Source organism: Diospyros lotus, chromosome 13, assembly GCF_014633365.1.
Source record: "Diospyros lotus cultivar Yz01 chromosome 13, ASM1463336v1, whole genome shotgun sequence".
Taxonomy (NCBI): domain Eukaryota; kingdom Viridiplantae; phylum Streptophyta; class Magnoliopsida; order Ericales; family Ebenaceae; genus Diospyros; species Diospyros lotus.
In genome coordinates, this window is record NC_068350.1 from 31,535,241 (window position 1) to 31,607,329 (window position 72,089).

Consider the following 72,089-nt stretch of genomic DNA (forward strand, 5'->3'; position numbering starts at 1 on the left):
ATGGACTTGGATTGGGGTAGCCCATTAATCCTATTTCAACTAAAACCTTATGTGGGTTAATCCTGATCCAACTAGAAATTAAATTGGCTCAAATCCATTTATAAAATATTTGGCCCAAATCTAATTCAAGCTCAAATATTTAATATTTAATATTTAATATTTGGCCCAAATCTAATTTAACCCAAATATAATATTTATTATTTAATATTTGACCCAAATCTAATTTAGCCCAAATATTTAATTTAATTTAATATTTGACCCAAATACTTTATTTAGCCCAAGTATTAAATTAAGTCATTAAGCCCAAATTATTAAATTAGAAACTTCTTTCCAATTTAATCAATTGTCATTTTAGGAAACTCTTTCCTTTATGATGACCTCTCGTCATATCAACGTCATTATGTCTATTTATTCTTTTCCCGTGAGAACCTACGACGGCACAATTTCTTGCCGAAGTGTCCCACTTAACCATATGTCCACTCTCCTGGTTTAAGCCAGAGATCGTGCCTATTGCGTATGACTTATTAGGCTTCCAAATATATTGGCAATGTGTCGGTACGAACACATAAGACAAGATTGGCCTTTAGCAAGGCATCATGCCTACCCAATTATTCAGAAAGATTCATAATCTGCAGATAACCTTTCACGAGCACGGTTACCATGTAATTCGATCATCTCATCAATGTATCTTATGTGATCTCAAGTATGGTAATGTGTTGCTTGATTATGATCACATGAGTTTTTTTTCGGTCATTCGGATATCTTCACTTAATAAAAAGTGAATCAATAACTCCTTATTGATCTCTTTCACCATAGCCATGAATTTAAAGTGAATATCCACCGAATGCGCCTTAGATACATCATCCTCTATCAAGGGATAAATGAGTCTCATCTTAGTTATGCACCCATCTCCATAAGCCTCACGATATGCCCAACGATCGCCCACATGCAGCCTTTATCTAGACCCATCGAAACGATGTCAAAACATATCGGTCTTCTTATGAGATGACCGTGACAACCTCAGGTTCGAGAATTAGTTACACCCATCTCATATGAGAATACCATCAATATATAACCAAAATGGATTCTCATGGCGAGTCATGTCCAGTAACACATTCTCCAATATTGGTCACCTATGTACTTGTCTAGGTATCCCCATGCCTATGGGTGTGAGACCCTCCTTGCTATCACATAGCAAAAACATAGCACATACAAGTCTTACCGCAATTGTCAATCTCCATTCTTGACATTGCTACGACTTGGGACATTTAATGATGTCAAGAAACTGTGATGCATCATCTCACATCTTTATAGATTAATCACAATATACATTATATAGACTTCTATCTAGTTTCATCCGATTATTACATTAATAACAAAAAACTAATAGAACGACTTCTTGTAGAATTAAATAACTATTTATTCAATATGAAATATGATTACAAATGTCAGTGTACAATTTGTCCAATCTGATTGGGTCTAGAGCACCTACACTAACAGACTTAACCTCACGACATCTCACCAATCTTGCTTAGCTTACCCAACCTTGGAGTAAGTACTTGTGAACTCATTTTACTCCTAAATTGGAGTAAGAATACGTGCCCCTTGGACATTTTTGAAATAATCATGGGCATTAATGCTTGGAAACTTTATGCAATAAAAGCTAACTTATAGTGAAAAATGCAATTTCATATGCACATACAATGTACCGTCCTACCTAATACCCACCTTGGATAGTCCTTACCTTTTTTTCTTCTTTTTTTTTGTCATTTTTTGTCTGTAGGTTTCGTACGGATTTGTCATCCCCGTGAAATTAAACACCATGTCATTGACTATTATGGGGATTTACTTATACTTAGCCCTTAAATTCTTAGGAATTACACCTTTATCCTTAAACTTTTAGAAATCACATTTCACCACTTAAACTATTTAAACCCATACTTTCACAAAATTACACCAAGACCCTTAATATTTCCAAAACCTCACAAAGACCACAAAACCTTCACAAATACTACAACTAGACCCCCAAATTCTTTTTATTTTATTTCCAACCCCTAAGATTTTGTTTTATAGCAGTCTAGCCCAGGATTTTACAAAAATTACACATGAACCCCTTAGTTGAGTGTTACCATTTATTAGACTTCTAATTTCTTTCCATTTTCTTGCTATAATCTTCACATGCAAGATTCTCAATAAGCTAGGTTCCTTGGTTAAATTATAGCTATTAATAAGGAGATACTGAGTAAAACTAAAAATTAAGCTCACATGAACCTAGCTAATTCTATCGCTGGATTACACCTCACTCACTGTCGGCTGCTCTTCTCCAAATCTCCAATTATAATTCAATCATAGACACATGGAAATCATCCATAAAGGTTTGAGAAGTACTTAGAAGAGGAAAATAGGATTGGATCACCAGAATTTAACAAGAAAACTAGCCGGAACAGCCTGTTATCCACTGTTGCTTCTTTTTTCTAGCTTTTTCGGCAGCTATGTCATTCTCCGGCGAGCTACTCCAGCCACATTTCCTCCTCCTGACATCTGTTATCTCTCTTCTCTTTCATTCTTCTTCTTTCTCCCCTTCTTCTTTTGTTACTTTTGCTTCCTTCCAGCGAAACAAACATTGAGTGTGTATATACATATTTTACTAAATTGTACATTTAACCCCCACTTTCTCCATTATTCCCTTAAAATCCACTTTTATTTAAGTCATCTCACATGTACCCCAAATGAATTTTCTCCGTTTGACATAAACATTTTTCTTGTCTAAAATATTATAAATTGCCCTTATAATGAATCTCGACATTTATTAATTTTCCCTCTTGGACCTAAACTTTTAATCTTTTAAGTTTCTCAAGTTCTTAGGATTTCTTAAAATATTCTCAAATCCGACTTTCGAGATCCATTTATACTTGTTTTAAGAATCTCTATAGCTACTCAATTTTCTTATTTCAAGTAACTACAAACATTTGGGTTCATCCTTTGTTTTACTCAAACTCACTTTAAGGTTGGTTCTTAACCAAAAAACATACCCTTACTCTAGGTTAATCCTTTATGATGGTTTGGTTTTCTAGGTCAATATTTAAGTTATCCAAGCAATGTCTCGACTATGGGATCAAATCCTATCACTAAATGCTCCTCGAGTTTCTTATCTTCATTTCATACTTACATGTCACTTTCAAGGTTCGAAGTCATCCTTATTATTGATCCAGTACTTTCTCAACTCCTCAAGTCATTATTCCTTAAATTGACTCTTTTTGACTCTCGATAATCCTCTTTAATCCTCAAATTCTCCTTTAAATATGTCTTAAAGCTCAATTCAAAATAAGCATGTAATACGGGGCATTATATCTTTTCAATGGTGTATGACTCATGTGAAAAGACATAAATTTGATCGATTAAATACCTAAAAATATAAAAATATGTCATAGTAGGAATGAAACTATGAACATTAGACTTTATATAATTATTTTAAATGGTTAACATGATGTCATTTGAAATTTATATTTTTATATAAGGTTAGCTTATGAGTGTTTTATGTGTTATAAATTTTTTATAAATTGACATAAAGGTTTAGATATTTTAATAATTTGATCTTAGTAGGTGTCAAGTGGCGACCACATCAAAAAAAGATTCGAGAAGTCTCTTAAGAGCTAAAGCTAGGCTAAAGATGACTTTAAGAAAGAAAAGTATGAAATGATAATGAGATTCTATCTAAACACCTTTAGATGCATTAAAAACTTTTATTATCACCCTTAAGCACAATTTTAGAATAAATAATGGTATTTTGAAGATAGATTAAGGATAAGGCTCTTTAGTGATCATCGTGTAATCTTGATTTACCAAATAAAAATGAGTTAAAGTATTAACTAAATGAGACAAGGGAAAAGAAAATTAATGAAATAAAATAATGAATTAATTATTCTTTTTTTTAAATACCTAATTTTTTTGTTTAATAACATGTCTAAAAGAGTGAGAATAACAATGTCATCATCTTTGTTATAAAAGGAAGTCATCTCTCTCTCTCTCTCTCTATAGTTCACCTTTTCTCTATCAAGCTTCTTATAATTAAGCTAGTTGTTGCCCACAAAGATGGGGTTTCCTCGTGGCCAATGGGTTTTGAAATCCCATCGATGATAACGATTCCTTCCCTAATGGAAACTAAAGAAAGTGATGATAATAATTCCTTCCCTAATGGAAACTAAAGAAAGTGGAGGAAAGAGAGAGAGAACATTGATTCCATTGATAAAATTGCATAGTAAAGATACTCTTGTTTTCTCAAATATCAAGAGTAACACATGTATTTATCCTAAACATAAGGGATATTAAGCACATTCATTCCATTGATAAAATCTTTTACCTAAATCTATTAAAAGTACAAAAATAAATTGATATTCTTATCAAAGTTACGTGTCATTAAACGATATTATTATATATATATTTAAATTTTAATACTTGTGATGTTTTATATGATAATAAAATTTTGTTAAATTTAAAAGGAAACTTTTATAAAGTGATTATAAGGCTAACTTTGTTGTAAATATGATACGAAATGTTGCGCATAAATATATTAGGCTTAATGCATTTTTTCATCTTTAAACTAATCAAAAAAATGACTTTAAAGATCTCTACTAAAAAGTACTCACTATTCATCCTTGGATCAAATTAATTTATACACTTTTCATCCCTAACTTAACCGTCGTTAAAAATGGTGTTAAATTTGTCTCGTCAACACTGTCATGTCACGTCACTCTTATTATCCTTGTTAGCATTACCACGTCACCACATATACACATACATATATATATACACACATAGCCATGGCCGTCACCACAACTAGGCTCCCCAATCGCAACCATAGGGAGGCTGGGTTTCCCGACCCAATCGTGGTTGGGTCTAGGAACCCAGCAATTGAGCGACTAAGGGTCAGGGAACCCAAGGTTCCCCATCGGGGGACATGACTAGGCTCCCAGACCATGGCTACCGGCTGTTGGGGGTCGGGGAACCCCCGAACCTTGGTCCCCAACCCCCAACCTTTCTTTAACCACAAATTTTGACCAAAAGTTCAATGAGGTAGTACTTGAGTGAAGTGGGCAAGAACCTAATAGAAGTCACCCTGAGCCTGCAACTCCTTGGCCCTCTCCAGCATCTCAACAGCTTGAGCTACCCTCCGAGAGACAACAGCGCTGCTCTCCCTCTCCGCCGGGTTCGACCTAGACCTACACTAGGTCGAACCCAACGACCACAACAAAAGAATTATTGAAGTGAATGGTGAGGAAAACAAGGATAGAAAAGAACAAGAATTGTCGCGAGAAGAACCCAGCCTCCCCATGGCCTATAGTTAATATAGTGTTGCTCCAATGCATTTGCAGATTCATAATTCCTTGCTTCCATGTACACACATTTGATAAATATGCATCTAAAGAATCACATATAAAGTGATAAACTTCCAGTGATGATCCAACTACTTAACTATGGCCTTTTTTTAATTTTGAATGCAATTTATAACAGGAGTTGAAGAAAAGAATAGAGCAAGTTAAACAAAAGACTAGCAAGAGGGGAGAGCTCACGTCAAAGACTAAATTCAGCATAGTGATGATCCAACATGGCGGAAGAACCCAGCCTCCCCATGTCGTCGTCAGTCGAGCCCAGCTGTGACGACGGCTATGGTTGGGTGTGTTGTGTATATATATAATGTATATATATGTGTATGTATGTGTGACATGACAATACTAACAAAGACAATAGAAGTAACGTGGCGTGACGTAACAGTGTTGACGATGCAAATTTAACGTCTTTTTTAATGACTGTTAAATTAGAAACGAAAAGTGTACAAATTAATTTAATCCAGAAATAAATAGTGAACACTTTTTAGTAGAGGTCCTTAAAGTCATTTTTTTTATTAATTCACAAACGAAAAGATGCATTAAGCCGATATATTAACATGTGCAAAAAATGAACATAATAGAGATGATGATATTAATATAGATGTGTAGTCATATAAAAAAAATAAAGTTAAGATCCAAGCTATCATCGTTAAAAATAAAATGTGATACATAATTAAAATAAATTGGTTGTTAAAAAATATAATAAAAACTCTTGTAAGAAGAACCGACAAAATAGAACACATTGTTAACAAAATGAAAAGAGACTAGAAAAACATGAATGCTGATATGTGGCTCGAGTTGGACAACATTTAGGATTTAGGGCAACATTTATGTTGCCTAACTCGAGCTAGCAAGGAAGGGGTGAGTGTGGGGTGGCTCGAGTTAGACAACATTTAGGATTTAGGGCAACATTTATGTTGCCTGACTCGGGCTAGCAAGGAAGGGGTGAGTGTGGGGAGGCAGGGACATGAACAACATAACAACTCTTAAGGAAAACTTAGTCGAAAGCTTTTACGTACGACAATAACTAGTGAGCTACAATGCATGTAGCCAACTCCATTTCATGGAATTAAGGTATGTTAGTGTTTCGCATATCATCTAACTAAATGGTATGCTAAACAATAAGTCGAGAGAGACAAATGAAGAAAACAAAGAGAGAGAGAGAAACGAGGAAAGAGAAAGTTGATATATCTGGGATTATCCAACCCCAGATATATTTCTATTCCAAACACAGTAATACCTCTTTATGAAGTATAACCACGACTTAAAAACCATACCAAATAGTGAAGGAAATGACTTGGAGATGCGATTTCAAAACTGTTTATATTTAATTTTTTTAAAAAAATATCCATTTACTCATTTCTGTTTCGTATCGGAAACATTTCTTGTTTTCGTGCAGCCTAGATACCAAACGTCTCAATAACGAGCTTTCATGGTATTATTCCCTTTTGTCAATTCACAACAAACTTTCTACATTTCATCCACTCGACACAAAATGCAGCCAATCTTTGGTACATTCAAACAGGCACAATCAAAATTGAGTCGAGAATCACTAAAAAGGGTTCTTTGTTGTCAAATTTGAATTGAATAAATAGGATAATGTAAACGAGTCAGATATCATGCAACAGAGAATACCTACAAAATTCAATCCATTTGCCTAAGGAAAGGTCTCATATCATGCTACTGAACCTTATGGTACACACTAGACTCCACAATAGACAAAACTTACTAACACAAGAATAAATTCAATGGATCAAGTATACAACAACTGGCACCACCAACCCTAAATTCAACACCCCACTGTTATAGAACATAAATTTTTTTTTTTCCCCTTTTTTCACTTGTTTACTCTTTTGAATTTTTTTTCGAAAATGAAAGCAAAATAAGAAAGATTAAAAACAAAACAACCAGAACTCGCGACTTACAGACTGTTAGGGGGGGCTTTTTCAGTTTGGTAGCTATGCAGAATTGGTCTATATTTGAGGCTATACTCACCCATGATGACTCTACAAGAAGCAATAGATACAAAGTCTCAACCCTCCTGTTTTGTGCATTTGATTCCACCAGTACTGAAAGTGAGACATTACCCCCAGCCCCAGGATTGTTTCTCTGAAATTGGAATTTAGCATGACAATGTCAGATACGAGGCTCACCGTCCTGTTTTTGCACGTTTCATTCCACTGGTATTGAAAGGCGACACACTACCACTCGGCCCAGGACTTTCTTCTCTCAAATTGGAATTTAGCAAGGCTAGCTCCCGCAACTGCTGCCTCTTGATATAATCCTGTGACTCGTCCTGCACATACAACACATGGTAAAATAAGGACACCCAAGTTTAAGGCACATGAACCAGTTGATGCCTAATCTATCAAAACTTCTGGCCTCCCCCCCCCCCCCCCCCAATTTACTCAACCATAGCAGTCAAAGGAGCAAGGCAAAAAAGGTGCGTGGAGCTGAGGCATGAGACACAAGGAGCTCACTTATTCAAGATGTGTATGAAAATACTTGTACACCATTATTTTCCATATATACCTATAAACAAATAAATGCAAACATATAAGGTCATAAAGAGCAAATAATCAAGACTAGCTAATAATATTTCAACTACTAATTATAATGTTATAAAAATATATAACAATTAGCTTCGTAAAAAACAAGAAATAACAAGATTAGATGGGAAAAATAAAACTTTTGAAACAAAAAAACAACAAAAGTTACAGAAAACAAAGAAATAAAAAAAGAAATAGGTAGTCAATAAAAGCAGTTACACAGATGCACTCAAGCAGAAAACAAAGAAATTAAAAAAAAAAAAAACAAAAGTTCACAGAAAGCCACAACACAAGCAGCCAATGAAAGCACCAAAGAACAGTAAAAAAACAACAGGAATTACAAAATAGGTAGTCGAAGGTTGTTCACCTGCCTCCAACAAGGCTTCCAGTGAAATAGGTGGCCGTGAGGTGAGGATCACATGCCCACCAGTGCATGAAAGTTCAGTCAGCCATCCGGTGACCACACCAGCCTCACCTCTTGGCAATCAACGTGTATGAGCATATCACCGAGAAACTAAGTCTATGATGACAAATCAAGCAAAAGAGTTTGGACAAAAAGAGAAAATACACCTAGTGAGTTCCCAGTTCTTCATCACCATGATATAAGGTACATGAGGTGTGTACATGCCTCATAGCACACACTACCTTTTGGATGGCACTTGCCCTTGGTATTGAAGAGGCACACAGGGGTGCACCTTTGACAACTGTGTACTCAACTGGCAGCTTAGAGTGAGATATCTAATGGTTTGAAGAGAATGACCTCAAAATGTAACTAGAAAATACACATTCCATATTCATAAAGAGAACATAGGCATAAGATCTAGGAAAAGGATGTGGCTCAGTTGAAATTATAGTACTTGGAACTATTCTGATCTTTAAAATAACAAAAACAAAAAAAGGGCCCAACTAAGCTCAATGACTAGAGGATATGCAACTACTTCCCAAACACAATGTATCTAACAAGACAAGAAACCAGGAAAATGATATTAGGGCCAGTTTCAAGGTCAGCATAGTCTAAACACAATTAGAGTAATTTCCAAAATCCTCATGGCAATTCTTAAGCAGAGCAATGAACTTTATATGGACTTGCACACATGCAACATGGTTAAATCTCACAGGTATAGAAATGAGATCTTCTACCAAATGGGTGTTTTAATGACATCTTATCTTCCTTTAGTCAATGAGAAGCTATGGAGCAGGTGTGCAACATTATAGTACAGAAGGTGGATGGCATTACATGGAAGCGAAAAAATACATGGAATCTTTATAAAGAATCTAGAGGAAGATTAAGTTTGAGATAGATACCACGGGTTTGAGCAGTTCTTCAATAATCTCTTGTGCCTGTCTTAGCCGCATCTCAACAATATTGGCAGGCAAATCAGCCTCAATCAAGATATGAAGTGGCTCATTCAGGTGTTCATAGCCTGGTCTTCCTCGTAGCTTATCTTCCTTGATATTTTAAACCAAACACCATTAAGCTCACAAAATGTAATTTACATCAATCAAAATAATCTGGAAAGAAGTTCAAATTCATTCATTTTAATATTTGGTTCTCTCTTCCAGTAGGCTCTCTCTAGCTGAGCCATACAAGAAATGTTCAGCAATAGAGGCCAGACCCAAAAAAAAAAAATAGTAATAAGTAAAACCAATATTACCTTGTCTGGGTCCTTTATTGATCCTTTTCCCCTAATGTACACACGGCATCCAGTAGTTAGTTCCAATCTTTTCAGTGAATTGCCTCTGGGCCCCAGAAGCCGTCCAACAAAATTGAACTGCCACCCATAGATAAGCCAATGAATTAAATACCATCTTCCAATAATGGGAGCCTTCTATTTTTTTAAATTGAAAACAAGATTCTTAGTTATTTAACATTAGAAGCTTACATTCGGAAAAGTATCCACTGGAATTTCCAACCGCAAAATCCTCTTCACTGTATATGAACTAGGACTTGCAGGTGCCCCCTGCCAATCCATTGTCATCCCTGGTGGTCTGCTTAGTCTCTGCAATGGAATCAAGATGTTTAGTACCTACTATTTCTTTTCTTTTCTGTTTCCTTTTACAACAAGGAGAAGATGAGGACTTCAGACACAGGAGAAAATGATGTTCGCTCTTGGTAAGAGATGAATATATCATGAAGGAACAAATATCGCAATAAACAGGTGAACAGAAGCTGGACTCAAAACTTCTACTTCATAACTTTCAACAATAATACTGAAAAGTCATGCATGAAGCCACACATAAGACTAGCAATGAGTAGCTCTTGTAATGGGGCATCTTGTACCTTTATGCATGGTCAAAATTTTGTATGATAAATGATTTATGAGTAAAACACCTCATTTCATATAAAACTCAGTTCAAATAAAATTTCCACATTGTACTTGAAGCATTACACATCATCTCTCCAGGATCAAAGTTATTATACTAAGTATTGTTCAATGGATTTTACTCTCCAGCTTACCAATCATTTAGTTTGCTTGCCTATAAAGTCTAAAGAGTTGCAATGGAAGAAAGATCAAACAAGCATCATCTCACAAACTGCCTCCACCACTGAGGAACATCAAAAGGAGTTCAGACCAGCACAAAGAGATCAAAATACATAAAAAACTTATGCAAGCTCCCAAAAATAAGATGTTATGCAATACAGGTTCATTCTTTTTCAAAAGATAAAAATGATAGAACCACAAACTAGGCACGACAATGGGGAGGGGAGGGGACCCCTTCCCCTGTCCCCATAATGCATCCCCACTCTCATCCCCGTATCCTTAGTATATTTTGTTTAACCGCCCAACCCTATACCCGTAAGGTAATGGGTACCCGATGGGCACTCATCTACCCGGTATAAAAAATCAGAAGAAAATTAACCATAAACGAAGGAATATGACATCATGCAAGACAGTCAGTTATCAATCAGAAACATAGAGAAACAACTAAATGAAGGCAACTGAAATTTTTATGCTCTACTTATAACTTCTTAATTAGGTCAATAAGCCAAAACAAAAACTGAAAATCAACATACACTATAAGTAATAAGTATTCGCAAGCCTGGAATCCTCTTGTTATAGAAATGAGTTTGACAAACTCAAGCTCAGCTCATTAATCAAGTAAAAGAACATGAAAGCACCCATTGTCAAACCTTGCTGGGGAGTTTTACGAAGAGATCAGTTCAGTTGCGTCTCTACTTGTTGAAAGACTTAACTTCCATATCATATCAAGACTTCTGGCGGTCCAGTAAACTAAACATTTGGAGGTTTTGTAAAATGAAAGTGTAAGATTGGATTTGAGGGTATTGTTTGTCTTCCCAGTTCTAAATTATAATATACAAATTTATAAGTTATAAATAAGTAAAATTATATTAATTACTAGTACAGGATAGGGGATGGGTATGGGCCCCATCCCTGGTACGCATTTCAAATACCTCACCCGAACCTCCCCTGGTGAATATTTGTTTTATACACAAATCCTCCCCAAGTAGGGAAAGTTTGGCAGGTACCCACAAGGTAGGGTACCCATGGCCATGCCTACCACAAACTGTAACTAAAGCTATGGAAGAGAAACAGACAACTTGTTTCAAGTGAAAGGACTCCTCAACGTATGTACCAAGATTGATTCTCTTGCCTACAACTTCTCCCTTATCTTCTACCATTCATGATGAGTGATTGATGTTAAATTTGCTCCAATAATTCTTCTTCAATATTGGAGAATAGTAGGCCATTAACATAATAGAATGATAACAAAATTTGAGCATGGAATACATAACTCTACCCAGTTAAAAAATTGTTATAGTTCTTTCACTTCTATAAAAGTCAACTGAACCTACTGGCGAAAAGGGAATCTCCTCAATGCTCATCGCTCCCTGCTTTGCCATGGTGGGGGAGGGTTGGTCTTGTAAACAAGCTTATACTTCGTAAAGAGGTTGTTTCCACAATTCAAACCCATGACCTTCCCTCACCCACCAACTAAACCTAGCAGAGTGCAGTAGAAATTATCTGAAAACAATGATATGCTATCATGGTGCCAACCAAATACTAACAAAAAAGCAGTAAATCCAGAAAAGAGTGACAGTAAAGCAGAAGCCAAAACTCTGTTTTATGCTATTGGATTTTATAAAGCGATATATTCTTTGCATGCTGTTTGCACCAGTGTTATCTAATAACACATTAATACTCACAATTTACAAATTTGTATGCATGATCAAAACATGGTGTACTTTCATCCCAAAATGGTGAATTCTAGAAATCTAAAATGATTCAAAAGTTTATCCACAATCATTCTCTTAAATTTCTTGGAAGAAAAAAAATTAAATGTGATGCACTGAAATCTAGGTATGAAGAAAATAAAATTTTATTAGCCAACACAAAATTTTCTTATTAGAATCACATTTAATTTTCTTATAAAATTTTAGGGTAAATTACACTGACTTCCCTTTAGGTTAGATAAAATTCAGGAGCCCTTCTCTCTATTTTAAGAAAATAATAGCGACCTCCCCTGCCATTAAAAGAATAGAGGAAAAAATGACCATTTTACCCATTTTCTCCCCTCTGAAACAGAATAACAAAAAAAAAAAGTAAAAAAAAAAATTGGCAGTCGTGGTCTGCAACACCAACCACCACCATCAACTGGTTCAGCCATCACTGAACCTACATGGGGTTCAGCGATGGCTGAACCTATAGGAGGTAGAGTGCGCACACAAAAACAATGCTGTCGAAGGAGTAAGAAAAGGGTGGGGGGGAGAGGAAAAGAAAAATGTTCCCACATGGAACCAGATTTGGGACAACTTGAATGTCAAAAAATCATTATTGAAAATGTGAATTCCTTGATTAATTCTGCCTTGTGGGAGTAATATATATATATACAGAACTTCCTCTACTGATTAGGAAGTTTCTAAATGCTAGCAAGATTCTAATCCTAGAATAAGGAAAGGATACAAATCTGTAAGATACATCAACTATGGAAAAAACGATAATAAAAGATATACAACAGGACTAGGAAATAAATCAAGAAATCATAGATTGATTTAGGAATCAATCATTGGCACCAGATTTAGAACATATCTGTTAACACTCCTCGTCAAACTTGAGAGTGGATATCATCCATTCCAAGCTTGCTGATAGTTATTTGGCATACGGTTGCAGGTAGTCCTTTGGTTAGAATATTTGTTAGCTGATCACAAGAAGGTATATACGGAGTACAAATTAAGCCGCTATCCAACTTTTCCTTGATGAAGTGTCTGTCTACTTCAACATGTTTAATTTTGTCATGTTGAACTGGATTGTGAGCAATACTTATAGCTTATCTATTGTCACAATAGTCTCATAGGACCTGTCACTTCAATTTTCAGATCATCTAGAAGAATTTTCAACCAAAGTAGTTCACAAACACCTAAAGCCATTGATCTAAACTCCGTCTCTGCACTAGACCGAGCTACAACATGTTGTTTTTTGCTCCTCCAGGTCACAAGGTTACCTCCTAGGAAAGTACAATAACCCAAAGTAGATCTCCAATCCAGTATTGAGCCAACATAATCTGCATCTGTATAAGCCTCAATACTCATACCCTGACCTCTTTTAAACATAATTCCCTTTCCCGGTGTTCCTTTCAAATAATGTAATATTCTGTAAACAGCTCTTGGATGGGTCTCTTTAGGCTCATGCATGAACTGGCTTACTAGTCTTACTGCATAGGCAATATCTGGTCGAGTATGGGCTAAATAAATCAACTTGCCTTCCAACCGTTGGTAGGACCCCTTGTCAAACTGCCTTCTCTAGGAACTCACCCAACTTGTGATTAGGCTCGATTGGAGTTGCAACTGCCTTGCAACCTAACAACCCTATCTCCTTTAGAAGATCCACAATATATTTTTGTTGGGAAATGAAGATACCTACTTTAGAATGGGCAACTTCTATACCTAAGAAGTATTTTAACCGCCCCAACTCTTCGATGTCAAATTCATGAATCAAATAGTCTAAGTTTTATCATCCCTTCCTTATCATTTCCCATGACTACAATGTCATCAACATAAACAATTAGCACCGTCACTCCCCCTTGTGGCCGAGTGATGGATAAAAAGAATATGGTCCCCTTGACTTGGTTTATATCCAAGATTTAACATAACTTGTGCAAACTGGCCAAGCCAAGCTCTAAGGGACTGTTTAAGGCCATACAAAGATTTGTTTAACTTGCATACCATATTCCTCCAAGTGTTTGGGCTATACCCTGATGGTAAATCCACGTACACCTCTTCTTCTAAATCCCCATGCAAAAAAGCACTTTTAACATCAAATTGGTGAAGTGACCAGCCTAAATTTGCAACTAGGGACAGAAGCACTCGTACAATATTGAGCTTAGCAACCGGAGTAAATGTATCTAGATAATCCACCCCATATACCTGAGTATAGCCCTTGGCCACAAGGCGTGCTTTGTATCGATCAAAAGACCCATCTGATTTGTACTTTAAGGTGCAAACCCACGTACATCCAACCGGGTGTTTACCCTTAGGCAATGGAACTAAGTCCCAAGTATTGTTCTTTTCTAGGGATGTCATCTCGACGTCCATAGCATTTCTCCAATTCTCATCCTTCAAAGCTTCCAAAAAATGTTTAGGAATGGGAATGTTGTGAAGGCTGGTTAAAAAGGCTCTATGTGGAAAAGATATCTTGGAATAGGATAAGAACAAGTGTAAAGGGTGTTTGGTACATGCTCTTGTGCCTTTCCTAAGGGCAATGGGCCAATCAAGGTCATTTGGAGGTTCACAAATAGAATCCATAGGCTTAGGAATATAAGAGTTACCTGATGTGGGGTTAGAAGGGCTAGCAATGTCATCATTTGTAATAGATTGAAGACTAACAGCAGGTACAGGAGATGGATTAGATGTAGGAACCTGCATTGGGCAAGGAGCTAATGGTTGTTGTCTTGAGTAGACCTGCAATGGTTGTACTCACTTCGAATTTATTTTTCATGAGAAAAAGCCAAACAACTTGAGCACAATCATCCACAAACACAATAAACCACTATGCCCTAGAAATATTGGGGATGGTTGCAGGGTCCCAAATATCACTATGGATTAGAGAAAATGGAAGGAAAGTCCTCTTATTTGATGAAGGATAAGGTACCCTTTTATGTTTGGCTAATTCACAAACAGAACATTGGAAATCTTTAATATCAAGATCCCTAAATAAAGCTGGAAACATGACTCGAATAGTAAAAAAAGAAGGATGACCAAATCGAGAGTGATATAACAAAATCTTATCTTTATTGGACAAAACTAAACATGACATAGGGTGAACCTCCTCCTTTGTCTCCTTCCCATTTGGTCCATCTAGATAGTATAGACCAGCCTTTGCCCTAGCAAGCCCAATCATCCTCCTTGGCTCCTGTCCTTGAATTTTACAGATATTAGAAGAAAAATTAACACTACAATTGCTGTCCAGAATTAACTTTTAGATAGAAATCAAGTTAGCGAACAGTTTTGGAACATGGAGAACATCTTTAAGAATAAGATGTTCATTGAAAATGATATGTCCTTGACCGACAACAGTGGTCAAGGATCCATCTGCCATGGCTATCTTTTTTGAGCTTGGACATGGGTTGTAGGTGATGAACAGATTGGAAAAAGGGGTCATGTGATCAGTTGCCCCGGAGTCTAGGATCCATTTATTAGGTTGAGTAATTCTAGAAGCATATAAGGAGAGAGATTGAGATGAAACACCTAAAAGTGCAAGGGAACAAGTACCTTTTTCAGTCCTTTTGTCAAGAGATTCCGACAAACCTCTTAACCTTTCAATTTCATCCTTATTAAGTTCATCTTTCGGTTCTGGTTTCTTTTGCTCACTTTCCTAAGAACTGCTGGCCATTTAGGCTTGACCATGTCCTTGGCCCCTCGATTGTCCTCCCTTGGTAGCTGGTTTTCCATGCAATCTCCAACACTTGTCTATGGTGTGCCTTGGTTTTCTGCAAAAGGTACACCATGGAGTATTTTTGTCTACCACCTTTTTGTCATCTCTAGGCCCTTTACTAGGAGTCTTTAGAGAGATTAGGGCAGAATTTTCAAGTTGAGGAGTGTAACATTACTACTCTCCTTCCTTCTTCAGCACGAATTAGAGAAATTACCTCATTAAGGGAAGGTAAATCATCTTTTCCTAGTATTTAAACTCTTACCCAGTCAAATTCCATGTTGAGGCCAGCCAAAAAATCATATATTCTCTCCTTTTCTACAAATCTTCTTTGTAAAGTAGTATCTTCGCTGCATTTCATCTTGAGACTTTGATAATGATCTAACTCCTGCCATAAGGTTTGCAGGATGTTAGCATACTCAGTAATGGATTTCCCCCCTTGCTTGGTTGCTGTCACCTTGGTCCTTATTTCGTATATCTGGGCAGCATCCTTAACCTTTGAATAAGTGAGGTTAACAGCTTCCCAAATATCCTTGGTTGTGGGTTTTGGGTAGAAACATCACAGTATCACTTATTTCGGGTACCATGGAGTTCCACAACCATGACATAACCAAGGAGTATTCTTCATCCCAAGCTGAGAACATAGGATCTCCCTCCTTTGAACCGATTCCCAGCAAATGGCTAAGTTTCCCTTTCCCCTTGAGAAACGTGCGGATGAGTTGGGACCATTTTAGGTAATTTTTTCCATTCATCCTATAGGTTGCTTGGAGATTTTGCAATTCTCCTCCTAATCCTATACTTCCAGAACCAACAAATAGAGTATCTGTTGTGCTACTAGTAGTAGTTAGTTCTGGAGTTGCTGTCGAATTAGGAGTGGTTGACATATCGGAAAGAAAGGTTATGAATGAAGCAACAGCTTTCCGGAGATAGCGAGAAGGAAAAACTCAGCTACGAAGAGAACAAAAGGTAGCTGGAGATGGCAAAAGGAAAGAACACGTAGATGAAGACAAAAAAATGGAAGGAACACACAAAAAACTAAAGCATTAGGTCGATGGCTCTGATACCATGTCAAAAAGTCGTTATTGAAAATGTGAATTCCTTGATTAATTTAATTCTCCCTTGTGGGAGTAATATATATATATATATATATATACACAGAACTTCCTCTACTGATTAGGAAGTTTCTAAATGCTAGCAAGATTTTAATCCTAGAATAAGGAAAGAATACAAATCTATAAGATACAACTACTATGGAAAGAATGACAATAAAATATATACAACAGGAATAAGAAATAAATCAAGAAATCATTGATTGATAATCAATCAATAGCACCAGATTTGGAACATATCTGTTGACACTGAATGATCAGGAGTTGATACTTGCAGTGGTCGATCTATCAAATGGGTGTTTGACCTCATTTCCATACCACTTTTTTGGCAGCACCAACAACAATGAGGGCGCATGCTCTTGGATTGGTATCTGTTAGGCTTCCCATTGAGTTCTCAAACTGAGTTCTATCTGATGATGAGAGATTAGAATAGAGGATGGCTATTAGAAATAGGAAACAGCCACAGCCGCTGCCTAAACCAACTGTTGTGTTGATTTGGGTTCGCCAAATTCAGTTTCAAGGCACCCAAAAATCTTAAATTCTCTCTATTCCTCTGTATTTAGTTTTCATTTTACACGTATATAATCATAGATATTGTCTCGAATTGAGCTTTAGTTTTTGCAATTTACGGTACAAGTAGTGCAAATCCATTGTCTCAACAAAGACCCATAATTTATCAAAGTCAAACTATTCAAAACCCCTCTAGGAACAACACTAGCAGTGTTATCAACCCATTGATAACACTATCAATGGGTCTATCAAGCCTAGAGGCTTGCAAAGGAACACTGATTTGGGTGCCTAGGAATGCCCACATCTGGGTTCTAATTTGGAAGGAAGAAGAGGCGGGCAGGCGAGGGGAACATACCACCATTGTCATTAACAGAGAAGGAAAGAGAAGATAGATTGGGAAGGAGATTGAAATGGAATGGCGTGTTCGGAAATTAGAAAATTTTAACTATCATTTAATAGCAAGGATACTGACTAATATAATTTTCAAACCTTAGAGGAGGTCCTTGTAATTTCTCAAAATAGAAAGGAGATTGCCATGACCCCAAGGGCACCAGTTGTAATTGTTTCTTGTTTGTGTTTTCCCTTAGAGGTAGTATTTGTTAACTAAGATATAGACCGAAAAAAGTGAGATATGTAAAACATCTCGGACAAAAGTGTTTTCACTTGTGTTTCTTAGATTTATCTGAAAAGAAGTCATATAATTTCTTATCTTGGACTTTCTAGATAAATTTATCTCTCCCCCCTCCCCCCTTTAAATAAGTTATCTTGATACAATCTTATCTTATTCATTTTAACAAATGCTACCTTAGTGTGCAGTGTGTACTTGAATTGTTAGTTGGTTAGTTTGTTAGTTGGGTAATAACTGCATGGATGTAAACAGCCTATAAATAGGCAGTTAAATAAAGAATAGGCAGTTATTGATTGAATGAAGCCATCCTGTTTCTCTCTCCATTCTTATCTTTCTCTCTATTTCATCTAAACCCTTCCCCTCTCTTCTCAATTTCTCCCTCTTTGTGTTCTGTTTCTCCCTCCATTCTATTCTTTCTTCAATTTCCTCCAAAACCCAATTCTAAACCCTAGTAAAACCTAGGATTGTAACATTTGGTATCAGAGCCAGCCAATCCTTGGATGTGATTTTGGCAATTTGGGCGAAAATATTAAGCAATGAAATTAAGGTTTGATCCGACACAAAGCAAGCGATGTCAGAAGTGACCAAGCTGTAAGAAGCAAACGCAGGAAGATCAACGAAGCCGATGATCTTCGGCAATCTTAAGGCGCCATTCCAAGCAAAGGAAACGGAGCCAGGTGGATTCTGGCACTACATGTGACCAAGGCGAGAAGAAAGGTGCAATCGAAAGCAAAGCCATCGATTCTTGGTTGTGATTCCGACACTTTTATTAGCAAATCCAACGAAGTTGAGCCAGGTGGATTCCGACGATTTAGGCAAACTTTTTGGAATTCGCAACAGATCCACTAGATTCTCAGATCTAATCGATTCTCAAGGCTACTGAATTATGTATTAGGTGAATTCTAATGGTTGATTCTCGACTACTGATTTCCGATGCTTCTCAGTTGTACGGTTCAAGAAGCGATCTTGATTGAAGTGGGCGCAAGTTCAAGAAGCGAACTTGATTGAAGTTCAGAGCGAGGATTCTCGACTACACAACTTGAAAGCAAGGGCGACAGTTAGTGGACGACAGCAACTCAAAGCAAGGAAGGCAATCAAGACCAGGTTTCCAATTCGATCAAAGAATGGTTGAAGGGACCCAAATGAAGCAATTGGAATCAAGGATGGAGGCATTGGAATTTGGCATGTCCCAGTCCCAAGAAGCTATGATCCAAAGCTAGGAGGATATTGTGGCCATCAAGGAAAGAGTGCAAGAACTAGAGAAGAACAAGGAGACAATGAACAATATGGTCAGAAGATCAATAGTGTGTTTAACATGCTAACCGTACTACCCCAATTTTGTCTACAACCTAACTTTTCCCCAAGAACAAGTTCTTACTGAATCTTGACCTAAGATGGCATTCTTTTGAGACCTGATGAAAGGTTGGAAGTAGAGGATGAGCTATCTTTGGAGCAAGGCAATCAGGTAAAAGGAACTCCTTCCCAAACTATTGTACATCCGCTTATGCTCTGACTGGAAATTTCAGTGTTTTTAGGTGTGAAACCACAGGAGTGGATCCGTCGTTGTGAAAGATTTTTTCAATTCTATCGTATTAATAAGAAGCAGAAGGTTACCTTGGTAGCAGCCTATTTCAACGATATGGCTGACTCATGGTATCAAGGTTGGACACAAGCCAAGGGTGGTGAGTCTAGTTGGGCTGAATTCTCAAGGGAATTATATGACCGGTTTGGAGAAAAGAGTATGGTAGATATAGTGGAATAATTTAACAAGCTAAGGCAAGAGGGTTCAGTGATAGAATACCAAATGCAGTTTGAGGAACTGAGAGCATTGTTGTGGACCTCTCAACTAAGCCTAACTAAACCATACTTTGTGTCCAATTTCATTAGTGGACTAAAAGATGAGTTGAGACTGATGGTCAAGATGATGATGCCTAAAACGATGAAACAGGCGGCAGAGAAAGCAAAGTTACCAAAGCTTACTCTAGAAGCAATCTTCAAAAAACATAGAATGTCGTCGAGTAATAATCATCCGACCAGTTAGTAGTTGGAAGGAAATCCCGAGGTTAACTCTAACCATTACACAATCAAAAATTCTATGCCAGAGCAAAGGAGGCAGATAAGATCGTGCTATAAATGTGGGGACAACTTTCGTCCAGGCCACCAATGTAGAAGACTGCTACTGATGGAAGGACTTGTTGTGTCATTTGTATTAGATTAGATTAGATGTAAACAATATCTTTGTATTGATGCATGTATTTTTCTGTTGAAAAGATAGAATTAATCTAACTTCTAGAAGGTATGTTTCTAGAAAGGGCAGCTGACCAATTTACTTAGTGTTATGTCATTTGTATTAGATTAGATTAAATGTATTCATGTAATTTATGTATTGCTGCATAATCTTTTTTGTTTTAGCGTTAGAATAAATTGCTCTTCTAGAAGGTTTGTTTCTAGAAGGGGGCAGTTGTCTCTTGGGTTAGTTAAATCAGTTAGGCAGTTGGTCAGATATTTAGTTTTGTTTCTTTCTTGTACTCCGCACCCCTATATCCTATAAATAGGGGCCGTGGGATAGGAGTTTCAAGAGAGGGTTTAGTGTGCCTATAGTTGTGAAGTATAGCTTCAGGTTTTCTGTCTTGATTTCGAGATTAAGTGCGAGAGTTAGGGAGTGGTTGGTTTGTAGCTTGTATTCCCTAGTATCCCCATAGCTTTCAGTGTATATGGGCAGGAGGGGACTCTGATCTTACTGTATTTGTCCCAGAGGATTTTCAAGATAGTGGATTATTGTGACGCCTAGCAGTCTGAATGTAGGTTTTGGATTTCAAGACCGAACCAGGATAACTCTTGTGTGTTTTTCATGTGTGTATGTTGTGTTGTTGTTTCTCTCCTATATGTGTTGTCATTATCGTTGTGATCTTGAGAGATAGAAAGCTAGTTGAGTTAAGAGAATAGAATAGAGAGTAGTGCAATTACTCTAACAGTTAGTTTCGGTCAGTTGGGCAGATAGTTAAGTCTTGTAACTCACGCCCCTATATCTTATAAATAGGGATCGTGGGATAGGGCTAGAGATTAGCTTAGTGCGCCTATTTCCAGGAAGGTCAAGTTTGTTGTTTTACTTTTGTATACTTAATTTTGATAATGAAAAATAATATTTTATTTAATCTCTAAGTCATGAATCAAGGTTGTGGTTTTCAACATAAATCAATTTCAATATCAAGTATTACTTTGTGAGAATGAAAATCAAATGAATTTCAAGTATCGAGATTTCAAAGTCATATTTTTCTAAGTCTGGAAGGTTAGCACCTTATAAGGAGACATATATGAAAATGTTTTCGTTCTAGAAAACTAACTCTCGATAATTCAATAGCTAACATTCATTAGTGATAAAATGATTTTTAACAAATTTTTCAAGAAATAGAAAGTGTATATCTTGGAGTGGTAAAATTGCAAAATCCTAAGTTTGTACTAAAACTCAAATTCTACTTTCTTATTCTTATGGATTTTGATTTTTTTAGATATTTTTATTGAATCCAAATGGGGGGTACTTTCTTATTTACATTTATGTATTAAAGTAAATGGAAGGTAAAATATAAATTAAACAAAATGAGGACATTTACTTGAAATGTAAATATGTTGTAATGTTTTCAAGCTTCATTCTGTTGACTATCTTCTTCATCTGTCGGCTGTGTTAGAGTAGTTTAAATATCATGTTCTTTCTCTCAGCTATATGTATGTTGTTCTTTGTATTTTCAGTTAGCTTGTTTTCAGTTAACGACTGTTTTGTTTGTTTCTTGTTATGAGTGGTTGAACTGTCAATCTAAAGGCAGCTCATCTTCAAAATCAATTGAGGCTTGATTATTTTTCTATCAGCTGGAAATCTTTCTTTCATTCTCTCTAGTTTTATTTCTACCCTAGCTATTTCTTTACATGGTATCAGAGCCACGATTCGAAATCGATGCCCTCAAATCAAACTCTCGATTCTTCCTTGTCTCCCTCTCCTCGTTCTTCCTCTTCATTATCGACTGGATCTCAGTCGGATTTCTCGTCTGTCGCTAAGGCGTTGAATTTCATTCCAATTAAACTCAATTCCAGCAATTATATTTTTTGGAAGGCACAAGTTCTTGCTACGGTGCATGCCTTCGATCTGGTGTCGTTTCTCAATAAAACGACACCACCTATGAAGTTTCTGGCTGCTTCCGATGGTGAAGAAACGAAAGTCAATCCAGCATATTTGAGCTGGATTCGATCTGACTAACTTCTATTGGGATGGCTATTCTCAACAATCAATCAAGAGGTCCTTGCTCGGGTGATTCATAGTGAGTCATCGGCTGAGGTATGGAGTATTCTAGAAAACTTGTACTCTCGTCAAACTATAGCCAAATCCTTTCAATTAAAACAGCAGTTAAGGTCTATGAAAAAGGACTCTCTATCTATAAATGATTTCATTCTCAAGATTAAAACAGTCGGACACACTTTGACAGCAATAGGTGAACCACTGAATGATAAAGAATTGTTGCTTGCAATTCTTGATGGCCTAGATCAGGAGTATGAGACAGTTGTTCGTCTTATTACATATCAAATGGATGAGATCGATTTGGAAAAGGTACAATACTTGTTATTGATGCATGAACAAAGACTTTCAGTCAAAAACCCCACTGTCAATTTTGATTCAGTCTCTACTATGCATGTAAATGTGGCTTCAATGCCTTCTGCTCAGAATTATAATTTTGGTAGCACTCGAGGAGGATCGTCTCAGCGAGGAAATGGATATGGTAATAGAGGAGGAGGAAGAGGTCGAGGTAGGAATTTTAATAGGAGAATTTACTATCAGTTGTGTGATAAGCCAGGCCACTTTGTGGATCGGTGTTATCATCGGTTTGATAAAACATTCCAATGGCCATCAAACGCAAGTTTTGGCAGATCTGATGGTGGTAATCCACCACAGTTTGTTACTCAGCCTCAGTTTATGAATCAAAATCTTTCAAGAGCTTACTTGGCCTCCTTTAGTGATTCTAACGGGGTCTACACTAATGATATGGCTTCAACACAAGGCACTCACTATGGTAGTTCTTCTAATTCTTTCACACCTGACAACTTTACAACTTCTCCTTCTCTTCTTGATTCAAACTAGTTTGTTGACTCTAGAGCAACTAATCACACATCACCTCCAACCTCAATAACCTTTCTTTACATGCTCCTTATCCTAGTGGTGACAAAGTTGCTGTTGGCAATGGTAAGCAACTTCCTATTAATCATGTTGGCACTAGTTATTTGCAGTCTCAACCAAATTTAGTCCTTCCATTATCTAATGTTCTTCATGTTCCTAGTATGAAGAAAAATCTGATTAGTGTATCTTAGCTTACTCATGACTATAATGTGGTAGCTGAATTTGATTCAAATGTTTGTTTGATTAAGGACAAGGCTTCCGGACTGGTGCTGCTTCGGGGACACTTTAAGGATGGGCTTTATCGGTTGACTCCAGCATCTTGTTTTGCTGGTGCCAGCATTCCTGCTTCATCCCTAGACACTTCTTTGGTTTCTTCTGTTTTTCCTTCAAAAACATGTAATAAACTAGCTACATGTACAAGGTCAAACTCATTTTGTCTTGAGTTCCCACATGTTGTAAATGTTGTTCAGCATACTCAAATTTGCAACAATGGCATGATAAGTTGGGACATCCTTCAATGAATGTACTCAGGTCTATATTGAATAAAATGGGAATTTCTTGCTCAAGTTCCGATTTGTCTTTTTGTGATTCTTGTAAGATTGGAAAGTTAAATCAGCTTCCTTTTTCAAGTCATGATATCACTGAAGTTAAACCCTTGGAATTGATTTATTCTGATCTCTGGGGACCAACCCCTATTTTGTCTATAGAAGGCTATAGGTACTACATCATCTTTGTTGATGCATACACTCGGTATACTTGGATTTACCCCCTAAAGCTTAAATCAGATGCTTTGTTTGCATTTACTATCTTTCATAAGTTTGCAGAACTTCAATACAACACTAAACTTAAGGCTTTGCAAACTGATAATGGAGGGGAATTTCGAGCTTTATTACCTTATCTTCGAACTCATGGCATCCAATCTAGATTTACTTGCCCACATACTCATCAACAGAATGGTGTAGCCGAACACAAACACAGACACATCGCTGAAATGGGGTTAACGTTGTTGTCTCATGCTTGTTTGCCTCTTCAGTTTTGGGTGGAATCTTTTCAAACAGCAGTTCATCTTATTAACTTGCTTCCTTTTTCTTCTCTCAAGTTTTTAACACCATTTGAACTGCTGTATAATAAACAACCTAATTACTTCATTCTTCAACCTTTTGGTTGTGCTTGTTTTCCCTTTCTTCGTCCATATAATCAACATAAGTTTGATTGTCATTCAGCCAAATGTGTTTTTCTTGGCTATAGTCATACTCAAGCTAGTTACAAATGCTTACATCCATCTGGGAGAGTGTATGTGTCTTAGCATGTTCATTTTAATCCTAGTGATTTTCCTTATTCTTCTTTGTTTACTCCTTCTTCAGTGTCTTCGTCACCTGTTTCTCACGGGTATTCTACTGCATTTCTGGAACCTATTTTCACTCGCTCTAATTCTTCATGGTGTCCCTCGGTTGCATCAGCTCCAGTCCCCACACAGTCTAATAGTCAAATAAATGTCTCCTCTCCGTTTGCAGAACACTTACAGGAGCTGCCATCTAATCCAGCTTCTACATCTGCCTTTGTGCCCTGTCCTGTATCTACTTCCGCACCTCAGTCTAAACCTAAGCCCTCCAAACCTGTTCCTGCTCCCTCTCTTCATCCTATGGTCACCCGATCCAAGTCCAAACAGTTAGTTGCTCTTTCTCCTCATGCCTTAGTGAGTTCCGTTGAGCCTAATTCTGTTAGTGAGGCCCTTTTAGACTCACGATGGGTTCAGGCCATGAATGAAGAATATACAGCCTTGCTGAAAAATCATACTTGGGATTTGGTTCCTATGTCTACGGATATGAATCTGGTTGGCTGTAAATGGGTGTTTAGAGTGAAGTGTAATGCTGATGGTTCTATTCTTAAGTATAAAGCCAGGCTGGTTGCTAAGGGATTTCATCAAACTCCGGGTGTAGATTATGCTGAAACCTTTAGTCCAGTTGTTAAGGCACCAACCATTCGTGTTTTTCTCAATGGAGACTTAAATGAAGCAGTTTATATGGTCCAACCTGAGGGATTTGTTAATCCTCAGTTCCCTACACATGTTTGCAAGTTGCAAAAGTCTTTATATGGGTTTAAGCAAGCTCCTAGAGCTTGGTATATGAAGCTGAGGACAGCATTACAGTCGTGGGGATTTGTTCGTGCTGTATCAAATGCATCTTTGTTTGTTAAGAAGACTACTAGTTGTGTGCTTTATGTGTTAATCTATGTTGATGATATTCTACTCACTGGTTCTGATAATGATGCACTTAAGTCATGCATTAGAGCTTTGGACACCCATTTCGCTCTTAAGACTCTTGGTTCGGTGAACTATTTTTTGGGTTTTGAAGCTTATAGAGACAGCAGTGGTATCTACTTAACTCAAACTAAGTATGTTCTTGACTTACTGAAAAAGGCTGCTATGCATGATAGCAAGCCATGTGATACTCCTATGGCTGCTGGAGTTTCTTTAACAGATGAAGGAGAACTATTTTTCAATCCTTCTTTGTATAGAACTCTCATTGGCTCCCTGCAATACTTGACATATACTCGCCCGGACATAGCTTTTACAGTTAACAAGCTGAGTCAATTTTTGTCTTGTCCTAAGGTGTAGCATTGGTTGGCTTGTAAGCGTCTTCTTCGATACCTATAGGGCACAGTTGGCTTGGATTTGGTTTTCTCTCCATCTCAAGATGATTTGTCCTTACAAGTGTACACGGATGCAGACCATGCTGGCTGCTAGGTGACTCGGCACTCTACCAATGGCTTTTGTGTTTATTTTGGCAAGAATCTCGTTGTTTGGGGTTCCAAGAAACAAACTGTTATTGCTAGGTCTGTAGGAGAGGCTGAATATCGCGCTATTGCCTTGGGTGTGACTGAGTTGATGTGGCTAAAAACATTGTTTCAAGAGCTAGGCTATCCATGTGTTGTTGTTCCTATTGTGTGGAGTGATAACTTAGCTACCAAAAGCATGTCCGAGAATCCAGTTTTTCATTCTCGAACCAAACATATTGAAGTTGATGTTCATTTTGTTCGTGAGAAAGTGGAGAATGGTGAAGTAGAGGTTAGGTACATTCCTACAGCTAATCAAGTGGCTGATGTTCTTACAAAAGGACTGCCTAGAGACCGGTTTAAGTTTCTACGAGCAAGACTTGGTTTGGTATAGTCTCCTGTACATGCTGGTTCTACAGATGCTGCTACATTCTCCACACTTGATCACTCAACTTCCATGGAGTCTGATTTGAGGGGAAGTGTTAAGAGAGTTTAAATATCATGTTCTTTCTCTTAGCTATACGTATGTTGTTCTTTGTATTTTCAGTTAGCTTGTTTTCAGTTAGCGGTTGTTTTGTTTGTTTCTTGTTATGAGCGGTTGAGCTGTCTATTTAAAGGCAGCTCATCTTCAGAATCAATTTAGGCTTGATTATTTTTCTATCAGCTGGAAATCTTTCTTTCATTCTCTCTGGTTTTATTTCTGCCCTAGCTGTTTCTTTACAGACTGTGTGCTTAAATCTGTCGACTATGCCCATAAATAGTCAACTATGTGCTTAAGAATAGTCGACTATGCCTATTGTTCTGTCGACTATGTATGCCTTCTGTCGACTATTGTGTAAGGATAGTCGACTATGCTCTTTATTCTGTCGACTATGTGAATGTGATAGTCGACTATCAGTAGATTTTGTTAGACAGTAGTCGACTATGTTATTTTTTCTATCGACTATGCCTTGTTTTATTTGAAAATATAGTCGACTATACATTATATTCTGTCGACTATCTCTTTTGCAGAAAGCTTCCAACGACTAGTTTTTCAAATTCCAACAGTCACAAACGACTACATTTCTCTTCAATCTTTTGGGTAGCCTATATATACAACTCAAGAAGGATCAAGAGATGACTAATTGACGGAAATTAATTGACTTGAGCTTACTGTTATTCTCATTTGTATTTAAAATCGTCTGTGCTTTATTTTTCTCTCTTCAAGTCTTTGATCTAAATTTGTATACATTCATTTAAGCCTTGTTCTCCACACTTGATCACTCAACTTCTATGGAGTCTGATTTGAGGGGAAGTGTTAAGAGAGTTTAAATATCATGTTCTTTCTCTTAGCTATACGTATGTTGTTCTTTGTATTTTCAGTTAGCTTGTTTTCAGTTAGCGGCTGTTTTATTTGTTTCTTGTTATGAGCGGTTGAGCTGTCTATTTAAAGGCAGCTCATCTTCAGAATCAATTGAGGCATGATTATTTTTCTATCAACTGGAAATCTTTCTTTCATTCTCTCTGGTTTTATTTCTGCCCTAACTATTTCTTTACAGACTGTGTGCTTAAATCTGTCGACTATGCCCATAAATAGTCAACTATGTGTTTAAGGATAGTCGACTATGCCTATTGTTCTGTCGACTATGTATGCCTTCTGTTGAATATTGTGTAAGGATAGTCGACTATGCTCTTTATTCTGTCGACTATGTGAATGTGATAGTCGACTATCAGTAGATTTTGTTAGACAGTAGTCGACTATGTTATTTTTTCTATTGACTATGCCTTGTTTTATTTGAAAATATAGTCGACTATACATTATATTCTGTCGACTATCTCTTTTGCAGAAAGCTTCCAACGGCTAGTTTTTCAAATTCAAACAGTCACAAACGACTACATTTCTCTTCAATCTTTTGGGTAGCCTATATATACAACTCAAGGAGGATCAAGAGATGACTAATTGACGGAAATGAATTGACTTGAGCTTACTGTTATTCTCATTTGTATTTAAAATCGTCTGTGCTTTATTTTTCTCTCTTCAAGCCTTTGATCTAAATTTGTATACATTCATTTAAGCCTTGTTTAATTTTGTCGAGACATTGTAACTAAGAAATTCATCTCTTAGATTCTCTCATATTCTACATTTCTTATATTTCCTAGCTTGTGTAACTAGAGGGCCCATTTGAGTGGGAGATTGTAATTCCTAGTCTCGGACTAGAGGACCTACTTGGTTTAAATAGGGGGTTTTACTGGATGATTTGAAAAAATCCTTAGTGAGGAGCTAAGGTAATGGATTAGGCTTGAGTTAAGCTGAACCACTATAAATCCTTTGTGTTCTTCTCTTGTGCTTGTGTTATTTAGTTTGTTTATCATTGCTAGCATTTCCATCAAAAGGCTTTCAAGTTTCTATCAATATTTCAATATATTCTTATTTGTTTTGAAAAAGATTTTACGATTTTCTATCAAGTTTTTAAAATAGCCAATTCACCCCCCCTCTTGGTGTGTGCCAAGCACCTCTCGGTCTAATAAGGTTCAGGTTTCTGTCTTGTATTTGGGATTGAGTGCGAGAGGTAGAGAGTGGCTGGGGATAGCTTGTATTCTCTAGAATCCTGTTAGCTTTCAGAGCATATGGGCGAGGTAGGGTTCAGGTTCTCATTGTAATCATCCTATAGTTGTTTCAAGATAGTGAAAAGAGGCGCCAAGCAGTCTCGATGTAGGTTTTGTTCCCAAGACCGAACCAGGATAAATTCTGTGTGTGTCCTTGCTGTTTTGTTTTCTTATTTCTTGTGGTGTTTCTATCACTTGTGTTATCTGGTGTATGAGTGGATAAGGAAAGCTATTTGAGTTGAGAAAATCGATGGAGTGTTGTGATCTACTCTAACAATGTGGTATCAAAGCCAAGAAGTTTTCTTCGGCGATCAAGATTTTCAAGAAAGTCTAGAAATCTGACTCAAAACACCAGAAAGCATCATGGCACCCACAACCTCAAGATTTGACATCGATAAATTCAATGAATCAAATGATTTCAACTTGTGGAGGATAAAAATGAAAACTCTTCTTTGCAGTCAAGGTTTTGAAGAAGCTCTAGATCAAGAAGACAAGACTGTAGATGAATCTATCGGGAAAGAAGCACCAGTGGTGACTAAAGAACAACAAAAGGCCCAGAAAGAAATCAACAAAAAGGCTTACAGTATTCTGATCCTAAGCCTTGGAGATAAGGTACTTCGAGAGGTCTTGAAGTGGAAGACAGCAGCAAAAATTTGGAAGAAACTTGAAGATCTCTACCTCCAAAGGACTTTGTCTAGTTGTCTCTTCTTAAAGGCCAGGTTTTTTAATTTCAAAATGCAAGAATCCCAGAAATTGCATGATCATATAGATGATTTTAATAAGATATGCCTAGACTTAGAGAACATCGGAGTGAAATATGAAGAGGAGGATAAGGCCTTAGTCCTGTTATACTCTCTGCCTAAGTCCTATGAGAATTTTGTGGACATCTGTCATGACCCCAAGAATATAACAGTAATACATGTTATATGTTTTTCCTATTAGCTGTATTTTCTATTATTGTTGTTAATTACCTTCAATTGTAAGCCTATAAATCGGCTTGAATAGTTAGAGAAAAGAGTTTAACGAATGATTTGAATTCTCTCATTTTCCCTCTCTCAATTCTCCTAGTTCTCTCTCCCGTCTTCTCTCTTCTTCCTCAGTTCTATCCATTTTGTTCTTCCCTCCCTTTCTACCCTCTACCTCTAATTCTTACCAAATTCCTTCCTAAACCCTAGGCAAATCCTAGGGTCGTAACAATTGGTATCAAAGCCAATCCTTCCTTGGCTGTGATTTCAATCAAACTCTGGTGAAGACAAGGCTAAGGTGATTTCGGAAATTTGTAATTCATGCACGTTCAAGCAACAATTGAGTCCGGAGAACTTGCATGCGATTGAGTTCAGAATTGAGATTTGGATTTGTCCGATCTGAGAGGTGAAGCGGAATTCAGATTGATCCTAGAAGGCGAATGTTATTGGCAGCGTCGGAATCATTAAATGAAGGAGGGCGACTCGAATTGGTGTTGAGATCCGGCGGATTCCGAATGATTTGAGATCAAGCAAGTGACTCGGAATTGAGGTGTGTTGAATCACAGAAGAAGTGACGAAGTGTGGCGAAGCAAAATTGTATCCGATCATGCAGATTTCAGAATCGGGGATTCGTAGCAAGGTCTAACGGAGGATGATGCTCGGAATTGAAAGACTATCTTTAACTGCGGAATCAAAATCAGGAAGGCGTTGCAAGCTAAAAGAGTTCCAACTGGACATTGATTTAAAATTTCAAGCGAATCAGAGGGCGCAACAGAAGTAGCACCGAAAACGAGAAGTTGGTCGGTGATGGGGTGTGGAATTGAACAAGTTACAGAAGGAGATTCAAGAAGCAGCAACTCTTGGAAATTCTAGAGCCAATTGGACGGTGATTGGGCATGGGTTGGGGCAATTATTGAATCTGATTGACCGAAGGAAGCTAGCAAACGATTCGGAAGCCTCTTATTGATCCAAAGAAAACTCTATGATATAAGTAAAAGCCTCTTTGTCAAGTTCGAATTTGTCGTTCGTTAATTTCATGTGCCTCGAGAAGTTTCTCGAATGGTATGAACTAGAAATTGCTTGGATTTTGATCGTGTGTCTGAAGTCTGGAGTCATCGCTTAGTGAGTTGCTCCAATTTATTGCCTAAGATCGGTTGGATTAACTGAATTGAGAGACAAAGACACCGATTCCAGCTGGAAGGGAAGTCACTATTGGCTGTTGCGATCAATTTTTGGCTGCTGCTCACTTGATCGGAAGGTGATTTTGATTCTATCAGGTTAAGTAACAGACCGGTCCGCGTGATGTGCTGTTGTTTGTGATCAGAAGGCAGCAAGGCCAAGCAACGCGGGATCCAGAAAGAGAAATCTAGCTTTAGGTGCATGTTGTGGTTGTCGCATTGATTTGACCTAACACCAAACGGTTAGGCAAACTCGATTGGGCAACCTGGAGATCAACCATGGCTGAATTGAGGTTGAGGCAAGTAGGAAGCTGTGGTCGGAAGTGGTAAGAAACCAGAAACAGAAAGAGAGCTTAGGGATTCATGGAGGGAAAAACGAAATGTTATTTCAGAGGGAGTGCTTCGATATCTTACAATGGATGCAAGGCTTCCTTTTATAGATAAGGAGAGCCAGAAACAGACACACGACAAGAGCATCTGATGCTCTGATAAAGGTAAAGAAAATACATAACAAGCCAAAACTACTTTCGACTAAAGCACACAGGAACAAGACAGGAAAGTATATTGGCTAGAAACTAGAACCTGCGTGCTACTGGCACAAAGTGTGTTAACCATACACAGTGGATCTAGATACAACGCCTCGTACAATCCTTATCTCCGTTATCCCTCAATTCTCAAGATTGAACATTTGCTCGCAAGAAGAAGAGTCTGAACCCAGAAACACTTTTCTACAATGAATCTCTTACCACCACCTTTGACCAGATCTGATGGCACTGTTGAAATTACATTCCAAAGGACCAAAGAGGTTGCATCTCCATCTTGTTTCTCTACCCAGTTTGCTATCCAACCAGTTGATGACTATCAGGCTGATCAAACTGGACCCAAAGAAATCTTGCAATTCCGTGCTGACGGATCTTCTATTCCTCGATGGGTAAAAGAGAGGCACCATATCATTCCTCCCGACGGTCTTGAAATTGACCCTGAAGAGTGTGGATGTGATTCCTGTTTGGCTGAGCTACATGCTTCTGAAACAGCAGATCTTACCAGATCTACTCTCCAGAGCATTTACAGAAACAACACCATGCCCACAGCTCAACCCACATCTTCTCGGCAGACTTGCAAACCACATCGCTCATCTTTTAAGGACCGATATGACAAAGGAGACCCTTCCATTGGACTTTTGGGAGAACCCTCAGGCAAGTATGACTATTATGTCAAATTTACTCCCCCTCCAAAATCCTCAGTCCCTATCATCCCCACTGGATGGGATACAGATTCTGATGATGAACAACCTCCACCGCCACCACCCAAACCGAAACCCAGACTCCCTATAGAACTTTCCAAACCACCTTCTCAACAATGGAAACCTAAACCATCCCCCATCCCCATTTTACCTCTCACCTGCCCCACCCTTGCTATGGCCCAACCTGATTACCCTTCCTCTTCCACTTACCACCAGAACTTTCCTCCTCTTGAACCCCGCGAAGACACTTCCCAGCATATCTCTTATGCCTGGAAAGTCCGAAACCCCAACATTGTCCGCTCTGATGGAACCCCAACCAAAGCTTCTCCAGCAGAACAAGTTTTAAACTGGCAATCCCAGAATGTTGTTTCCCAAAACACCATGTTAACCAAAATTGCTCAATCCCAGTCCCGTTTAGAAACCAAGCTTGATAAAGTCCTTCCTGCTGTTCTCAACCCTTTACAACAAATGGAAAAAAGGATGAATGATCTCCAACTGGAAATTACCCAGATGAAACTTGATCGCCAAAATTTTTACCAGCAAGAACAAGAGCTTAAACGCCTTCGTCAGAATTACCCTCTTGCTGTGGAAATGGCCAAACAATCTCAGAGATATCAAGGATCCTCCACTTCTGGCCCTTCTAAAGGCTATCTTAATTACTGGCGTGACAAGTCTCACTATGAAGCAGACGTTCAGGCAATCAAAGGTCTCTATGGAGACTCTACCAAATTCACCCCACCTAAACCAAAACGACCAATCCAAAAACCACTCCCTACTTCCTCACAGCCTACCTCATCCCACAAAACCCCCCAAATGATGACTCGCCCCCTTTCTCCTTTTCCTACTGATTCTGAACCAACCGATACCTCAGAAGATGAGACACTCCTTGTCTTTGCTACTGAAGGATCTACTGCTGCTCCAACCCTTAGCCCGAATACTTTTGGTTACCAAACCAACCCTAACCTTGATGATTATGAACCATCCCTTCATCCCAGTACCCCTCCTGACTCCCCTCCTCCTCACCATACTGCTGAAACTGCCCAATCTACCTCCCTTGACCTCATTCCCTCTTCCTTGCCTTCCCACCCTTGTTTTACCCTTGATGATATTCCCCCTTCCCGTTGGTACTCTCGCATCCAGGAATTTCAAGCCTGGTGTGTTGCTGAAATGCAGAAGCCTGAAGCATCAATCCCCTCTTTTTTTCCCGGTTCATTGCCCGTACTGTTGGCATCCTCAGAGACTGGTGGGATAAACTTGATGATTTTTTCTCAAACAACTCATCCTTACTGAGTCCTCTATTGAACGATGTATTGTCCACATCCATACTGAGTTTCTCGATCAACCAGCTCATGTTACTGATATGGCTCGCAGAGAGTACTTCCAACTGAAATGTTGTTCCTTCCATCCAAGAGATCTCAACAAGCATTTTCGAGAAATTGCCCGACGCTTTTATGCCCTCGGTGGCATGAATGATCCAAATCTTAAGCAGCAATTCCTCAACTCCATCCCAGCTCCTCTTGGTCAGGAAGTCTCCCGACAAATTGAGCATAAGGATCTTTCACTCTCTACCATCTCTCTTGGTGAACTCCATCAACGAGTATTGAAAACTGTGGAACAGTTTTGCTCTCAACAGCAAGCCCATGAAGACATCAAAGCTATGAGCACAAAGCTTGCCACAGCCTGCAACAGAACAGACTTGCAGATCAAATGCAAAGAAAAATCTTGTGACTGTTATGGTCACCGCTCTCGCCATTTTCGGAAAATCCGCTCCCATCCTCCCAAGCAGAAAACTAAATCTCAACACAGGCCCAAATTCCCTGTCAAAAAACGCTTCTTCAAGCGAAAGTTCCAGAAAGGCCAAAACAAAGGAAACAGATGTTTTATCTGTAGAAAACCCGGACATTTTGCCAAAAACTGTCTCCGCAACAAAGCAAAGAAAGTTCTTTCCCATGTCCAAATGGTCACCAATCTTTCCCTCAAAGATAATGATCTGGAATCCCTTTTCTCAGAAACTGATGAAGACAATCCTCAAGTCATTTTTGGCATCTCCTACGCCTCTGTTGATGATTCTTCCTCTGACACTGATTCTCTCCAATATGAAGTCACCTCCATCCAAGTCGTGCTACCCGCCCCTTTCCTTAAACTCCATATTTACCCAGAAAAATACTCCCAACCTCGCGCTGTTATCGCTCTTTTTGATACTGGCGCTGCTACCTCAATCCTTAACCCCGCAGTCTTACCCTCTTCCTTTTGGAAGCCTCATACCCAATATTTCCAAGCTGTCAATGGAGAAACCTTTGCCATCGACCAAAAAAGCAAACCTGTTTACCTCCAGTTCTTCCTCGGACTCCGAATCAAACATAAATTCCTTGGCTCCACTCTCCCTATAAAAGATCTCATCCTTGGATGGGATATCATTAGCCAATTATGGAAAACCCGAATCAAACCCCTTGATAAAGGTCTTCTATACAGAGGATCCTTCCTTCATTTTGTATCTCCTCACAACCTTTTCAGCCTTACTGAACTATCCACCATCCAAACCCTCCTTCTCAAAGATTGCTGTGCTAACACCCATTCTGAGTTCCTTACCAAATGCTCCAAACCCCTTTGGCAAAACCCTGATTTCTTCATCTCCCTTCCTTTCAAGAAAAATGAAGACATTAACCCTACCAAAGCCACCCACTCCGGCATGAACCCTGAACACTACCACCTAGCTGTCCAAGAACTCAACCAACTCAAACAAGAACACCTCATTGAAGACACCACCTCCCAGTGGGCGTGCCAAGCCTTCTATGTCAATAAACGAGCTGAGCAAACCAGAGGAAAACTTCGCCTTGTTATCAACTACCAACCTCTAAACCATTTCCTAGCCGACAACAAGTTCCCCCTTCCTACCAAACCTGATCTCTTCGCCCGATTAACCAACGCTAAAATCTTCTCTAAGTTTGATCTCAAAGCTGGCTTTTGGCAACTCGGCATCCATCCTGATGAACGATTCAAAACTGCCTTCTGCATCCCCAACTTCCATTACCAATGGACTGTTATGCCTTTCGAACTCAAAACCGCCCCTTCCCTTTTCCAAAAAGCCATGACCAGCATTTTCCAATCCACTCTTCCCAATGCCCTTATTTACATTAATGACATTCTCCTTTTCTCTTCCACCCTAACTGACCATCTGACCCTCCTGCACCAATTCCATTCCATTCTCACCCAATACGGTATTATGCTCTCCACCAAAAAAATGACCCTTGCTGTCCCAACCATTGATTTCCTTGGTCTTACCATTTCTGATGGACAAGTCTCCCTCCAACCTCACATTGCCCAAGAGTTACTCCGCTTCCCTGATTCCAACCTCACCAAAACTCAGGTCCAGCAATTCCTTGGCATTGTCAACTATATAGCTGATTTTGTCCCAAACCTAACCCAAACCATTCGTCCCCTCCAACATCTCTTAAAGAAAGACCCTCCTCCCTGGAACTCTACCCATACCCAAGCCATCCGCAAGCTCAAATCCATTGTTCCTACCTTGCCCCCATTACACATCCCTTCTGATGGAACCCACATCCTCCAAACTGATGCCAGCGATCACTACTGGTCCGCCATTCTCCTTGAAGAAAAAAATGGCCACACCTCCATTTGTGGATACAAGAGTGGTGCTTTCAAAGACAGTGAACTTCACTACCACTTCACTTTCAAAAAAATCCTCGCTGTCAAAAAAGGCATCCAGAAATTTCAGATACACCTTGTCAACCACCATTTTCAAATCCAGATGGATATGGCTGCTTTCCCCCGCATGTTACAATTCAAACAAAAAGACCTTCCCCCTCCCCTTCTCCTCCGATGGCAAGAATGGTTCTCTCGATACTCATTTACTGTCAAACACATCCCTGGCAAGAAAAACATTTTAGCCGACTTCTTAAGCCGACCTATGAAACCGAACCCCACATTTCCCCTCCAGATACCTATCATTGCCATGTTCCAACCTCCACCATCTTTCCCTCCTGAATGGCTCCGAGTGTTTAATAACCCAGAAGAAATCCACAAGCTGATGCTCCACTACCAACTTGAACTCATCCGTTCCTACGGCTCTCATCACCTCGGTGGACTTGGAGTACATCCCGAATACCCCTTTTATACCCTCTTCAACCTCCTGCCTCACAGTGAATTCCCAGAATACCTCCTATGGTTTCTCTGGTACCTCTTGGATCAATACACCATCGCCATACAATTCCACATCACCTGGCAACATTGGCTCCAACCTACCCACAGACTCAACACCTACACCACCCGGTTCCTTGAATGGTTTCATCCCCTTTCATATTGGCGACAATACTTCTCCAGCATTTCCCTAAGAAACCAAAGCCTTCAAACCTCTCCCCAAAAATGGTACATCATTCTCCTCTTCACTCGCACCAAATGGTTCGCTACTGATGTTCCCACTGCACAGTCATCCAGATATACCTCTACCTTCCGAGACTATGCCTTCTTCCCTTTCAACCTTCATTCTGAATGGCAGAGTCACCCCAAAGAATTCAGAGAACTCCAACGCCAGCTCTCCATCCTCAACAACACCATTCCCCCGCAGATCTGGCCCAGCATTGAAGAAGACGCCCCATGGGAACAATTTCCTCCCCGATACACAAAGAAAATCGAAAAAGGCAACTGCAGAGCATACTTGCCAATGTACAGTGCTCAAGATATAAACATGGCTACACAAGAATAGAAGTGAGAAACCAGAAACAGAAAGAGAGCTTAGGGATTCATGGAGGGAAAGTGTGTTATTTCAGAGGGAGTGCTTCGATATCTTACAATGGATGCAAGGCTTCCTTTTATAGACAAGGAGAGCCAGAAACAGACACATAACAAGAGCATCTAATGCTCTGATAAAGGTAAAGAAAATACATAACAAGCCAAAACTACTTTCGACTAAAGCACACAAGAACAAGACAGGAAATAGAACAAGCCAAAACTACTTTCGGCTAAAAGTAAAAGTCACACAGATAGGGTCACATGCGGGAAGGCATGCGTCTGGCAGGGTGGAGTGATGTCATAGCTGGCGTAGCTTGAGAGTCTTGGGCCTTGGGCTGTCAGGGTGTTCCGAGATTGCATTCTTGGATCAATACACCATCGCCATACAATTCCACATCAACACCTGGCAACATTGGCTCCAACCTACCCGCAGACTCAACACCTACACCACCCAGTTCCTTGAATGGTTTCATCCCCTTTCATATTGGCGACAATACTTCTCCAGCATTTCCCTAAGAAACCAAAGCCTTCAAACCTCTCCCCAAAAATGGTACATCATTCTCCTCTTCACTCGCACCAAATGGTTCGCTACTGATGTTCCCACTGCACAGTCATCCAGATATACCTCTACCTTCCGAGACTATGCCTTCTTCCCTTTCAACCTCCATTCTGAATGGCAGAGTCACCCCAAAGAATTCAGAGAACTCCAACACCAGCTCTCCATCCTCAACAACACCATTCCCCAGCAGATCTGGCCCAGCATTGAAGAAGACGCCCCATGGGAACAATTTCCTCCCCGATACACAAGGAAAATCGAAAAAGCCAACTCAGAATACATTGCATCCATTGCAGTCCCCGATGAAGCCCAAAGCAGCGGCTCGGCCCAACAAGCAGAACCAGCCCAAGATTACAATGAAGACCCCTGGTGGAAACGGCTCGGTATGCCTTCTGACCCATATGATTCAGATGAGCCCGGCCCAGAATGCAATCTCGGAACACCCTGACAGCCCAAGGCCCAAGACAAGCTACGCCAACTATGACATCACTCCACCCTGCCAGACGCATGCCCTCCCGCATATGACCCTATCTGTGTGACTTTTACTTTTAGCCGAAAGTAGTTTTGGCTTGTTCTATTTCCTGTCTTGTTCCTGTGTGCTTTAGCCGAAAGTAGTTTTGGCTTGTTATGTATTTTCTTTACCTTTATCAGAGCATCAGATGCTCTTGTCGTGTGTCTGTTTCTGGCTCTCCTTGTCTATAAAATGAAGCCTTGCATCCATTGTAAGATATCGAAGCACTCCCTCTAAAATAACATTTCGTTTTTCCCTCCATGAATCCCTAAGCTCTCTTTCTGTTACTGGTTTCTCACTTCTATTCTTGTGTAACCATGTTTATATCTTGAGCACTGTACATTGGCAAGTATGCTCTGCAGTTGCCTCCTCGGAGGACCCTCTGCATCAGAACGCTTCCTGTGCAAACTGCTATGATCCGATATACCGGGGGTGACCTTGCACATAAAAGGACAGGGCTCGACGAGGGGCTATAGCAGGCCAGGGTGCCGTCCAGAAGCCCGATTTGCCCAGTCATACCTTGTGCATGGTCCTGTCTCCGGCGTATTCTGGCTATGCCCAAAGAGAAAGAAAGACTTAGCGGATAAAGAAAATTCAGGAGGAGGAGCCAACTATTGTGACTCCGATTATGATAGTTTAGAAGCTCTAATTGTAAGTGAATGTTCAAACAGCCTAGAGTGGGTGTCCTAGGCTGCTCCTTTCACATGACCCCAAGAAAACAGTGGTTGCAAAACTTTAGGGAAATCAATGGTGGAAAGGTCTTCCTCAGCAATAACCACAAATGTAAGGTTCAAGGGGTAGGAGATATTAAATTAAAGCTTCATGATGGCTTCTTAAGAACCCTCACATCAATGAGGTATGTCCCTGAATTAAAGAGAAACCTAATTTCTCTTGGTGAATTGGATAGGAATGGTCTTAAGTTTAAAGGGGAGGGTGGAACTATCCATATCTCAAAGGGGTCCTTAATCTGTATGAGGGTTGTTTTAAAGAATGGAATCTACCTATTGCAGGCCACCACTTTATGTGGTGAAGCTGCAGCTGCTAGCATTAATTCTAGATCCAAAGCAAGTCTGTGGCATTTAAGAATGTCACATATAAGTAAGCAAGGGCTCAAGGAACTTGCTAACCAGGGTATTCTGGATTTAGGGCAGTCTTTAGAATTAAATAAATGATCCTGCATCTTAGGTAAGGCAGCCAAAGTAAAATTCAACAAAACAGCAATTCACTCATCTAAAGCACCCCTAGATTACATACATTCAGACTTAAGGGGTCCAGCCCAAACAAAAACCCATGGGGGCTCTCGATACTTCCTATCTACCATAGATAATTTCTCAAGAATGTTATGGGTATATGTTCTAAAACCAAAAGATAACACTTTTGAAACATTTAAAACATAGAAGAGTATGGTAGAGAACCAAAAGGGCAGGTCGATTAAGGTAATAAGAACCGATAATGGGTTGGAATTTTGTAATAAAGAGTTTGACCAAATGTGTAAAGATGGTGGCACTATTAGACACCTTACAGCTCTCGGGAATCCCAAGCAAAATGGGGTTGTCGAAAGGATGAATAGAACCCTCTTGGAAAGGGTAAGATGCATGTTGTTTCATGCTCAATTACCCAAGACTTTTTGGGGGGAAGCGGTTGCTGCTGTAGCCCATGTTTTTAACAGAACACCCTCAAAAGCTATCAGCCTCCAAACACCTTATGAAAAATGGACCAGTCATAAACCAAGCTTAGCCCATCTTAGAGTATTCGGTTGCCTAGCCTATGCTCATGTAAAGCAAGGTAAACTAGAGCCTAGGGCTAAGAAATGCCTCTTTATCAGTTACCCCAGGTGTTAAAGGTTACAAGCTATGGAAATTAGAATCAGATGGACCATAGTTACTAGAGATGTAACATTTGATGAAGACTGTACCATAAAAATAGGAAGTAATGAACCTCAACCCAATCAGGAAGAATTTGGAGAATCAGTTCAGGTGGATATTCCTGATGAAACCCCAAATCTGACTCAAGATGTCTCAGAATTTGAGCATGAGATTTCTGATCCTGAACCTTTAAGTAACCATGACCAAGACCAAGGATCTTCCCAAATGGAAGAGGAAGAAGGTGATAATGATGCAGACTCAAGCCTAGAGACCCCCCTAATCCTGATAGATATAACGTACAAGAGATAGGCAACCTAGATCCCGTAGACCTCCCCAAAGGTATGGCTTCTCAGACCTGGTAGCTTATGCATTCAATAGTGTTGCAGAATCCATAGGAGAGGAACCTCTTACCTATAAAGAGGCAATGGCCTCAAAGGATGCAAATAAGTGGCTAGAAGCCATGCAATCTAAAATTGCATCCCTTAAGAAGAATCACACTTGGGAATTGGTTGAAAAACCAAGAGGACAACGTGTGGTAGGCTGCAAATGGCTGTATAAAATTAAAGAGGGAGCAGGAGAGAATTCTAAACATAGGTTTAAGGCAAGGCTGGTGGTTAAGGGTTTCACTCAAGTGTCGGGGGTTGATTTTAATGAAGTGTTCTCTCCGGTTGTGAGACACACTTCCATAAGAATTCTCTTAGCCATCACTGCTCAATTAGATTTATATCTTGAGCAAATGGACGTTACAACCGCCTTTCTCCATGGGGACATAAAGGAGAGGATTTTGATGGATCAACCGAAAGGTTTTGAAGCTAAGGGAGAGGTAGAGAAGGTATGTTTACTTAGAAAGTCCTTGTATGGACTTAAGCAGTCCCCAAGGCAATGGTATCGAAAATTTGATTCGGTCATGTTAGGCCAAGGGTATTTTAGAAGCTCCTATGATTGTTGCATCTATTTTAAACATATCTCTTCTAGTATTTCCACATATTTACTGCTCTATGTAGATGACATGCTTATAGCAAGTCAGCCCACTCAAGAAATCCAGCACCTCAAGGATAAACTAAGGGCTGAATTTGAAATGAAGGAGCTAGGGGAAGCTAGAAAAATTCTAGTGATGGAAATTTTAAGAGATAAGCATCATAGGAAGATATATCTTTCTCAGAAATCCTACTTAGCAAAACTGTTAGCTAGATTCGGAATGGCTGAGGCAAAGGCAGTCAGTCTACCATTTCTACTCACTTCAAGATATCTTCAGACCAATCCCCAAAAGATGAAGAAGAGAAGAGGGAAATGGATCATATCCCTTATTCGAGTGCAGTAGGCAGCATCATGTATAGCATGGTTTGTACTCGACCCGACTTGGCACATGGTATGAGTGTCATCAGTCAGTTTATGGAAAATCCAAGGAAATCTCACTAGATGGCTGTGAAATGGATGTTGAGATACATTAAAGGGTCTATAAACAATGCTTTAACCTATGGTGGAGCTAAATTAGGAGAGGAAGCTAGTATCCTAGGATACTCGAATGCTGATTATGCTGCCGACATAGACAAAAGAAGATCCACAACCAGCTATGCTTTTAGGCTGTGGAACTCTACAATTAGTTGGAAGTTAGGCTTGCAACATGTGGTAGCATTTTTCACTACCAAGGCAGAATACATAGCTGTTTCTGATGCAATTAAGGAAGCTAAGTGGCCTAAGGGTCTAGTTAGTGAGCTCCTAGCAGTAGAAATCAAGGCAACTTTGATGTGTGATAGTCAAAGTGTCATTCATTTGTCCAAAAACCAAGCCCATCGTGAAGAGACCAAGCATATAGATGTAAGACATCATTTTATAAGACAAATTGTTGAAGAAAAAACTATTTTTCTAACCAAGATTGCAAGTGAAGACAATGCAGCATATATGTTTACAAAACCAGTGCCATCATCAAAGCTAAAGCACTACATGAGGATTTTGCAAATTGATCCAGGAGGAAATTGAAGAGTGCAGGGTGGAGAATTTGTTGTGTCATTTGTACTAGATTAGATGTAAACAATATCGTTGTATTGCTGCATGTATTTTTCTGTTGAAAAGATAGAATTAATCTCGCTTCTAGAATGTATGTTTCTAGAAGGGGCAGCTGACCAATTTAGTTAGTTTCGGTCAGCTGGGCAAATAGTTAAGTCTTGTAACTCACACCCCTATATCTTATAAATAGGGATCGTGGGATAGGGATAGAGATTAGCTTAGTGCACCTATTTCCGGGAAGGTCAGGTTCAGGTTTCTGTCTTGTATTTGGTATTGAGTGCGAGAGGTAGAGAATGGCTGAGAATAGCTTGTATTCTCTAGAATCCTGTTAGCTTTCAGAGCATATAGGCGAGGTAGGGTTCAGGTTCTCGTTGTAATCATCCTATAGTTGTTTCAAGATAGTGAAAAGAGGCGCCAAGCAACCTGGATGTAGGTCTTGTTCCCAAGACCGAACCAGGATAAATTTTGTGTGTGTTCTTGCTATTTTGTTTTCTTATTTCTTATGGAGTTTCTATCGCTTGTGTTATCTAGTGTATGAGTGGATAAGGAGAGTTATTTGAGTTGAGAAAATCGGTGGAGTGTTGTGATCTACTTTAACAGGACTAGATGAAAAAGAGGAAGAAAAAGAAGCAGAGGTTGTTTTCCAAGAAGAAACTAGCGAGTGTAAGGTGATCATTGGGGAGAAGTTGTAGAAACTATTACAAAAGGGGGCTCAAGAGTCACAGTTGCATTCTATACAGGCTGTTGAGTTTAAGGAAAGGGCTGAGGTGGAGGAGGAACATTCAAAGGTTGTGAATGCTGCTACAATTCTACTACTCAAAGGGAAAAAGCAAAAGAGAAAGAAGGAGAGAATGAGGCAACAAGTATTGAAAGCAGGGATTGGTTGAACTTGAGCCATCGCTATAAATTCTTGGGGACAAGAATTTCCTCATTGGGAGGAGAAATGTCATAACCCCAAGGGCACTAGTTGTAATTGTTTCTTGTTTGTGTTTTCCCTTTGTGTGTAGTGTGTACTAGAGTTGTTAGTTGGTTAGTTTGTTAGTTGGGTAATAACTACATGGATGTAAACAGCCTATAAATAGGTTGTTGAATAGAGAATAGGCAACTATTGATTGAATGAAGCCATCCTGTTTCTCTCTCCATTCTTATCTTTCTCTCTATTTCATATAAACCCTTCCCTTCTCTTCTCAATTTCTCCCTCTTTATGTTCTATTTTCTCCCTCCATTATGTTCTTTCTTCTTCAATTTCCTCCAAAATCCCATTCTAAACCCTAGTAAAACCGAGGGTCGTAACAGAGATCCCCTAAATTTTGCCTAACCTCAAGGGAGGTCAATGTAATTTACCCAAAATTCATTAGTGGAGAAAAAAACATAGGTAAGCAATTCAAGTTCACTTATTCTCTAAGACCCTCCATAAGACTTCTCTAGGAACTTTGCCATAAGTTTTTTCTAAATTTATAAATATCATATATACAGCCTTTTGTTTATACTATACCATTCCATTAGGCACCTCAACAAGTATATAGCTTCCACTGTTGACCTACCAGGCATGAAACCAATTACAATTGGACATAGCTATACAATAGCTAAGTTTCGTTTATTCCCTTGTTAGGAGGCTTGGTGCCTCTAAAACTGGCAATACGTCTAAAGGTGCCAGGTTGCATACCAGGAATCAAATAGTAGATGAAAACAGTTTCCCCCATTGAACCAATCCAACAGAACCCTGTTTATGGGAATATTGACATAAATCAGCCAGAGTATCACACAGGCAACCTAATTTTTTATCTACAGAATATGATATGATGCCACTCTGTTATGTCCTGCATATCGTCTCTATTATGATACCCCAGTCTACAATCTGGACTAGAGAATTTGGGCTTTTACTAAATAGGAACACTCTTTCAATCTTCAAGAAGTCAAACCATTTCACTTTCCCTTTTGTTTGATTCAAGTTCAACATAGGTAAACTTACATGGACAATCTATACTCACCAACATTGAAAACACTGAATCACAAATGTCCAAAAGTATTCTATGATTCACCTCCCCACTATGTTAAGCGCAGCATGTATATCTCTCAGACTTAATACATAATTTCTGACTTAGGAACAAAAATATTTAATACTGCATTGATTTGATGAAACATAGTTGATGCCATATAACAGTGTTCTACTTTTGCCGGTGAATGAAAATGACATTATCTGGTAGAAGTAGTAGGGTTAGAACCATTTTGACTGCAGAAAGTGAAGTAGCATTTTCAGAAGGACAATCCAAAAGTTGAGTGCTAATATTATCCTGATGCTTCCCAAATAAATCCACTAGAAAACTTTTTTTTTTAGTGTGATAAAATAAACAAAAAAAAAAAAGAAATAGCATGACACACCATGACCAAGATTATTAACTATGGACAACGCTCAATTCAAAGTATCAAATGTTAGTTTAACATGCTTAGACCATCTATTACAAAATGTAGTAAAAGTTAACACAAGTTTCAATCATACATTCTCATTTCTTGATAACTAATAACAACAATAATTTGGTTTGACCTAAAAGTGTGCAGCAGCAATTATAACACATGTTGCACAGCACTTAGATTAGGGAAAACACAAGGCAACACAAAAGAAGCATCAAGGCCACTACAATAAATTCTTACAGCAAACAGGAACAAATCAAAAGTAACGAGCAATCTTAACCTGAAAGCTATTTATATTAGACAGATCAATTTACATAGAAGGGCATGTAGAACTTAAACCAAGTAATTTTGATAACAAGATCTTTTACCTCATTATGCATAATCAGTTCTAGGATAGTTTGCTGTGATACTCCACATTGATAAGTGGTAGCTAATAAATGAATAAAAGAGGGAGCCATACAGTTGCAGTTTGTAAAAGAAATAGCATTATCTAGAAAGAAAAGAAGTAATGATCAACCAAGTGATGTTAAAAGTAAAACAAAGAAGGGCAATTACCTCCTGAGGAAGACCATTCCAACCACTCAATCCTGTCCCTGCAACATTTGACATTAGGTTCGAAGAGGCCATAGGACTGGGGCTTCTATGACGCAATCTGTCAAGTTCTCCATATCCTTGGTTGGGCATCATCCCCGATACCCGTAAGATCTCTGAAAACAGAAAAGAAAGGATATGAACAATAGAAATATGAGATGCTAACCTCCACATTTAGTATAGAAATCAAAACACCAAAAAGTGATTAAAGCTGGAACTTGAAGCATATTAATATTCACATCAATACAAAGTGGTGGACACACGAAGGGAAATGCATTGTTTAGAAGAAGGGTCGGAGAAAGAGAGACAATACTCAACAATCAAGTTCAAATAGAAATAGAGTATATAAGTTCATTTCAGCTAAATACCATAAACAAATTAGCAGTACTTCATAACGTACAATCCCATTCACCTAATGCAACATGATCATTCCTTAATTTCAATATCAATTAAACAAGATTAATAAATTCAAGATTTTCAAAGACCAAATTATGGTTACCAGTGAGATAGAGTTAACAGCAGTTACAGCCAAACCTTTTGGTCTGATCATCAATTCTCTGTTGTATAAGCATACCACATCTTTAGTCAAATATCTTTGAAATACAGGTTCAAGAATATTAATTGAACCCGAAATCAACCAGACCAATGGATGCTAGATAGAGCTAGAGAACAGAACTTCCATTCCCCTTCCAGTTCTGACACCATCTTGCAGATTCAGTTGAATTAAGTCACATAAACACAAAGGCTAAAAATATTTTTTGAGCCTGCAGCTTTAGAAATTTAGCAACTCTAAGCAAATATTTTTATTTAAATAAGCAATCTAAATTCAGAATTAATTCAAATTATAATGACAAAATATAGATCTTATCAAACTCTTCCCTTCACTTCCTAAAAAAATATCAAATTTCCAATAGGCATCTTCGCGCAAAAACTTGAAGACAGTTCATCAGGTCATTAAGTGGTCAGAAATTATTGTATTCTCCAGGATTACACAAACCCAGGCAGAAAGTGAAGCAACCGATTTCCAAAGGTCACATAAATTGGCAATTATCCATTCTCCATACAATTGAATGAACCGTAAGAGCAGTGCAGTACACCATTTGAAAAATATGTGAAAATTTAGCATTCTGTGGAAATAGAATAAGCCGCTGGGTTGCAGTGGCAGTGACCAAATAATTTCCATTACAACATTTTTAGATCCATCTACTCTTGTAGATCAGTTTGATGAATGCCGTTTTAGTCATCCAACAAAGGACACTCTCTAGTTGTAAAACAGCAGCTTCAGTCACTGACTTCTCTTCCATGGGCAGCCCAAATGCCCCATGGAAAACCCAAAATCAGATGTGCAGGAAATTGAACAAGGCACTAGACAAACAGTCCTTCGAATTAGGATAAAAGCATCCCCTTCATGAACTACACCTTACCCTAACCAAGTTAGGGTACATTCACAATGTTAATTAACTTCTAAAAGTCACATTGACGACACAAGTCCAAGCAAAAAGAACCATAAAAGGATCAAAACCGATACCAGTAAACCAAGGTTGAAGAAGAAAAACCCTAGTGAGAGGGATCTAACTTGAAGACAGAGTTAAACCCCACAAAAGAAAACAGCCAAAAAGACCTAGATCCAGAACTGGGAAGCAAAATACAAAGTATGAAGCCAACCTTGATTCAACAGCCTGCTACAATTCGGAAGGACCTGCATAAAAGGAACAATCTTCTGATGCTCTCCCAACAGCTCCGACAAGTACTGATTACTGAAAGGAGATGCACAAAATTGAAGCAAACCCAAAGAGATCAAAACCAGACAAGGCAACCAAACCATTCAACTGACCCTCAACCTCATATCAAACAACTGATCGTAAGAAGAATAAAACCCAACAAGATATACGTATATACATACATACCTATCAACATCTTGGGTGTTTCTAATCTGAGGAGAAACGGCTCTTGCTGGGGAGAAGTTCGGATTGTAGAGACCTGACATGGCTTTTAGAAACCCTCTACCCAAATGGGGAAAGGAATGGTCAAGATGGGGTTTTAGTTGCAGAAGAAAGAGGGAGCAACAACAGAGGAAAAGGGGTTTGTATAAAAAGAAGGGTTGAAGCTCGAAAGGTCTGAAATCTGCAGAAAGGTACGCGGAATTTTTATTTTTTTATTTTTATATATCTTTTTATTTATATATTTATTTAAATGTTATTATAAAATTATTAGAGTAAATTATCCCAAAATTTAATAAGAAGGCATGAACACGTTGCTCTTTGAGGAATTATAAAAATTATTCTTAATTTTATAATCTTAAATACATTTTCTTCTCTAAATTTATTTCATAGATTATGTTAAAATTTTTAATATAATAAAATATACTCTCGCATTTTCTCTTTTTCTCGCTCTCTTTTTCTCAATAGTAAATTAATCAAAATTTCAATGTTTATCGCTTTCTTTTGATAATAGTTTAATTATTATCTAACCAAAAAAAGAAAAAGAGAAAGAGATCAATAACGATTAGATTTTAATTAATTCGTTGGATAAACGATAAAGAATAAAGGAAGGAGAAAAAATATAAAAATATTTTTATAGTATTAATAACATAAAGATAAAGTGCAACAGAAGAATATTATCGTTAATTGAATGTGAAGAGTATTTTTGTCATTTTTACTAAATTCTCTCCAAATTAAAAATGGTTAAAAAAATTATAAATTTGAATTAAGCAAGTGATCAAATTTTTTAGGACTTTATGTAAATGAAGAAATAAAGAATAAATCATTTCACAACATTTTCATAAAAAGTGTTTTGTTTTAAATTAAAACACCTATCCTTTTCATTGAAAAATCAATGGAAATAGAGCTTTCCATTGGTCAAAGACATTATTTTTCAAAGTATAGCAGTTATGACAAAAATATCAAGAATAATAATATCTATGAAAATTTAGTTTAGAAATGTGCATAAATTAGGGTTACCCAAACAACCTGAGAAATCCAACCCATAGTGTGGGCTTGGTTTGATTTTTTATTTTAATTTGGTTTGGGCTAATTCGGAGTTTTTTTTTTTTTTAAAAAAATATGATTTTGGATTGGTTGAGACTAACAAAAATTTTAACCAACCTCACTTGTACTTCTAATATCTAAACATTTTAGACATTAAAAATGTATTTAAAATTAATTGAAATTAGATCCAAAAGGGATTTTGTGAAACAAAAAACGATTTGAATACGTCAAAATAATGTATCTAAGCCATTTTCATGCTTCAAAGATCAATGGTAGGTATCTATTTCGTTTTGTTGAAGAAAAATATTGTTTGTTTATTCTAAGAGGTGTTCAAATTTTGGTTTGGACTAAAAAATCAAACTAAATCAAATTGAAAAACCTAGTCCAGTCCAAGACTAAAGAAGTTCAGTCTAGTCTTTAGTTCCAAAAATTTAAAAAATCAATCTTTAGTTTGATATAGTCCTCGTTTTGGATTGAAAATCGAATAAATTATTATTTATATACTTGTGTAACATTTCTCAATAATACATTAATATGTATTGCTATATGTAATATTATACGTGTATAAATATACATATTATATACACATACAGATTTAATAAGATTTGATCGATTTGGTCCAATCTAGTCCTACCTATGCATGTTCTAAATTTTTTTCTAATTCGATCTAGACTAGAGATAGTCTGCACTTGTATAATACTCTTACTTATTTTCTTAATTTCTTTTATTTTTTTCATTTGCCCACTTATTTTTATTTTTATCTTCTTTGATCCAAAGTCTCACAAATTTCTTTGATGAGACTAGTTTAGATCAAAATATTCATATATGGTCAAACTAGTCACCTCGTGCATTAATTGTCACCTACTTAACAAAGGACATTATAGTCATTTGCCCAACACTAAAATTATCTATTTTGTATTTATTTTAATAGACCACTGGTATATTTGTCATTTCAACTTATTTTCACCATTTCACTAAAAAAAAAAAAAAAAGGGTACCCATTACAATTTTCAAAACGTTAGATGTGTCTTTGCAATTAACAAAAGTATAAGGGCTGGTCTATAAATTTCTTTAAAATTAAAGTTAAAAGTGTAAAATTGACACATATAAGGTGAAATTGGAGTTTTTTTTTTTATAATTAACTATTTAGTTTATACATATTTATATATAATAATAAATTTTACATTAATATGTTCAATGAAAAAGAAAATATAATTTGTCAAACACACCATTATTATCCTTTCTTTCTTTTTCTTTTTCCGAATGTGAGCCGAGCGCAGTTAAAACAAACAGGGGAGCGTTATTGGACTGCACTAACAGAGACACCAGGAGAGAGAGAGAGAGAGAGATGGCGAGTTGGCGATGGTTGGAAGCGGCCCTTCCATTAGGGATAATCGCCGGGATGCTGTGTGTCATGGGAAATGCTCAGTATTTCATTCATAAATTCGCTCACGGCCGGGTAATCAATCCCTAACCCTATCTCCATTATCATCCTCGGTTACTTCAGTCCCCTTGCCCGCTTAGATCCAACTTCCAAACTGTCTATTTTTCCTTTCTTGTGTGTGTGTTTTCTAGTCGAATTAGTCGATTTGGTTGTTTTTATCTGTTTTTGTTTTGGGGTAATCGCAGCCAAAGCACATCGGCAACGATGAGTGGGACGTCGCCATGGAGAGGCGGGACAAGAAGGTCGTCGAAATGTTGGCATCTTCCTCAAATTAGACCCAATCCCCCCATTTTGGTATCTATTTTCCGCCTCTATTTTTGTGAATACTTCTTCGGATCAAATTTAGGGCTTTTATTGATATCGTCCGAGTCTCAACATATACGAATCGATCTTGTGATGGTAGGACGGTGATAAGAAATGTCTAGCTTCTTTATGCACCCAATAATGAAAAAAAAGGGGGAAAAGTTTCAATATGTTTCTTTTAGTCTTACTCTCTTGCTGGGCCATTTCACTGGTTATAGTTTTTGGGTTGGAGTCCAAGGGTTAGATAGAACGGAAGGGGACTTCCTTTATGAAAATCTTGCGTTGAGTGTCTAGTGATTCCCTTCGGGATAGGGCGAGTCCTAGGATTGATCCCTGAAATTTTACCTGGATGTATAGTCACTGGCCAACTGGCATCCTCTTTGCTTGAACTTTTCCCCAAATCTTTAGTTCTTTTATTATTATGGACTCTGGATGTTTTCACTTCTACAGATTATGCTTTTAACATCTAGGTCACATTACCTGGCATAGGAGAATTTGTACTGAAGACAGTGCATCTCAGATTGATGTCTTATTTTGTGCACTAGTGCAATTATTAACTGATATGCTAACTCCTCCTCCTCATTATTATCTCGATAAAGTACATTGATTCTAGCTTTCTTTAAGTCTATCGTCCATGTTATACTTAAGAGTTTTCACTGAGTTTTCTTTGGTCTTTCCTTATCTTTTTTGCTACAATTTTCTTTTTCATTTCATCCGCTCTCCTTGTAACTGCATCTATTGATTTTTTTTTTCTCACATAATAATAGTTGTGCTACTCTAAGATGATTATTTGATAATATCATTTTTAATAATGTCTTGTCTTGTACGATTGCATATCTATTATATCATTTTTATCTCAGCTACATTCATATTTTCCTGGAAATTGGTGCCTTACTGCCTAATATTTCAAGCCATATTACAAAGTTGGCTTTATAGCTGTCTAATACAATTTTAAAGTTGCATAAAATATGTACCCAATAAAATAAGTTGCATAAAATGCTACAAGTGTTTTTTGATTTAATCATCCTACCTTGATTTTGTGAGGAACATCCTCTTTAATCTCTCTTTCCTTCTGAACAATTGATCTGAGATATTTAAATTGATTTATTTTAGGAATTAAAAAATGGCATCCCTAGTGTATGAGGATCCTTGTTTTGCAAGGGTTGGGAGAGTGTCGTCTCTATAGACAACTTTATCCTTATTTTGTATAGAAGTTGTTTAATATAATTAATTATACAATAACAACAATTACATGGCTGAATCCTACTAAGTGGGTTAGCTACATGAATTCTAGTTTTGTAACCATCTCTATCCATGATCATATTCTTCTGTAAAGTTGTTAAGGCCTTTATCATGTCTAAAGAAATACTAACAACTGGAAAAAAATAATGTTAGAATATATTTTTCTTTCAAATAGCAATGAATACACAATATGAAAAGACACATGTTCCAACACAAAAGATGTATAAGTAACGGAACAAGTCAAATTTACAAAACTATGCTCAAATAATTCAAATAGAAAGAATCAGCTATTTGTCCTAAAGTTCGACTCAAATTGATACATCTTTTTGGGGAGTTATAAATATATATACACATATGTGCCTGATCCAAAAGGATGATTCATTCTAAAAAACAAAAAAACCACCAAACTGCTTGTTCATTCATCATGATAGTAGATGGTGTAGAGAATTCAAGAGGAAAGTTGCCAATCTGATTGCCCTCTTGCTTTAGCAAAGTTGTTGGCACAATGCCTCCTTACAACTGTTCCTTTGTTATCATGTAATTAATTATCATTTTAATAAAACATAATAAATAACTATAATATATTATGATATTTCTAAGTTTTAATAGTACATAATGTAATATAGAAAATGATATTCTTATAGATTTTTTGTACCAAAAGTGTCACCAGAATGATATGACTGACATTTTTGCACTTATTATTCAATTTACTGGAATATTTTTCCTCCAATGCTTATTTGAATCTTTTATACAAAAATTTTGTTTGTATAGCATTACCTATATAATATATGATAAATGATAACTAATATGTAATACTAACAATAATGAGTATGGTAATAATGATTTATTAATAAAATATGTAAATAAGTGACAGTGGGCCAGGTCTCTTCGCTCTCTTGAAAAAATCCAGAGAGGTGTTTATATAAGATAGAGAAGCCTGTTGCCATTCTCAAACATGGTGAGGTGATTGACAAGGAAATGACAGATAATGGAGGACTGATTGGGGGAGAGAATGGTTGCCTCGGCTGGTCCATGAGCAATCCTGTGCCAATAGCCAACTCTCACAGTTGACCTTGTTCTTCTTCCTTCTCTATTTGTCCAAATTGAGAATTTTCTTTTGAGAGTTTTCCACTGTTAAATTCTGTCACGACCCAAAAATTCGGACAATAAGCTTGCACTATTTATCTACTTAGGAAAAACATTAAATATCCAATATATATGCTTAACAACTAAGCAAACCTTCATGTAAATATGTGTGTATATATATATTAATATGAATTTACCTAAGTGGTTGTGGGGGGTTTTATTACTTGATATAAGTTTGTATATTTATATACATAAAGGATCTTAACAAGTTGTTGTCTGCATGTGCTTGTAAAAGCAATGACACAAGTTGCTAGAGGATTTTAACTTTGCATGCTCCATTATATATATTATAAATATTTATTATAGTTAATTTTATTTTCATCTTATGAGAATACAAACTTAGGTGCATAAGTGTGTATATATATTTGGATATTTATTATTATTTTTTCCTTTCCATGAAGGAACACATTAAATAATTTTGCATGTAAATGTTTGGATTTGATTTCCAAATTTAGATAAATAACCAAATAAACAGAAATATTAATAAAATAAATAATAAATAGTGCAAGCTTATTGTCCAAATGTTTGGGTTGTGACAAAATTCTCTCTGCTCTCTACTTATTCTTCCCCAATTCTCTTTCCCCTTGCTGTCACGGCCAGGATCAGCTAGTTATTTTATTTTTTTGCAGATTATGTTATTTTGCAGGAGTTAGTTATTGTTTTTATTTTCAGATTATTGTTGGTTATGGAGTGACATAGGAGTAGTTATTTGTAGTGGGGGAGTGGTAACTGCTTTGCAAAATCAGTTGGATAGATTTATATATAAAGCTATATCCCCGTTGCCAAGGGAAATGAATGATCAGAAAGTAAAAGTTCTTCCTTTTCTCTACAATTCTCCCATACTTTCTCTTGGTTTCTCCATGTTTCTCCTCCATTTCTCTCTGTCTCACCCTCATTCTGTGTGTTTCTCCCTCATTTCTATCTCTATTTCTCATACCCTTTCAATTATATCTTAGAAGTAAATATGGTTAGGATCGGGTTCCTGACAAATTGGTATCAAAGCCACTGGTTCTTGGCTGTGATCTAGGAGATTCTGATCAGACTTTGAAGGCGAGCAGAACAAGGCAGTTTTTGGAAGCAGTTTCAGAGGCAATTACCTCTTATTGGAAGCAGTTACTTTTTGCTGTTCAGAGTGAAGTTAGAAGAATTGACTGCAGAAATGGCAGAAGGGACCTGTACAAAGTAGATGGAGGCGAGGTTGGATGCCATGGAGTTGGGTTTGTGGCAGACTCAAGAGGATATGGGTTGTTGCTGGGAAGAGAATACTGCCACCAGAGATGCTGTGCAGTCATTGGAAAAAGAAGTTGCTAACATTGGCCAGAGGTTGGATGGACTTCTGAGATGTTTTCTAAAATGCCTCGGCCACCCTGCTGGAGGACTTTCCTCCAAGAACCATTTCAGAGCCGATCTTGACAAGAGCAGGCATCCCTCCTCATGCTTCTATGTTGCAGGAAGTTGAGGAACGACCTGAACTAGATCAGGCAGTCCAGGTAAGGGGATTTTATCAAAATCACCAACACACACCTATACCTAGGCTGGAAGTCCCTAGGTTTGAAGGTCTTAAACCAAGGTGATGGGTTAGGAGGTGTGAAAGATTATTCCAATACTACAATGTGGCTGAAAGTCAGAAAATAAACCTGGCAACAGCCTATTTCAATGACATGGCTGATGCATGGTTTCAAGGTTGGAACAAAGTGAGGGTTGAGACCAATTGGACAGAATTTGTGGAAGATTTTCGTGTTAGGTTTGACGAGAAATCAGTGACGGATATAATTGAGGAGTTTAATAAGTTGAAGCAGGAAGGATCGTTGATAGAATACCAAGTCTGTTTTGAAGAATTGAGGTCTTTAATGATGAATGCACATCCTGCCTTGACTGAGCATTATTTTGTTTCTAGCTTTGTCAGTGGATTAAATGATGAATTGAGGCCAATTGTTAAGATGATGCAGCCTGCAACTGTTCAGCAGGCTGCTGAGAAGGCAAGATTACAAGAAATGGCTTTGGAAGCAATTTTCAAAAAACACCAGATCCTAGCGGAAATTCATACTTGACAGGTCAGCAGTTGGAAGGAAATTCAGGGACTGTAACATCAGGACTGAATCCTAGGGTTAATACTTCAATCAATTCTCTTTCTATGGATCAGGGGAGACAGTTAGGGTTGTGCTACAGGTGTGGTGAAAAATTCAGTCCAAGACACCAGTGCAAAAGACAATTACTGTATATGGAAGGATTGGATGAAGGGGTAGTAGAAGAAGGGAAAGATGTTGCAGGGATTGGATGAAGTGAGGCCAGATGCTAAGATTTCTTGGGGACAAGAAATCTTCTAAGGGGGAGGGAATGTCATGACCAGGATCAGCTAGTTATTTTATTTTTTTTCAGGTTATGTTATTTTGCAAAAGGAGTTAGTTATTATTTTTATTTTCAGATTATTGTCGGTTATGGAGTGATTTAGGAGCAGTTATTGTAGTGGAGTGGTAACTGTTTTGTAAAATCTGTTGGATGGCTTTATATATAAAGCTATATCCCCATTGCCGAGGGAAACAAATGATCAGAAACTCAAAGTTCTTCCTTTTCTCTACATTTCTCCCTTACTTTCTCTCGGTTTCTCCCTGTTTTCCCTTCATTTCTCTCCATCTCTCCCTCATTCTGTTTGTTTCTCCCTCATTTCTATCTCTATTTCGCCTACTTTTTCAATTATATCTTAGAAGTAAACCTAGTCAGGATCTTTAGAATTTCATTTTTCCTCCTGCATTTCATATTGGTCCCTTCAAAACAAAAAGGTTTCAGTCATTTTGACCAAAAAGACACAAGATTTAGTTCCTTGTATTGTGGCCAATTTATAGGGGGAGGCAATTGCTATCATCCATAAATGGTATGGCAGGATTGTTTTCTCTAGACATCAAAATACAAAATCATTAGGTTTGTACATTCTTCTCCATTTTGGCTTCCAGCATGTAGAAGGGCCTATTTTGCTTCGTTAAACATGTGGCTGTAGATAGCCTAAGCTGATTAAAGTCCTGGAGAATAGTGGCTCAAATACTTGAAATAGGGGCATGTCCCTTGATTTATTCCTTGATCACAAATGTAGCTACTTCTTTGAGACAAATACTGCCTTACCTTACTCATTATTTTTATGACAAGGGAGAGTCCTTGTGAACAGCCTTTGTTGATGGACCAACTGGTTGTACCAGGTGGATAGGTCTGCTGAGGGGGGAGAGTTCTTGTTGTAAGGAGGTACACCTTGTGACATTCCCACATCCTTGACAAGCTGCTCTTTCCTTGCGGGTTCTTGCACATCCATAGGTATTTTCGCTGGAAAACCTGTAGTTAATGAGGTAGACCATGTTTTGTGCTTACACTCAAATCTTGACAAGGTGCCCTTGACAGAAGCAAGAGATTTGTCAATGTTCCTTTGACTTTCTCTAATAAGGTAAAACTTAAAAAATTCCAACCTTGAGAAGAAATTAGTGTGGAATTTCTAATCCACATCCTCCAAACAAGATAAGAAACTTGGAGCCAAGTTAGCATATTGTGTATGCTACCTTGAGGAGGCCTAGAAAATTGTGAAGTTGAAGGCTTTGATCAACATTGTAAGGTGAGAGTGTTCTGAAAAATCAAATGATGTGTTACTTGGGATTATCCCCTTTTCCATCAAACCTATTAATTTAGGATCACTTGATGTTTGAGGCAGGGCAGCTTGGCTATATTTTCCTTTCAAGGTGAGGAAATTGAAGATCTAGTAAACTGATTTAGAGCAATCTTGAGCTAGGATTGCTTGGCTATATTTTCAAGTTGAGGGAATTGAAGATCTAGTAAACTGATTTAGAGCAATCTTGAGCTAGGATTGCTTGAATTTGCTCTTGCATTTGAGATGTGGTAACATGGCACTCCATTAAGATCACATTGGAGTAGAGGAGAACCACTAGGGCCACTCCAACTGTTGGAACTGGGGAATAAGGAAAAAATGGTGTCAGGGCCCATTAGCAAAGAGAAGGCTTCACCCAAAGGGAAGGTGTCAATCTCTAAACCATCTTTTGTTGGAGAGGGTTGTTATAATTATTTGTCAGGATAGATGTTTTGCAATTGGTTATTGGAATTGGTGTCCTTTTTAGTCTTGTAGAGTGAGGTTATCACTTCCATAATCTTTTGCTGCATCTGCTGCGTGCTTGTGATTTTGTGAGAGGACGAATTGGTTTGGCTTCAATTTCGATGGCAGCTAGAACAAGGTAGTTTTGATCTTCCTTGGTGGTGAACTCTTAGGCCATGTTTGTTTGGGGACAGAAGAGCACAGGATTAGACCAGCAATCTCATGGGTCCCTTCCCCCATGTTTATATGGAGCAAATTTGAGATCACATTACCCCAAGGGGTGGGTTTAGTAATCACTCTTATGGGATTGAGTCCAGATGATCCTTTTGCTCTCCCTTCAATTATTTTAGCATATGCAAATAGATATTGTAGATATATTATAATAACTAAATTTGATAAAAATATATCTATTTATCATCTAATTTATCACTACATTCATATTCTTTCATGCAGTGATCTTTTATTTATAATTGATCTAACATGTTATACTATAAAATAAACTTTAAAGTGCAGAAATGAAATTAATCATACAATTTTAGAAATATATTATTCGTTTTATAATACAGATAGTTCTATAACTACATTAGTATTTTAAAATAAATATATTAATCTGTTTTATATGATATTACTTGTCACCTAGGATGTAATTTTAATATTCAATTATTCCATCTATTATTTCTTATCGCGTGTTAATAAATGAAGTATTTCTCGAGACTTCTTCAATGGGACGTGTAATTTCATCAGTTTTGCATTGGGGATGTCAGGGGGGGGGTTATTGTGTCTGGTACCAACCATCTGTTTCATTGATCCCATGGAAAAGGAGGAGAGCCTAGAATGAATGGGATGTTGTTCATGATCCTTTGCCTTTCTAATATATATAATGTGTAATATTAAAATGTGGACATATGTTATTTTGTTTACTTATTGGGTGGTGGGGTGACGCAGGAAGCCTCTGCCAATGGAGTCTTGAGGAATAACAATAAATAGAGAGCTGGCTGTGCTGTGGCTCACTTCATGATGTGTGGTTCTTCTGGGCTTGGCCAAGACCAAGACCAAGACCAAGCAAGATACACCTTATCTTTTCTTTTACCGTGTGAGTTTTGCACAATCTTTTGACCAACTCTTTTCAACAAGTTTCCTTTGTGGACTTTCACTTTGACATAGACTTTCTGATTGGCTGGCTAGTTGGTTTGGTTGCTGGGTGTGGCATATATTCATTCTTTGATTATATGAATGATATCACCAAAATATCCAGAACTTATGCCATAAAAAATCTCAGTCTAAAAACATTTTGTTGTGTAAAACATACTCTGCAGTAAGGAGTAGGCAAATGTGCCGTCCTTGCCTGTGATAGAATTCACTTAATCAATTAACTGGATTGGCTGTTATTTCATTTTTCTCGAATTTATGGTTAAAAAAATATCATGAATTATGAAAAAAATATTAGATATATTTACAATATTACATTATGAACCGTCTTTTTTTTTTTTTTTTCTATGTATGAATCGTACAGAAAATTTTGAAAGAGTTCAATGGGTTTCAGAAACCTTATTAGAGTTTAGTATATATATTTTGCGTTTTAAATATTTAATAATGATTTATAAAATTTAATATTTAATTAAATCAATCCACTTAGTTTTTGAACTAAATACATTTTTGGAGTAATAATATCCCAATTGCATACATAATAATGGGTGACAACAGATTAAACCTTTTGTTCTTGCAATTTAGTGTCAAACCTTCACATCACAGCCAAGAAACTTATAATGCCAAGAAGAAAATTTCAAAATAACAATGTTGTGGCAATATCTCATATGATATTGATTTATATAATGCCACGTTAACATGGTTTGGTGGTTTGGTTAACGTGATGATATAATATTATAATAATTGCATTGAGTATTCTCTCCAATTGGAATGGTAGAAAGAACCTACACTTGGAAGTGAGAATCATCCACGAACTTTATTTCTTGGCAACGGCACAACAAAATCTCAAATCAAATATGAAATAAAATTTCTAAGTTGCCCCCAATGAATCAGCAAACTATGCAGGGTGTCACGCTAGTTGTCACACAATCAGATTTTATTGTCGTTCGAACATAATAATAAATTTATTTATTAAAAATATCGTCATTAAATCACTTAAATTTTATAAGAAAGAATGATCAAATGGCAAAGGGCAGTCTTCGCGCAAGTATTTCGATGTTTAAATTAGACATTTAACTTAATTAAAAACTTGAAATGCAATATTGAAATTGATGTCAGAGATGTACCTTTTTGAAACAATGGTTCATATATATTTACAGAGGAATATGAGACTTTGTGATAAATACCCTTAATATTTCGAGATTCATTAGAATTAGAATTCTTATAAATAATGTCTATTTTTTTAAGAAACTCTCGGAGGAATTTTTAGATGATGAAGTTATTATGTTTGTACTTTATTCATGAGCTTTCAAAAAAAGAAAAAATTTACGAGACAAGTCTTGGGATGACACAATCCCTTAGAGCTTTAGTTATGGTCTTTGAGAGATTGTAATCGTCTCTCAATTTCTTCCGATCTCTAGAAGCCCATGTCTCCTGGAGACATTTCATATAGCTAGGAGACGTTCAGTATTTCAAATAGAATTATTAGCCTAAAATGATATTTTGGGCTTTTGTTTTTTTTTTTTTTTGTCTTGTAGTGAATTTTTGCTTATGTCACATGGTCCTTCATATGGCTTTATATGATCCGATAACATTTAATGAATCTCGTTATTAACTCTCAATGACTTGTACAAGAGCCGCCACTAACTCTTAATAGCATTTGAGAGCATCACAAGTGACATGAATCCAATTTTGGACGCTTTGCTTTTCGATGTGTGATTTTCAGACTTCATTGCTAAGTAGCGATTAGATAATATCAAATACCTTTGATCCCGATCAAACACTTCAACCTAACTAGGTGGTTGTCAATGGTGTAAAATAGACTAAGATAGCTCCTTCAATCCACGACTAAGAACTTGCACGCAACCATGACATGGGAACAGGGGGGCCTATTTCATTGCCACTGTTGACGTGTACAATGACACTCATGTATGTTGACTTGTTTCTTAATAAATTCATTATCACTTTCTACACTGTTAATCTCTGGTTGCTGACATATGGAATGGGGTATGGGGGGAGGTCACATCCTACACCTCGTTGGGATTTCTTATAGCACATTACCTAATAAATTTTTATAAATTTTGAAGTAAATTTATATGTATGAGATTTAGGGAATTTTATGTACTTATAATCTTAGAAAAACAAAGTGTGTATTTATAAACACATGTTTGTAAATATATACAAATTTAGAAATATATAGACTAATAGAATTTAAAAAATAAAAATGAAAGACAATTAGTCTAAGTCGTGACAAGACACGGTTTGATTCTTGTATCTGTGATTTTTCTAGATTTGGAAGAAATAAAACATCTAAGTTAGGACTCCGAAAATAGGTAGTGGTTTCGACCCCAAAATGTTCAATTCACTATCTCGCAACAAGAGATTTGATTTTTTCCGGCGGTTAAAAAACTGCCGGAAAAAATAAATATATGAATAAAATAAATGGAGATCAGATGGTTCAAATTATGCTTCCCACAAAAAATCCTCAAATTGATTTTCATGTGATCGCACTGATCATCCTTTGTTCCCTTTTCTCATGAAGATTGCTCTGAAATCCTAGACTGGCCACCTTGGCAAGCCAGGTCATGCTACTCATGACTTGGTTTCTGATATACATGCAAGTATTTCATAATAAAGTCCACTAATCAAACTATTTTCCAACCTCATGGTTATATTTGTTACTAAACAGCCTAATACTTCCTTCTCTCACAAGCAAGTCCAGCTAAAAAGCCGAATACATTATGATACCCCATTAAAGGAACTTTCAGTAATAATTAGTATAAAAAGGCAGGAAAAATAAAAAATTCACAAAGTGCCAAAGTGGAGAAAACCCCAAGTGAACAACACAATACAAGGTGTTAGGAAAAAAACTAAACACAGAATTAAATTCCGTCACACACCCATGCAATGTTACAAAAGTGAGAAACTCTCACACTCAACCCCATAGCACAATACATCCAAGCTTACAACTCTCACTTGCACCCTAATTGGTGCGCCCCCCCCCAGCAATCTGATAATCAGATATGCAACTCTTTTTATAGACAAAAGAAGAAAGGTCCTAAATCCAAAATTCATTTAAATTGGTATACAAATCCTATCTCTATCAGACTGTGGGTTGGTTTATCCAAATCTGAATTCAAGACAATCTCAACACAAGGGAAAGCTAAAAGAATTAATTGATAACCTGTACAAAGGAAAGTAAAATGAACAAATTGACAAACTAGCAAATCCTATTCCTATTAAGTTTAAAAGTAAACTTCCTCTCAACAGACAATTAAGCAAAGATCTCAAAAAGATTCCATTTCAATTTAAAACTCACACCTCCTGTGCCTAGAAGGTTTTATTCCTCCTTGCCTTCCAACTGCATACTCCAGAAATTCATGTAAACAAAATCTTCCTTTATGAAGATGTACACAGAGTGCATAAAAAGGGGCCATCATCCCAGCTAATGTATCAGTCACATTATGACCTGGCATGGCCAATGTGAATTAATAAGGAAACTCTTGAGTCTGGAAAAACAGATCAGAAGAATTGGGGAAGGAATTCAAGAAGAACAGAAACAGAGAGAGAGATTAGGGAGAACTGAGAGAAAGAGAGGGAAATTGAGGGACAATTGATGAGAGAGAAAGTCTGAAATTCAAATATCATTCCACAACATGCATTCTCTACCTACTCTTAGCTTATTTATATGAAATTCTCTCCTTTCAGTTACAATATAACTGAAAGGTACAAACAGTTTAACATTTCACTTGTATTTCCATTGCTTTTGGTGTTTGAATTTCAGACTTTCAGTTACAATATAACTAAAAGTCTGAAATTCATGTTGGACACAGCACAACCTAATTTCACTTGGGACTCTCGATTGTACCTCTGTTATTAGTTATATCAGATTTAAGGTTGAATCCATTTTAACACTTCAATTGCATTTGCTTAATTTATTATATACACGGATGGGTAATTCAATTTCCAACCAACCAAACAACACAAAAACAACAATGTTGATCAATAATTATGATCTAATAGAATGAATTATCATCTAAATCTCAACTGATAAACAGAGGATCTGGGATAACACGCAAGATTCATACGTATAGACAGATAAATAAACGATAGAACAACTGGAGACAAACCTGATCAAGGAAGAACAACTATCGCGGAGCAATCGAACTGTAATTTACCCCAATTCCAATCAACACTTCTTTGGTTGCATGTGCGACTGATCAGTGAGCGAGGGAGGGCGAGGCCGAGGGCGAGAGCGACTGAGAGTGAGCGAGAGAGGGCGAGGCCGAAGGCGAGAGCGACTGAGAGTGAGCGAGGGAGGGTGAGGCGAGGTGAGCGAGCGAGCGTGGGTGATCGAGGGAGGCAGCGAGGCGCGAGCTAGAGAATGTTAGGGTTTGCAGGAGGGGATTTTGGAAGAGATCGAAGGGGGTGAGGGGAAGAATTGGGCGGGTGCACGCGGGGGAGAATGGGGCTGGATGCGTGCGGGGCTTTATATAACCCTAACCCCGGCGGTTTTAAAACCGCCGGGAATGGGTAAACACAACCCACATTTTCATTTTAATGTTGGTTATGCTTCGAAAATCACCGGCGGTTTTTAAAAACCGCCGGAGATGTGTATTCCATTACCGGCGGTTTTGGAACCGCCGGTCATTTTAACCCATCACCGGCGGTTCTAAAAACTGCCGGTAATTGTGGTGTTTTCCCGACGATTATTAAAACCGCCGAGAAAACTTCGCCGCCAATAACCCTTTCTCCTGTAGTGTCTTATTGCTATATCTATGTTATGATGTTATTGGTGCGAAATTTACTACATTAACTACATCATGATAATGTGTACATACATATAATCTTGGGATGATCGCCCCTGTGCGGCCTCTCGTGTTCGTGCTCTCAATTACGCCAGAACAGGTAAATCGCAGATTGGGCCTTGGGCCTTTGGCTCTTACACAAGGCAATGATCAAATTCATAACCTACTAGATTGACACCAACATATTACTCATCCGACTGCTCAACTTATATCTTGGAGGCTACATATATATAATCTTGATATGCATATGACGTTGAATGACATAAGATGTGGATTATCATTTTGTTCAGATGGATATGATATCCTCTATCCCAACATAAGTGTGAAGGGTTGTGAAAGATCATTTGACTTTTTGATGCTAACAGCCTTGATATGGTCTTAAGGGGTACCTTTTGCGTTATTATACACAAAATCTTTTTTTTCTTTGAACCCTTACTAAATGATTTAGCAATTAAATAGGTATATTCAACATTGTCAAGTATTCCCAAAGGTAGCAACGGCAAGGAGAAGATCTATTACTAACATGCCCCTTAATATTGTTATGAACCTTATGATATGGGTATTTTAGTTAATTTTAGTAATTGTGCTTTAATTCCTCTTATTGTAATCCAACTTATGTTATAACCTATTTATTTTATGATAAAAGAATGTACATGACCTGATTCCCATAGGTTTTATCCTTTACACTTCATGCCTTACTTATTTTTGGGAAATATTATTAGTATTTATCACTTTGTTTCAAGAGAAAAGAATACATAGTAACATATAAGTCCTAGAAAAATTAACACCTCTTATTTAAGTATTTATGCTTATATACTTGTATAAATATGAGGTGTTACATACACTATGCTTGTTGAACTTATGCTCATATCCTTCTAACGTTAGCTCCATACTTGGGATGACTACCCTTGCGTGGCCCCCGATGCTCGTGTCTTCGATTACGTCAGGAGAAGTAAATTGCAGGTTGGGCTTTTGGCCCTTGTGTAGGGTAAGGATCAAACTCGCAATCCACTGGGGATTGCTACTAGTATATTGTTTATCCGACCGCTTGACTTATGCCCTGGGGGCGTTAGCTCCATACTTGGAACATAATCATGCCCATCCACCCTAGCTACCAAGTCATCATGAAGCTTGTGAGAAAAATACTACTCAACACAATAGAATTTCATCTCAACAAATGTAGCTAGCAGCAAGCTCCTAGCATTCTTCAACACATTGTTGAACATCTCTATTAGGTTAGTGTTCACGTACCCGCGTTGTGTGCCAACAACCATTTATTAAGGGGGATTTGCATGATCCAAGTGTTGGTTCTCAAAAGATCATCAAAGAAGAGAGGCAACTTTGAATTTATTTTAAAAGTTTCCAAATCTAGAATATGATACTTTCCTAATTCAAACTTAGGAAACTTTCCTAAGAATGCACATATGTATCTTTCCTTTCTTAGGTGTTATAGTTTCCTATGTTGTATTCTTTCTCCTCTATAAAAGGACTTAACCATGTACATATGAAATATAGCAAGAATTATTCAATTTCTTCATGGTATCAGAACCAGCAATATCTTCCTATTGCTCTTAAACCCTAGTGTGCCTTCATTACACGTTTTTGTTCTTCCTCCTACCCTCTTTGATCAAGCCTTTATTTCTATCTTTCTATTCAACCGATTATTAAGGTGAACATGTTCACAATCTCTGAAATCACTCCTTATATAACAACTAGAGAATCAACTCTAGTTGATCAGCCAACTGAAGTCGGAGAGCTTCCTCGAATGCATCATTCTTACCTCCTAGATAGTAGGAACTATTTGCAATGGGCCTAGCTAGTAAGGACCTTAAAGCCAAGGAAAGATTAGTCATTTAATTTCCCTCTTCCTAAAGCCTTTGATCCTTCTTTCACAACACGGGGCATTAAAGATTCCCTGATTATGAAACAAACCTATTCTAAGGTTCAATATGATTCAACAATCTTTGAAATTATGACAGATTAGTAGCACTAGACAAGGGTCTTTGACTATAACATAATATTATAATAAGATGAATGGCTTGTGGCTAGAATTAGATCATTACTAAGACATAAAAATGGTGTGTAGTGAGGATGCTGCCACCCTCATTCGAATACTTGAAAGGGATAAGATTGTAGAGTTTCTTGTAAGCCTTAAATTTGATCAGGTGAGAGTACAAATTCTAGGTAGAGAGACTGCCTTCTCTCAATGAAGTATTTGCTATTGTTAGAAGTGAAGAAGATCAAAGGATAACCATACTTAGTGAATCTGGTTCAGAAGGTTCAACTATGGTTTCAAATAAAGAAGAGGGAGCAAAGCTTAGAATAGGGAAATCAAAAGTGTAAACAAAGAACTCAAATTGTGAATGGCTGTGGTGCACTTATTGTAAGAAGCCAATGCATACTCGGGATACATGCTTTAAGCTTCATGGGAAGGAAGCTATTCTAAGCAAGATGGGAGGCTTCAAAAATTTGACTTCAAAGAACCAGGCCTATCTCTCCAACAAGGAATTTGTAACACCCTACCTCCTCAGGGCGTGTTATATCTTAGGAAATTTGGGACTTATTTTTTTTCATACCAAATTACATTATTCCCGAAATTTCCTTAGACTTATCTAGTGCCAGGCGAAACAATTCATACACTAAATTTAAATAAAATCTTATAAAGCAGAAGCTGAAATCGAAACTGATCATAGCATCTCATACATGGATAACTGAACATAGCTCATAATATCAAATTCTCAGTACAATACATAAGATTTTAAAACATACATTCTTACTATTCATAATATTTGAAATATTCATGCTACAACAAAATGTGGTAGAACTTGCTCATTCCTCGACAACTCGTGTCGTTACACATCTTCAATTTTCGTACCATCACTGCAAGTCCCGACTGGAATGTTTGAATATTCTAGGAGAAAAAATCCAAACTAGATGATGAACCATCTAAGTAAGGGTACAAATTGTTTGTATCATGTGTATGCAATGTTTTACTCATCGTAGGTGTCAACTGCACCCTTCGTGCTACCTACTATTTTTACGGCCACCTCTTTTAAAGTCGGGGTGTATGGGGGCACCCTTGGTAAAGTAGCAGTGCTAGTTCGTACTCCCTACGGCTATGATGCGCGTGATCAATGATATCAACGTTTACATATGCATTTCATAGCATGTCATGTGTGCACTCTACGTGATGGATACATATCAGAGCATGTCAATATGATGAAAATATTTTCGAAGATCAAGGTTTAAACATAAGCATTTATAACCGTACTAAACTTGTAACAGTACACTTACATTTCACAAATTTAGCTATCTCGATAAGCGTGTTGACCTCGAAAGACGTGCTATTTCCAAATCCTCGAGCCTCAAGAGTTCCTAAGAACATTAAATTTATTCTTGAATATCAATTTCCTATTTTCCTCATAATTCTCTTAATTTTTCATAATTTCTCCTTATTTTCTAAGTCTTATATACTCAAAATTCACAATAAATATCTAAATCCTCATTTAACCCAATCTTTCTTCACTAATATTCCTAAAATACCATTTCTGGACTTATGAAATTTCCTTATAATTTTTTTGATTAAATTCCTATTTTTTCCCTATTTTCCATAATAACAAAATCATAAAATAAATAATTATTTTAACATTTTCCAGGAAATTTTTATCAAAATAAAACATAAATTAAATTCTAGATTTTTTGAAATTTTTTTCAAATTTTTTACAAAACTTTTTCTATTTTACTTTATTTTTTCTTCTTTTCTTTTCCTTTATTTTTCACCTGGCGCCCGCGTGAAGACCACGCGCCACCTCCCCACGCACTAGCGCATGCCGCCATGCGCCTGACTCAACTGGGTCGTTTTCTCTGACAGCCACTTCGACGCTGGCGACCTTGCCGATCCACGAAGCTTTGAAACAAGTTTCTACCCCCTCTAAATCTAACCCCCTGATCTCGAAAATGGCCTTAAAATGCAGAAAAAATATCACGAAATACCTTAAATCGACGCTTGAAGTCTTGGCCCTGGCGAGGCTTAGTTTCTCCTTTTCCTCTACTCCGTCGGCCACCAAATGCTCCAGAAATCTTACCCACGATGCAAGGATTAAAACCCTACTCACCAATATCTCAAACACTACCCTAATCACCCGTTTCTTGAAGTAAATTTTTTTGATGAAGTGGGCTGCTCGAACGCAGCTATTTATAGCCAAAATTGGCCACGAGTTGTCCTATCAAGGGCACCTCCACGCGTCCTAAAGTCCATTGCGACGGCCGTTACGGCATTAATGCCACCGCTCTCCCTCTGATAGCTTGTTGCAGGCGCGGCCAGAGCATGACCATTGCGCCTGCTCTGATCTTTTTTATTTTATATATATATATAATATACATATATACATACATATACGAATTTATATACTGATTTTTGCAAGAAAATTCTAATTTTTAATACAAAATCTTTATCTCATTTTTGGTATTTTTTACAACAACTATGTTTATATATTTTATACAATATAAATAAATTTATACATACCTAACTTTATTAAATCTATTGATAAATACTAAAATTCTAATAATTTTACTATGGCTCGAAATACCAAATTACGCTTATCATTCACGATGTCCCAAGGGTATTACATTCTCCCATCCTTACAAAAATTTCGTCCTCAAAATTTGATCATTCTTCGCTCATTTTGACTATCGGATCCTCAAATAGGTGTGAAAAATTAACCTTTATGTCTTCTTCCCGCTCCCATGTTATCTCTTCACTTGCCTGGTTTCTCCACAAAACTTGCACGAGCGGGATTGACTTTTTCCTCAGAACTTAATCCCTATGATCCAAAATTTTAGCCGGTTTCTCAAAGTATGAAAGATTTCTTGAACCTCAACAGCTTCAGTTGGCATTACTTGAGAGGGATCTGGCTCATGCTTATGGAGTTGCGATACATGAAATACATCGTGTAGGTTTGATAGGGCCATGGGTAGAGCGAGTCGATAAGCGACAGGTCCAATTCTTTCCACTATATCATACTAACCTATATACCTGGGACTTAACTTGTCATTTTTCTTGTTGCTTCAAGTTACCATTCTTAGTGGAGATATCTTAAGATACACTTTGTCACCAACTTGGAACTCTAAATTCATTCTTTTAGTATCCGCGTAGGATTTTTGACGATTCTGAGCTTCCTTAATTCTTTCTCGAATGATTTTTATCTTTTTTGACGTCTCCTGAACTATCTCGGGTCCCAAGATTTGACGTTCACCTACTTCAATTCAGCATATCAGAGACCTACATTTTCGTTCATATAAAGCTTCATATGGAGCCATTCCAATGCTGCTGTGATAGCTGTTGTTATAAGTGAATTCTATCAACGATAAATGTTCCTCCCAATTTCTCGGAAAGTCAATAGCACAGGCACACAACATATCTTCTAAGGTTTGAATGGTCCTCTCTGATTGACCATCAATCTGGGGATGATAGGCTGTATTTAGCCTAAGCTGAGTATCTAAACACTTTTGTAGGCTTCCCCAAAACCTAAAAGTGAACATTGGGTCACAGTCTGACACAATACTTACAGGTACTCCATGCAATCTGACAATCTTGTTAAGATACTGCTGAGCTAGCTTGCTGATTGGTTGGCTTACTATCATAGCCAGAAAATGAGCAGACTTAGACAATATGTCAACAACCACCTAAATAACATCATTCCCTTTAGGATTTCTTTATAATCCTGTCACGAAATCCATCGTAATATGTTCCCATTTCCATTCCTGGATTTCTAATGGTTGTAGACTTCCACCTAGTTTTTGGTGCTCGAACTTGATCCTCTGGCATGTATCACATTGACTAACGTACCTTGCCGCACTTTTCTTCATTCCAGGCCACCAATACACAACCTTCAAATCTTTGTACATCCTAGTGGTACTAGGGTGTATTGAGTATCTAGATTGGTGGGCTTCTCCTAAAATTACTTGTCGTAATTCCTTCACACGAGGCACGTATATCCTTCCTTGAAACCGAAGAATGTTTTCTCTTACCTCAAATTCCGGTCTCTTTGCTCCTTCGTGCTTATCAATCCATGACTTAATTCGGGAATCTTCTGAATAAGCCTGCTGTATTTGATCCATTAATTTTAGTTGGAGAGTGAGACTAACTGCGTAAGCAGAGTTACCTCGAGAAACTACTCTCACTGTCATCAGAATAAAAACCTCAACTAGCTTCCACTCGGATACCATCATTCCAGCCACACAAGTGGTTTCTTTTCTGCTTAGGGCATCAGTCACAATGTTAGCTTTACCTGGATGGTATTTGATAGTGAAGTCGTAATCTTTTAACAACTCCATCAATCTCTGTTGCCTCATGTTCAATTCTTTCTGCGAGAATACGTATTGTAGGCTCTTGTGATCAGTAAAAAATTCAAACTTCTCGCCATATAAATAGTACCTCTAAATCTTTAAGGCAAACACCACCGCTGCCAACTCCAAATCATGGGTCGGGTAATTCCGCTTGTGGTTTTTAAGCTGTTGGGACCCATATGCAATGACCTTACCGTGCTACATCAGCACACATCCCAAACCGTTTCTTGAGGCGTCGGTATACACCATAAATCCTCCTGATCCGTTTGGCATAGACAGTACTGGAGCGGTCGTGAGTTTATCCTTAAGCATCTGAAAACTTTCTTTGCACCGCTCATTCCAATCGAACTTCACCCCGTTATGGGTTAACTTGGTGAGGGGTGTTGCGATTCTAGAGAATCCTTCCACGAATTTTCTATAATAACCAGCTAATCCCAAGAAGCTCTTAACTTCTGTAACAGACTAAGGTTGTTTCCAACTCTTCACAGCCGTTATCTTTGTTGGGTCGATCGATATTCCTTCGGCCGATATAACATGCCCAAAAAATGCCACTTGGTCTAACCAGAATTCACACTTGGAGAATTTAGCATACAACTTATGCTTTTGCAACGTTTACAATACCACTCTTAAATGTGACTCGTGCTCTATCTCTGAAGGGAAGTATATCAGTATGTCGTCTATAAACATGATCATGAACTTATCCAAAAATGGTCTAAAAAATCGGTTCATGGTATCCATAAAAGCTGTTGGGGCATTGGTTAGACCGAACAACATCACCATAAATTCGTAGTGCCCATATAGAGAACGAAAAGTTGTCTTAGGCACGTCCTCTACCTTGATCCTCAATTGGCAGTACCCTGATTTTAGGTCGATTTTTGAGAAGACTTTGGCTCCTTGTAATTGGTTAAACAACTCATCTATTCTGGGGAGTGGGTACTTATTCTTGACAATTATCTTGTTCAGCTGCCGATAATCTATGCACATCCTCAAACTCCCATCCTTTTTCTTAACAAAGAGCACTGGTGCGCCCCATAGCATCATGCTTTGTCTGATGAATCCCTTGTCTAACAGCTCTTGAAGTTGGGCCTTTAATTTTCTTAATTCCATGGGAGCCATTTTATACGGGGGTATGGAAACCGGACTTGCCCCTGGCACAATTTCTATTGAAAACTCAATCTCTCCCTGTGGTGGCAATCCAGGCAACTCTTCAGGAAACACATCCTCGAATTCCTTAACGATTTGCACTTCTTCTATTTTTAGAGGTTCCTCTTTCTTCCCTTGGACACAAGCCAAGTACCCCTGGGCCCATTTTCGTAATAGTTTCCTAGTCTTTAGTGTCGAGATCCATTTCCTTTCATTTGCCCTATTTTGCCCTCTGAACTTGACATTCGAGTCTTCGATCCTAAGACTGGCTGTTTTAGCTTTACAATCCAATGAGGCTTTGTATTTGGTTAGGAAATTCATTCCTAGAATCACCTCAAAATCTTGAAATTCCAGAAGGATTAAATCTACCAGGAACTCAACTTTTCCTATTTGAATTTTTCTATTTTTATATCCCGAGGAGGTTTCTAGAGACTTCCCCATCGGGGTTGCCACGATTATACGACAGTTCAAGTTTTCTAGTTTTTCTCCTAATACTTCAGCAAATGTATGTGAAATGAATGAATGACTTGCTCCTGAATCTATCAAAACATGCATAGGAATACCATATATAAACATGGTACCTTCGATTACGGCTGGGTCTTCTGTCGTATCTTGCCAAGTCAGATGAAATACCCTTCCCTATTGCACCCTAACATTTCCTGATGACCCCTGAGGTTGACTCATCTGCTGCGATTTGGGGCAGTCTTTTGCAAGATGTCTTGTCTGCTGGTAGTTAAAATAGGTGATTCCTTTCTTGGGATAGTTTAGATTAATATGCCCTTCCTCTCCACAATTGTAACAACCTTTCGTTCCTAGTCGGCACGGCTTTTTAGGGTGTTGCTTTTGGAAGTTTGTGCACGGATTACTAGGTTTGAACTTAGGCCTCTTAAGATCCAGCTTCTTGACCGCTCTATGATTACTTGCTTGCTGACTTTCCCCCTGAATAGCTTCGATTCGTCTCAGATTAGCCGCAATTGTGATAGTTTGTAGTACCATCTCTGCATAGGACTGAGTACTTACGCTGCTCAAGGCTCGCTGAAGCCTCATATTTAGTCCCCCCCAAGAACTTTTGGGATTTGATCCTTTCGTCTCCTTCATAAATGGGCATGTACTTGATCAATCAGTTGAAAGCATCTTCGTACTGGACTACGATCATGTCCCCGGTTTACCTTAACTCCATAAATTCTCTCTCTTTCTTCACTCTCCGACTTAGAGGAAAGTACTTATCATCGAAGAGTTCCTTGAATCGATCCCAGGTGACGTATGGTGTCCTAGCTCGAGAGGTCATTGCTCGCTTAACTTCTTTCCACCATCTGTCTACCTCGTCTTGAAGCATGAAGGTGGCACAATTGACTTTCTCTTCTCCATAGTGTAAGTGGTCTAGCAGCTTCTCCATTTGTTCAATCCAAAATTTTCTTTCGTTGGGGTTCGCGCCAACTTTCCCTTGAAAGACGGGAGGATTATATCGACGGTAGATGTCGATCATGTTGACTACATGGCCGTCCCGGGAGTGAGTTCCTTGCATAAATCCTATCATGCTTCCCATTATTGGCTCCATTTGGTCAAGTCGATTGCTCCCATTCTCTTGGCTAGAGCCACTTCCCGGGTTGTCACTTGCATTCCCCTCTACATCGTTAACTCGCTGATTGGGTGTCCTAGGTCCTACAACTATCTCCCTTGGGGTGTTCACCATTTGGAAAAAAAATAACATTCTTGATTAGCTCACAAAGTCTTACCATTCGTTAAAGTTTAATCTTCATTAATTCTTAAAGATATTATACATCTGACTGCAAATGTTATAGGTAACACACTACATAAGTCATGGAGATAGTTAGAGCATTTTCTAGCTATATCTACTTTGGTCCGGATGACTTCCATATCTAGGTGGTTTTCTTGTCCTCGGACTCATACGGTGGTCCCTCGAGATCATCTATAACCTCTTCGATTTCCTCCTCGTCCTCGGAGTCTGTGTCTTCGAACTCAAGAGGGTTATTCTTGACCCAGAGTATGGGTATATCTCCTTCCTGCGCAGCCTCGATTGGGTCTTCCATTTCTTCTTCGGACTCCTTTACCAGCACCAGCACATATAGCTCCGCCAGCTGTTTGCAAATCCGCTCGCAATAAAGATGGAATTAGAGGAATTCCTCGCCCTGCCGGACCCAATCGGCAAAATCTTGCAGATCGCCTTCCAAAACACCAACAAGCATATTTATTTGGAACTGAACTAAGTTAGGCTAGAGTCGGTAACTAGGGGGTACATCGTCGATTATTTCCTCCATTTGGACCAAATGCTCTATGATGCCTTCGTCCGGTTTCGGGTTCTGGGTGTTAAGACGATGCACCTAATGATCAACTAATATCTATTCTGAGAAGTTTCCTGCCATCCTGCTATCATAATCCCTGTTAATACCCTTAATTGACCTTGACTTGATATTTCTAAACCTCTTAGATTCTCGATATAAGTGCTACTGTTCAGTCTAAATTCTCCTTTCTAGGCACTCTACTTAGTTGAGCTCTGATACCAACTGTAACACCCTACCTCCTCAAGGCGTGTTATATCTTAAGAGATTTGGGACTTATTTTTTTTCATGCCAAATTACATTATTCCCGAAATTCCCTTAGACCCTTCTAATGCCAAGCTAAACAATTCATACACTAGATTTAAATAAAATCTTATAAAGTAGAAGCTGAAATCGAACCTGATCATAGCATCTCATACATGGATAATTGAATATAGTTCATAATACCAAATTCTCAGTACAAT

The 72,089-nt window shown here is 37.9% G+C and overlaps 2 protein-coding genes across 3 annotated transcripts; one reads left to right on the plus strand and one right to left on the minus strand.

Moving 5' to 3' along the window:
- Positions 1-7,019: 7,019 nt before the first annotated feature.
- LOC127788696 (KH domain-containing protein At2g38610-like) lies at positions 7,020-46,770 on the minus strand. Of its 2 annotated transcripts, XM_052317272.1 has the most exons (8): positions 46,579-46,770; positions 46,337-46,428; positions 44,636-44,787; positions 9,820-9,936; positions 9,592-9,708; positions 9,242-9,385; positions 7,868-7,919; positions 7,535-7,683 (listed from the first exon to the last, which is right to left on the minus strand). In XM_052317272.1, exons 1-7 carry the CDS (start codon positions 46,656-46,658, stop codon positions 7,872-7,874), a joined length of 750 nt encoding a protein of 249 aa, XP_052173232.1. In that variant the 5' UTR covers positions 46,659-46,770; the 3' UTR covers positions 7,535-7,683; positions 7,868-7,871. The 2 variants fall into 2 exon arrangements, with proteins under 2 accessions (XP_052173231.1, XP_052173232.1); XM_052317271.1 differs by lacking the exon at positions 7,868-7,919 and having other exon boundaries at positions 7,020-7,683; positions 46,579-46,767.
- Positions 46,771-48,949: 2,179 nt separating this feature from the next.
- On the plus strand, positions 48,950-57,064 carry LOC127789282 (NADH dehydrogenase [ubiquinone] 1 alpha subcomplex subunit 1). Its single transcript, XM_052318150.1, has 2 exons — positions 48,950-49,117; positions 49,288-57,064. Exons 1-2 carry the CDS (start codon positions 49,007-49,009, stop codon positions 49,375-49,377), a joined length of 201 nt encoding a protein of 66 aa, XP_052174110.1. The 5' UTR covers positions 48,950-49,006; the 3' UTR covers positions 49,378-57,064.
- The last annotated feature ends 15,025 nt before the right edge of the window (positions 57,065-72,089 follow it).

Excerpts from the sequence above, each read along its gene's own strand:
- LOC127789282 (XM_052318150.1), top strand. The coding sequence starts at position 49,007 with ATGGCGAGTTGGCGATGGTTGGAAGCGGCCCTTCCATTAGGGATAATC. Across the intron at positions 49,118-49,287 it reads ATAAATTCGCTCACGGCCGG|CCAAAGCACATCGGCAACGA; the intron begins GTAATCAATCCC and ends GGGTAATCGCAG.
- LOC127788696 (XM_052317271.1), bottom strand. The coding sequence starts at position 46,658 with ATGTCAGGTCTCTACAATCCGAACTTCTCCCCAGCAAGAGCCGTTTCT. Across the intron at positions 46,429-46,578 it reads AACACCCAAGATGTTGATAG|TAATCAGTACTTGTCGGAGC; the intron begins GTATGTATGTAT and ends ATCTCCTTTCAG. Across the intron at positions 9,709-9,819 it reads CAGTGGATACTTTTCCGAAT|TTCAATTTTGTTGGACGGCT; the intron begins GTAAGCTTCTAA and ends TATGGGTGGCAG.